Here is a 72,089-nt window from a genome sequence, read left to right on the forward strand (position 1 = left end):
CGAGACACGCTTACCGTTGCTGCGGGCTAACTGGCTGTTCTGAGAGCTAACTGTTGTGTATGTGTATCACAACGGTGGTCACGCTTTACGGTAATGTTGCGACAGTGCTGTGAAAATACCGTAAAACGTTGTGGTAACGAGTGTGTGTTGTTGTGGACTGGTGGAACAAGCAAATAAACGGTAAAACGTTACGTCGCAGTCCGGTGCGTTTTTGAATACACAATACTAACGTTACTAGTACTAGGGTGTTGCGGGGCTCCTGGCTACCATTCTGAGAGTTAACGTTAGTATTACTAGGATGCTGCAGGCTTCTGGCTAGTGGCTCCATTCTGAGAGCTAATGATAGTAGCACTCGGATGCTGCGGGCTAACTGGCCATCTCCGCGACTTGTTTACTTGGTAACACGGGTTGCCACGGGTTGCCCCCCCCCCCCCCCCCCCCACCCCGCTGATGAAAATGAAAGTCATACCGTTCAATACCGTACACAGCGGTATTATATAATCAAGGTATAACGGTATGAAAAAAGTGATACCGCCCAAGCCTAACGTGCGCCATAGGCACGAGCATAGTCCAATAGGTGAAGCAAGACGCAGAGCCAGTATGAAATATAACTAAGACCACCATTGCATTCCTCGTCAAAAAGTACTTTCATTGTGCAAAACTATCTGCCAATCAGAGGCTGGGAAATATATATTTTATTATATACATAATATATATATATATATATATATATATATATATATATATATATATATATATATATATATATATATATATATATATATTAAAATAATAATAAAGTATATACGTATATATATATATTCTTTTTTTATTCAGCTTAAAGCTGCTGGTGGAAAACCTTTGTTGCGCATGGGCTTGAAAAGTGTCTGTTGGGCATGTAAACTCACTCTAATTCTAATAACTCACTCACTCTTACGCAAATTTGGTGCTAGCTTTCATTATAATCATTTCAATTTTGTGGTACACATTCATGGCCGCTTTGGGATGAACTCTATTGATTTTGGTGACCCCATGACCTTTCCTCTAGCACCACCGTCAGGCCAAACTTAAATTTTTTGAATTTGTGTATATCAAATACCTTTCATTTAAATCTTATCAAATTGGCTGTGCACATTAATGACCCTTAGAAGAAGAAGTCTATTGGTTTTGGTGACCCCATCACCTTTCCTCTATGACCACCATCAGGCCAAATGATTGGGAAATGCAGGTATAGGGAGGAAAACTATAGTTCCACAAGTTAGCAGGGATCCCCCTTTGAACGTCCCTTCTAAGGTTTCTCTCCTCCACGCCGCCTGTGGTGCTTTTTTTCTATTGCTAGGTTTTTAGTGAGTTTTTCCTTACCTTCGCTGGTGTATGTCTGGGAGTGTTGCATTTATTTTGGATTTTATGGTGGTTTTTGTTCTTGATTTATTGTGATGTTTCTTCTTGACTTGTCCAGCCCATGGGGCATTACCTTGGAATTTGGGGCTTTACAAATCAATTTGATTTGATTTTGATTTGATTTAGTACTAACTTTGTTAGTCAGTGCATCGTTTATTTTAGATTATTGACAGTGCCCTGGGAGGATTCAGGAGGAGGCTTATGAATGATCTCCTTATCCAATTTCCACCAATGGCCTTACCATAGCCAGGAGCGCCTGTGAAGTTCTGAGTCATCTGGCCTCATGATGGCACTATTCTCACAAAACTAAAAACATGAACTACTCCTCAACAGCTCAAATTAGGGGCATGGTCACAAAAGGTGGATTTAGAATTGGGCTGTTCGGGGGATATGTCTAGTTCCCAAATTGATTGTATTTATATATATTTACCTCTGAGACATAAACATTTTATTGATTTTAACTGTGACAAAGGTGCTGTGTTGCTTTGTGCTGAAAATGACTTCTGAAAACGAGGCTGCAGTTTTCCCCTAGCTCTGTTGAAAATATTCATGGTGTAGTTTTAAATGTCACTATACAGAAAATAGCCAGGTAATTCACTGCTGCATACTAGTTGCAACCTTCCTGCCCTATTGATCTAAGGGGGTAGATTGCAATTAGAGGTGAAGAAAAAGGAAGGTATTGATCATACCTGGAAGGGAATGTCAGTGGCAGATAAACCGCATCTAAAGCTTGTTGTTGTTTGTGTGGATGGATGGTTGTGTAGGTGGTGTGGGCGGATGGCCAGGGGCTTAATTGTGTGTGTGTGTGTGTGTGTGTGTGTGTGTGTGTGTGTGTGTGTGTGTGTGTGTGTGTGTGTGTGTGTGTGTGTGTGTGTGTGTGTGTGTGTGTGTGTGTGTGTGTGTGTGTGTGTGTGTGTGTGTGTGTGTGTGTGTGTGGGGGTGGGTGTGTGTGTGTGTGGGTGTGTTTTTGGTTGTGGGTGTTGGTGTGTGAGCTGCTTTCACTGTGTGCAAGATACAGAGTACAGGCTGTTGATAGAAGAGAGGAGGGAGGGAAGAACCCAGACAATTCCCGTCTCTGTTGCATCTCCCTCCTCCCCTCACATGGAAACCTGAAGATATGGATGATGTCAGAGAACACAGAGAACGACGGCGACGACGTGCACAGGAGAGAGAATGAAATCCAGTCTAATTTTGAAGACGACGTCGGTGTCAGAACTGTTGCTGCGATCAAGGTGTTACAACTGCTAGGGCTGTGATTCAAATAAAGCGCTTCGTTTGATGGATCTCCCTTCCTGGGTAAGGAGGACAGCCTTATTCCCAGGTTTATGAGCACCTGGTGCATGGAAAGGACAGCATATGCATCTTGTCTGTTTGTTGACAACTAGAAATAAAATCAAAACAGCATGTATACTGTATGTCTTTCACAGGCTGACCCCTCCTTCTGGTGCTGAGCAGAGGCAGGTTAAAAAAAAACGTGGATTGCCTGCAGACAACAGACAGGGAGGTAACTAAGCCAAGACGAGACAGAATCCACTTTCAACTCACACCACAGCAGCAGTACCACCGCTGGAGTTCACCTGCCTGTTCCTCAGACTACTGACTTCGGGGAGCAGCGGTAGCGGCGGAGGACTCCGATGCATGTCCCTGTGCGCTTCGTGGAGGTGTACGGGGTGCCCCCCTTGGCCACAGGGTGGGGATGGAGCGTGGTGGCGTACCTGTGCCTGTTAGTCTTACTCAGTGGAATGTTAGCCTTGCTGCTCTGGCTCTTGCTACGAGAGCTACGGCATTACGCCCACAGACACTGACCGAACAAGGCGTGAGCTTCACCTTTCTTTTTTTCTTTTCCTGCTTTATTAGACAATAAACAACAAACAATCGAGTGAAGAGCAACAAGACAGATGCAGGGGTGGGCGGGGGATGGAGGGGGCATGTAGCAGGGTTGTGAGCCAGATTCAAACCCATGACATGAGTATGTGACATGATCCTTAGCTGCAAACTGAATACAACAAGCTTTTGCTTTTTTTTTGTCTGTGTGCACTCTCATCAATCTACTTGCACTGGGTTGCGCTGATCCGACGCCTCGCTGGTACAACCTGGGGAGCCACTGCCAAGACACTTCGGATATCCACCCACGCCCTGGTCTTCTCGGCAGCGGAGTACTGTGCCCCAGTCTGGAGCAGAAGCCCACGCGTGAAAAAGGTTGATAACGGCTACTAACAAGTTACAACACCCTCCGGATCATCACTGGATGCCTGAAGCCTACCCCCGTCTTCATGCTGCCAGTCCTTGCAGGAATTGCACCAGCTGGCCTACGATGAGAGGCTGCCACTCTCACCCTAGCAAGGAAAGCAGTGAAGCATGACTGGCACATCCTACACAACACCACAACGACAGCAGCACCTCTGAGCAGCCTGGAAGAGAGAGTGGGAGAGCATTGGGCCAACCCGCATCCACCACTACATCTGGGATCCAGGAGATGGCGCCACAGGAGACCATCTTCCACGCTGGCAATGGACTCTGCTGAACCGTTTAAGAACTGGGGTCGGTCGCTTCAAAGCATCATTGAAGAAATGGGGCCTGGTAGACACCGCTGCATGCGAGTGTGGAGACCCTGACCAGACTGTCGAGCATATCCTGACCATCTGCCCCCTATACAGACCACCCTCTGAAGCCAGCTTCTTTGACGTGGGACCAGAGATAAGGGCATGGCTACAAGATACAGAGTTGGACCTCTGATGTTACACGAAAGAAGAAGAAGAATCTACTTGATTATGGGAGTAAGGATAACTAGATTGTTTGGAGGGTTGTGGATTTGCTACTCTGGACTTTATAAACATGTGTGTATCTTCTCATATATATATGTATTTCATGGGATTTCTAACATTGTGTACTTCTGTATTGACCTATGAAATGATGAAAGAATGATGATCAACCCTTTCACAGTAGGATTGCTAGAATTAGCGTTCAGTGAGTCTTCTAGTCTAGCTGCTGCTTCATATTGTTACATCTGATCAAAATGACCTTCCGGTTGAGTTGTACCAGGCATATTCCTCCAGGTGGAAACCTCAGTGTTGATCCAGGATACACTGCAGGATTATATCTCTGGCCTTGGAACAACAGGGACTCCTTCGGAGAGGAGGTTGAATTTGTTGTGCTGGACAAGTATGTCAGCCCCTCTGGACCTACTGCCTCCCTGACCCTCACCAGAAAGAACTAGTTGAAAATGGATGGAAAATGGATGGATGGATGGAAGGACCACCTTTAACAACTCATTCACATGACCTGATGGACACTTTACAGGGTGCCTTCACCGGCACCGTTTCGTGCCACTTGGAATTTAACTGAATACTCACTAGGAGGGATGTAAAATGGCAGCTGCAAAATGATTTGCAGAAATTGGGAATCTGATAATTAAATTCTCTAAAATTATGATTTTGTAAGCAAAGGTCTTAGGCTAAGACAACCTTGCTAGGGAAGCTTTCAAATTTTGTATTGTGTAGAAAAGCATCAACATGTGTTCTGCAGTTTCCCTAAAATGGAATGTTAGCATTTGTAATATGTAGCTGTGCCCCTATCCCCAACAGTGACTTTGGAATGTTTTGATATTTGGACAGACACTATATTCCAATTTGCTTTTTTTTTTTTTGCTCACTTATGGTGCTCTAAGGGTTGTTTGTTGTGGCGTCCTTATAGAATTAGAACGCAATGAGTCATACTCTGAAAACCACACCCACTGGGGAACAATCAGCGCTGTGATATGCACACACGGGGGGAAACCTAACAAAATGCCTGTAGCTAGTTAAAAAACATTAAATATTATATGTCAAATGATTATTGTAGCACCCTGTGTCTACCAGAGAGCAAGGTATATTGACAAACAATATACTGTCAATATATCCAGGTTAGACACACCATAAGAGAGTGGAAAAGTAACGTGTGGTAAAAAAAAATTGCTTAGAACTAAATTGATGATGAGGCAAGTTAGCTCTTAGCAAGCTAATGTTAGCTATGTGTTAGCTAGCTCTATTGATGAGCTTTGTATGCATTACACAAAGCTGAAAGCTCTATAACAAACTGCCATGGATTCTGGGTTAAGTCAAAACTCATCCAACTAATGATTGAAATCTCAGTCTTGACAAAGGCCGGTGGGGTGAAAGCACAAGCTGCTGCTGACCGTTTAAAATGACCCCTTTCTCTCCAAAGTCTCCCTTCAAATCCTCCAGCCAAGCCTTCTTCTGTGGTTTTCTGGGAAAGTTCGACAAACACTTGGTGCACCACTGGTCGCCAATAAAACACATTACCTCCCTACCAAATGAAATAAAAACACAAACTGATCTGAAAACATTGAATGAAAATGTGAAACACTGGCTGAAACAAAACCAAACCTGTAATCATTGATCACTGATCATGCACTCATACATACACATGGACATGTACACACAGCTAGAGGAACAGACACAAATGGTAAATGGTGCATTTATATAGTACTTTTAACCAAAGCGCTTTTACAATTTGTTCCTCACACAAGGACACATGTACACATAGAGGAACAGAAACACATTGATATGTACACAAAGATAGAGGAACAGACACACATAGACAAACATACTACTGATACCGGTAGAGAGAGAGAGAGTGAGAGAGACGTGTAACAAACTCGGGCCACCAAGCTATTACTTTGATACTTTGTGTCTTCTGACATCTTCCTTTGCATGCCTATCAGCCTAGTATTGTGGAAAAACTAGACCATTAAACAGAAATTATTAAACTGTAACAGTACACAAAGTAGTAGCGACAGTGGCTCAGGAGGTAGAGCGGTCGTCTGCGTCTGGTAGCCGAAAGGTTCCCAGTTTGATTCCCACTCCTCCCAGGCAGTGTGTTAAAGTGTCCTTGAACAAAACACCTAACCGCTAATTGCTCCCAATTTGCAGATTGGCACCTTGCATGGTTGCCTCCGCCATCGGTGTGTGAATGGGTGAATGTGAGGAACAAAATTGTAAAGCGCTTTGGATAAAAACGCTATATAAAATGCACCATTTATCATTTATATAAAATGCACCATTCACCATTCAACTCCAATTTAGGGAAACATAGTACATTGGAGGTGGTTGGGTGGGTGGGGGGGGGGGGGGGGTTGGGTAGGAGGGGTGGGGGACACACTGTACAACTGTACAAGCAAAACTGTACATTGGAATATTGACTAAACCATACTTGGTCATTTACTGTACATTGGAGGGGGTTGAGTTAGGACATTTACAGGGGCCAGTTTCGAATTGCAGTCTCCTGTAGGTGTTCTTTGAGAGTGGTTTTGAAAGTGGGTAGTGATTCACATTCCTTTACAGCTTTGGGTAGGGCGTTCCACATTGATGTGGCATAATTGCGAAAAGTGTTTAGTCCCTTGTTTGAGCCGAATCTGGGTTTAACATGATTTGTGGAGCTCCCTCTGGTGTTGTAATCGTGGTATTCACTGACCTTTGGGAAGTATTTTGACATGTACATGGGTACCTTGGTCGTGTAGTGTATCTTGTAGACCAGGCCCATTGCAAGTTTCTGTACTCTGTCGTCTACTCTAAGCCATCCTAGTTTGTCAAAGTGGGCAGGGGTGAGGTGGGTTCTAGGAGTAAGGTCAAGCAGTAGTCTGACCAGTTTGTTTTGAGATGTTTGTAATTTTGTTTTTAGCGCCTTTGAGGTGCTTTGGTACCATGAGGTGCAAGCATAGTCGTAGTACCCTTGAATGAGTGCTCCTGCCAGAGTCTTCAGGACGGGCAGGAGCACTTGGATTGGTCCCCGGGCGCGGTACCTCGCCGACGCCCTGTCTGCTCCCGGCAGCCCTTGGGGGGAAGGACGACGGGATGGGTTAAGAGCAGAGGAGTATGGGCGGCTAAGTGGCGCAGTGGGCAAGGCGCTCGCCACTAACGCAGGAGATGCTGGGTTCGAGCCCAGCTCTCGGCGTTGCTTCCGGCTTGGCTGGTCGTTCATACTAATACAATTGGCAGTATTAGGGGGTGGGAAAGCTGGTAGGTGGGGATCGGACGTTGTGGACAGCGACTCCTACAGGTCGGTTGGTGCGCCTGTACAGCAGAATCAGGAAGCAACGGGGGCAGCGTGAGCCTCCCACGCGTTACTCCTCGCCGCTGAGAGATTGCGCTGTACAGGTGAAAAGAAGCGACAGCTGCCTCCTCGTGTACCGGAGGGGACACGTGATGCAAGGCTTGGTCCACATTGCAGCCGACCAGTAGGAGGCATGGTCTAACAACGTTCGAGACAGGGGAGGGTAAAATTGGATAAAACCGAAATTGGGATGGGAGAAAAATAGAAAAATGGGGAGAAAAGTAGATAAAAAAAAAAGAGCAGAGGAGTATTGCATCGGCGACCCTAAAAGACAATGCATGCGTGTGTGTGTGTGTGCCGCCAGGAAGGTGTAGTGGTTACGTCATTGCCGTTTTTCTCTGTCCAACGCAATGTATTTCTCCATTGACCATTTCTAAATCGTCTCGTTTAAAACAAATAAAGCATTAACATTTGCATGGTGTACCTTTCTGTGCTTATTCATCCACAATCTATTAGCTCAACATGAAAATATTCGCAATTAATCATAAGAAAATCGGCAAATTTTATTTCAACAAAAAATGCTTAAACAATAATGTTAGTGATAGAAGGGAACTCATTTTGTGCAAAAATTTAAAGCTTTTCAATTTCCATGCAGCAGAATTGTTACAATAGCCGATAATCCATTTTCCCAATGATAAATCCCTATACGGGTGGAACAACCAGTGACGTCAGACTACACCTCCCTATTGCATGTCGTTGTGTCGTTGCATGCCGAATAAAGACCTGTCTAAAGAGGTCCTGCATTATTATTATAAGATTTGTACGATTAAGTGTACTGTACAATTTTTGGTATCTCATTGGGGGGGGATAATGTTTAATGCCTCTCGCTCTTTCTCCACCAATTGGTTGCTATAATGGTTTAATAAAAACACACAAACATACGCTGTGATTTTGTGGCATACATTTTTCTAAATAAAAAAACAACATCTCCCAGAATGCCTCGGGAACTGTACTGTGCGCGAGGTGGTTAGTCATTGGGGTGTGGTCCGTACACGCACGCACGCGCGCGCACGAACAACGGAGTTTTCCGACTGTAGTACTCGCCCGTCCCTCTTCTCCCCCTTCACTCTCTCCCGTCCGGACCTCTCCCTAGCTTCGTTCTTGGCGAACCCGGTGCATTGTCTGGACTGAACCATCGAAACTTTCCCCCGGTAAGTTTTTAACACACTTATTGTTGAACATAGAATAGAATATCACTTTTTATTTGCAACCAGACACCTCTCTCAGGTTGTGTGGTCTGGGGCTACCTGTAGATAAAAGCCGTAAAGCCGCAGATGGAGTAACATTTGGCAGCATAGCCTCACGTTACATAGCCTCTAGCTCGAGTTACACAATAGGCTACATGTCATTTCTGCCCTCTTCAAAAAGTTTAAACCATGTGGAAAACGTATACTTATCATGTTGCAATATTGTCGAATTTCAGACAACAATTAATTGTTTTCCCCTCTTTCAGACGTATCCTTGAATAAAAACCTAAGCCGACTGTCAAAATGGTAAGTAAGTAGTCTAATTTCACAAACGTTTTCAAATTAGGATGACACCTTTTTTATTTTTTTTAAGATTAGCAAGATGTATTCAATTCTTTCATACCGTTATTTATGCAAATGCATGACTCACATAAAATGTAGTCGAAGACAACGCCCACTTCAGATTAAATAATCGTTTATCTGACAATACTGAGGAGTTATCGAAATGTAAATAATTTATTGAAAATTGATAGCCTTCTCTTGTCCACAGTAAAAAAATATATAGGCTACCTACCCCTATAAGCCTAACTTGAAACTTGAACTTGAACTTGATATATATATTTGCTGTTCTAGTCACAGCTAACTAACTAGAGCAGAATTGTTTTATGCAAAGATAACTAAGAGTAGGCAGCCATTGCCAACCACCATATTATAATGTACATTGTATTTTTTTTTGTTTTGTGTTGTAATGCAGCTTGTCTCGTCTTTTTTTGTTAATGAGAACCATTCCTCCCACTATAAAGTTTTTCTTTCCCCCATTTTTTGGGTGTATCCGTGTGTGTGTGTGTGTGTGTGTGTGTGTGTGTGTGTGTGTGTGTGTGTGAGAGAGAGAGAGAGAGAGAGAGAATGAGAGAGATAGAGAGAATGAGAGAGAGAGAGAGAGAGAGAGAGAGAGAGAGAGAGAGAGAGAGAGAGAGAGAGAGAGAGAGAGAGAGAGAAAGTGCGCATGTGCAAGCGCAAGCGGAGAGGGGCTGAATTTGGGGAAGTTGGGAAGTTCAGTGTATGACTCACTTTATTCCAGTCGGGGTGGGTCTTTCATACTCTCTCTCAGGGCCCTTTCTCACTCACCATTCGGGGTCGAATCAGAGCCGTCTCTCTCTCTTTCTCTCTGGGGTGTAGTTACCAACCAGAACCAACCACATTGGGATTCTACTGATGATGTTTACTTATGCAAATGTATTGTCTGTTTACTGAGAGCTGCTCTCTCCACCTACAGAATGAATGAATGAATGAATGAAAACTTTATTTAACAGATTGCAGATGGGAACAGATGGGTACAATACAGTACGGCTCAATACATACAATTGTTAAGGGGATGCAGACCTGAGAAAGACGTTTGTCTTGTTTCCATCAGGGTCCCCCATTTTCAATTCATATAGACATTTATGACATACACAACATACATGACATTTATGGCATAGGGACATATAGGTATTTAGTACTGATACATTTGTGACATAAACGGTATTCAAATATACAGTACTGTTACCCCTAGATCCTGACAGAGTATATATGATGGGGAGGGGACTGTACATTAGGAGGGGGTGGGTGGGTGGGAGAGAAATATACATACGGCGGGGAGGGAATATATACATGCGGTGGGGAGGAGACTGTCTATTAGGAGGTGGTGGGGGTTTTGGGCACAGTAGGAACAGTCAGGCAGTCTGCTTACTGAGAGCTGCTCTCTCCACCTACAGTAGGAACAGTCAGGCAGTCTGCTTACTGAGAGCTGCTCTCTCCACCCTGGAACAGCCAGGGAGTTCAGGTCAGGTCAGTTTAGATTGAGACATGAAACTATAAACTGTTGAATCCATAAAATGATGTTTCTCCAGAAACAGATTAAGCTATATACTATATCTATATCTGTACATATCCCTTACCTACTCTTAGTTACCAGCATGACTTACTAGTGTCTTTATACATGTATCACTGTACATATTAATACTACAACTCTGTACATACATCTGATTAGCACTATTACTGAGTAGTACTAATTTATATGTTATACCCAGTTTAATCACTTGTACATTGTGTATTGCTATTGCACTTTACTGTTACATTTGCACTCTGGTTGGATGCCAAACCTATTTTGTGCTGTATAATGACAATACATTTGAATCGAATCTAATTAATATAGGCTATAGGCTGCATACAGATAACCATTATGTCATGGTTACACAATTCTATACACAGTATTATTTGGCAGTACAGAGGGCAACTTCCTTCATTTTCTTTCTAGTTAGTGCAGGAAGTAACTACATGGATTGTGGGTGGTTTCCATAGCAACATCATCCATAAAAGTGGGAGGGAGGAGTGATAAGGCCCAACTGACTTCTCCAGATGAGAGCAGGGGCAGAGAGGACAAGCTGCTATAGTGTGGCTAACAGATTCCTATCCCCTAGCCTTGCAGTTGTATTGTGTGTTTGTTTGTGTGTGTGGGCATGTAAGATAAGACAAGATATTCCTTTATTGATCCCCTTGTGTGTGTGTATGTGTGTAGGTGTGTGTGTGTGTGTGTGCGTGTGTGCGTGTGCGTGTGTGCGTGTGTGTGTGTGTGTGTGAGGGGTCAATGTGTCTTAACTTGCCTCCCAGGATAGAACATAACTATAGCTGTATAGCGGTTACACAAGAAGCGCATGACGAGAGGCTAACATTCCAACGGCTAACATTCCAAATGCATTTTTGTGTCATTTTCTTGTGTTGTCGGTTGGCATTCCTGGTTAATTGTGTCCTCTAAACACCTCCTTGTTGGACTGTTAGTCCCTGGATAACCATCAGAAACTTGATTAGATCATGTGTGGCTCGTGGTGCTGGGTATGTGTGTGTCTTTGAGAGAGAGAGAGAGAGAGAGAGAGAGAGAGAGAGAGAGAGAGAGAGAGAGAGAGAGAGAGAGAGAGAGAGAGAGAGAGAGAGAGAGAGAGAGAGAGAGGGAGCACATAGTCAGACTAATTTTGGCATTCCTCATCCTGACAGACAAAATCCTGGTTGTTATAGTGACTTGTTTTTGGCGTTCCAGATTTTCTCAGATGTCCATGGTCAGAATTCCGTTCGGCGTGACTCATTCCAGAGACATTCCCGTGGTTTCCCTCTCCAAACACCTCTTTCTTAACCTGTACCTTCTGTTGAGCCATTGAGCCTCTTATTGTGTCAGCTCAGTTCACTTCAGTGCCTTCATTGACCCAAGAGGAAAATTCATGCATGTTAATATTAACATAGTAATTATATGATATTATATTATATTATACCCCTAGTCTGAACTAATGTTTGATTGTTAGTGCTCTGTTGCAATAAGAAGGAATTGGATTGCAGATTGCAGGGTTATTGCTGTCCACTGTCTCCTGTAAGGGAAGGGGCTGTGAAGGGGCTGTGAACTGCATGCCCATTATCATCTACCCAATGTGTATCAGTTGTGACTCTACTGCAAGTAGGCTAGTGGAATAATGGCATATGTTATACAGGCCTGTGTCAATGTGTGTAGTTAATTTAGTTGTGTGGAGGGAATATCTCAAGAGCTGAGAGTTGTTGATGAGAGTATTTGCTCCAGGGAAGCAAGAGGTCATTATCTCTGACTTTAGTGTCTCAGCTCAATCTATCTAATCTATCGATCAATCTAATGAACGTCCACTTTGAAATTACCTGGCCTCATCTCCTTACTTGTTAATGAGCCAGTCCTGTTTGGGGACATTAAAGTATGTTAATAACCAGCATAATAACAAATGTGTTGCCACCATTGGCTGCAGTGCAGACACTGCAGCTGTCTGTGCAACGGCAGTCACTAGGTACTAAGGGTGGTGGGGGGAAATCCATACAGCAATATATTGTGATTTATTGCATGCAGTTATTATTATAGTTATTAGTTTTTTTTTTTATTATTATTTTATGTTATGCTGTAGTTTAAAGCACCCTGTGCATTCGTGCTGTGAATGGTGCTATATAAATAAAGGTCATTCATTCATTATTATTATTTTTTATTTTGACTTGACAATCCCATTTTGCTGCAATAAAAATGATTATTAGTGAGGTGAACAGACTAAAACGTATTCGAAATCTTATTAGATAAAACAGATGATGTATGTATATATTTATTGCAGATATTGACAAAGTATTCTGTTTTGGGACATCATTTGCAGTTGAAAAAAAGTAATAAATGGCAATATATCGCAATATTACAATATCGTGACCCTAGTATCGTGCTAATATCGTACTGTGGGGCCTCTGGTGATTAGTTACTTTACAAACAATATAACAGACATGTTATACATGTCAACTTTAAACATTAGAATATTCATATTGGAGAACAAATTAAAGTCAGTAAACCATGTAAGGGTTTTCAGACATTAAATGTAGTCCAGCACATCCAAATCAAACAACGTTTATTTATCTGCCTGCTATGGAAGCTTTTTTTTTATGTCAAGTAAACAGCAATACTACAGACCTCCTTCTATTCCTATCTGTCACCCATGTTACAGGCCAGCAGAGGAAGTGTGAAAGCCAGCGCCAGCTTCAATGCCAATGCAGATGCTGAGACACTGTACAAGGCCATGAAAGGACTGGGTAAGATATTATGCTGTACCTACCTTTTAGGATTTGTTTTGTATGTGTGTGTGTGTGTGTGTGTGTGTGTGTGTGTGTGTGTGTGTGTGTGTGTGTGTGTGTGTATAGGGATGTGTATTGTGACTCCTTAAGAATACCAATCAACTATCAATAGGCTGAAATGAGGCAAATTCAAATGGAATTAAAATATTAAAGATAAAATGTACATATTATTACCACATCAAAGCAGGCATAAAATGCTCACAATTAACACGTTAATTTAGTGTTTTTGTTACTATGGGTACAACCAATAGAAAACATGCATTGGGCTGCGCTTTAAAGGAACATGCCAACATTATGGGGAATGCACTTACCCATCTTCTCCAGAGTCGGACAAGAAGACAGATACAGATTTCCTCCCTGTGCGTTCAGTAGAAAGCTATCCGGCTGCAAGCTAGCCTAGCACAGCACAAATGAATGGAAGCGGATACGGATCAGCTAGCCTAGCTGTTGACCTAAAACACCTATCTCGATAAGCGCACCTATCCCGATTTCCCATAATGTCGGTGTGTTCCTTTATGTAATACTCATGTATTGGCTTGTATTGCAGGCAGATATTTTCAGAATCACAAAAAAAAAGTTCTAAAAAGAACCACCTTATATTGAAATTTGTTCCGACAGCCCTAATGTGTGTGTGTGCGCATACATCCACTGCTGCTCTGTATGACTATATTCAGCACTGAGTAATTGGATATTGAGAAGGAAAGTGGTGGTTTTCAGTCCTGTAGTCAATACTACTCAGACAGGCCGACGGGAGAGGCTGATCCCAGGCTGCAGGCCCAGCTGTAGTGACTCACAGTATGGTGTCATCATGTAACACGAGGAGAAGGGATGAAATCTGAGACATGTCTGTGTCAGCAAACAAACACAGCTTCTGCTTTCGATGTATGGCTGAGAGACTGGACCTGTGTGTTGCTGCATTAACTCTCTTTTGGGGAAACTCACCTGGGGACCATTCCATACAGTTAGACCCAGATAGAGATTTGGTTATAATGTTGTTGTGTTTTGGGGTTTGATTCTGTAAAAAAATAAGTAAACTAAACACATATTGATGATAAATAACTAGTGTTTTGATTCAAAGATTTAAAGTGATATATTGACTTCACTACTGACAATACATGTTCAAAATATACAGAGTATATACATAATACAGAGTTCAGAACTGATTTATATTGACTTTCATGCCTGAAGGGTTCAATTATGAACAAATTGTTTTGTGATTTCTGTTATTATCCGACTCTGTTTATGCTACCTGGAACACCTGCTAAGACATCTCTATCTCACGGGAACAGTTGTAAACAGCTGTTAGTGGCTCGGATAAGTAACCGTGGCGGTTGTTGTCATAGGGACGGACGAGGATGCCATCCTTCAGTTGCTGACGGCTCGCTGCAACGCCCAGAGGCAGGAGATCAGGGCTGCCTACAAGACCCTGCACGGCAAGGTTAGACTGGTGCTACACAACCACTGTGCCACCCACATGGTGCTACACAACCACTGTGCCGCCCACATGGTGCTACACAACCACTGTACCGCCCACATGGTGCTACACAACCACTGTACCGCCCACATGGTGCTACACAACCACTGTACCGCCCACATGACCACACACATGACCACAGCATCATCAGAACTGTTCACATTTAAAGGGGAATGCCACCCATTTTAAGAATTCAAATTCCTAACATTCCTGTGCCCCAGGACAGTTCCATCGATATGTGTGAACACGCACCACTCTCTTCTAATGCTAGAAATCAGAGAAAGAACTGATGCATTTGTGATTTTAGTTGGATGTGAGGGCTGGGATTGTCCTGGGCCACAGTAATAACGTATGCATTTTGGAAATGGTTGGTGTTCCCCTTTTTAAGCGGTAATATTTACCGCACTAATGGGTGAGACATGTACAATAATTATATCCTAAAAAAGTTACATTCTGAATAGAACACAAACAAGCTTAAACCACAACATGGCTTACAACATTGCGAGAGTCTCCCTGCAGTGTGTGTTATGCAAGATAAAACCATACAAATTGCACCATTTAGTTACAGCATTAGTACAAAATCAACCCCAGGAAAGCCAGCGACTCTGCACGACAAAGTTAAACACAACGATCACAACCATCTTGTAACCGCAGAGGAAGTGTCACATCCTGCGCTACATGGTTACATGAAAGGAAATGGCAATAGCTACAATCTCTAAAAAATAGATTAGATATTAAGAGGTTGGACACCTCGACCGCAAAGGAAACATTTAATGCCACATGGTTAGCTGGATGAAGTGAAACTGTAGTACAATCGCGGAAAATGCCACAACAAAACTGAAAAGATGTACCTGTATCTGTACCCTAACAACTTAGCTCTTTACAGCAGCGAATAACACACTTATTGAACGTGTCTCAAGCTATAAGTACCTGGGAGTCTGGTTGGATAAGGACCTTAACTTCAACGAGCGAATCTGCAATCTGACAAAAAAAAGGGAAATTTAAGCTTGGTTTATTTTTTCTAAACAAGCATTGCTTCCCTCATTAGTCTCCTCAGCTGTACGTTTTATTTCTAACCTTGCACCACTAACCTGTATCAGAAACTAACCTTGCACCACTAACCTGTATCAGAAACTAACCTTGCACCACTAACCTGTATCAGAAACTAACCTTGCACCACTAACTAACCTTGCACCACTAACCTGTATCAGAAACTAACCTTGCACCACTAACCTGTATCAGAAACGAACCTTGCACCACTAACCTGTATCAGAAACTAACCTTGCACCACTAACCTGTATCAGAAACTACACTGGAGCTCATTAGCTATCAGAAGATTGATAAACTGGTACATTTTGTATTTACAAAGCATCATTGGTAAACTGCCCTCTTACTTGATCACTCTCCAAATATCCACCAATGCATATAGATTAGGATCGCAGTCCTGTATTCTTCTTAAAGTCCCCAGAGTCAGAACTGTCTTGGGTGAAAAGGCGTTTGATTACGTTGCACCCTGGTCCTGGAACGACCTTCAGCCACAGCTCCAGCTGGATCACGTTGTTCTTTTAACTCAGTTCAAACACAGATCTTATGCAAGATGTTTGCTCCTGTTTCCGATCCTGACTGTGACTTGTGATATAGTTATACGATATTTTGATGTAATATTACATTTTTAATGCAAGCTATTTATTTTGACCACTTTGTATTTCTACTTTCTACTATATTATCTGTTTTATGTTTCATTGTGTAACCACGTTTGGCCAGATCGTCCTCGGAAGAGATTTTGAATCTCAATGGGACTTTCCTCGTCAAATAAAGACTAAATGAAATAAATAAAGATAAATCTTCCTGTCAGGATCTGATCAGTGACCTGAAGGGTGAGCTTGGGGGGAAGTTCGAGACCCTCGTCGTGGCCCTGATGACACCTCCCCTCACCTATGACATGGAGTTACTGCGCAGCGCCGTTAAGGTAGGTGCTCTAGGCCACGCCCCCTGTGTAACATACCGTAGATGGACAGGAACAGACATCAATTGTCAGACAGACACAATATTAGAGAGGGAGAGACAGAAAGGTGAGTGTGGTGGAAACCAGATATCAACTTTCATTTCCACTTTTTTGTTTCCTGCAGGGGGCGGGGACCGATGAGAAGGTTCTGGTGGAGGTTCTGGCATCCAGAACATGTCAGCAGATCAAGGACATCACTGCTGCTTATAGAAAGGGTAACACACACACACACACACACACACACACACACACACACACACACACACACACACACACACACACACACACACACACACACACACACACACACACACACACACACACACAGACACACACAGACACAGACACACACACACACACACATACACCAGGGTTTCCGCTAGAAATTTATTTGGCTGGCCAACGTGGCCGATAAGATTCAAATTACCGGCCAAATGTATATCGCGGCCATATCATGTAATACAGAAATGCATGAAAACATGGTTAGGGGAAGTAATCATAAGTTCTTATTGGTCACAGGAGTCTTCAATAACATTGACTGGTGATGTATTTTGTGAATACATTCGTTCACACAACAGTCCCATGTTACCTCTAAACGTTACATTACCTAACGTTAACATAATTACTAATTAGCAAGCATAGTGTAGCTCGTCCTGTGTACTTCATACTTGTTGCCTTGCTTGAAAGATGGGTTTGATTTCTTCACTGATACTGCCTCAATGTACTAAGCATGTTCCTACACACACACACACGCATGCACGCACGCACACACACACACACACGCACGCACGCACTCACACACACACACACACACACACACACACACACACACACACACACACACACACACACACACACACACACACACACACACACACACATACACACACATACACACACACACAAACTTCCCTGACTGTGCATCATTCTTGTGCAAAATGCTTTTTCTTGTGTTGTTGTTCACCGACATCTAAGAAGGGAGATCCCCCCCTTGAACGGCCCTTCTAAGGTTTCTCTCCTCCACATTGCATTTTTTCCTATTGCTAGGTTTTAGTGAGTTTTTCCTTACCTTCGCGTGGGGTATGTCTGGGAGTGTTGCATTTATTTAAAAGAAATTTGACCTTATGGACGGTGTTCTTGTTTTGATCTTGACTTATTGTGATGTTTCTTCTTGACTTGTTTTAAGAAGACGTGTCCGGCCCATGGGGACATTAACGTGTGTTGTCGGGCCTTACAAATACATTTGATTTGATTTGATTTGTTGTTCTTAGCTCTATTCTATTTAAATCTTTCAAAAATGTTCTTATGTACCCCAGTTGCTATTGCATGTACATATATGTGTTTTATTATATGTACATACATTCCAACTATTCGCCTGTTTTATTCTCAACCCATCGATCATCCATATCAACACTATATTTTCACCGACATCCAAGTTGCCAAGTTGAGGGATCCCCCTTTGAACGGCCCTCCTAAGGTTTCTCTCCTCCACATCGCCTGTGGTGCTTTTTTCCTATTGCTAGGTTTTTCCTTACCTTCGCTGGGGAATGTCTGGGAGTGTTGCATATTTGGACTTTATGGTGGATTTTGTTCTTCATTTATTGTGATGTTTCTTTTTGACTTGTTTAAAGAAGCCCATGGGGACATTTCCTTGTGATTTCGGGCTATACAAATACATTTGATTTGATTTGATTTGATCCTTCTGAGGTTGACTTTAGAATCCATTTAGACATGTTCTAGTACATGTTCTTTACTGAAGCTGATGTTTTACAATTAATTAAATTAGGGTGTGCCCTGCCTCAGATATGGCATACCTAACCTAACCTAACCCAACCCAACCCCACTCCATCTGCTCTGCTCCTCTCTGTCCCAGAGCTCTAACCCAACCCCTCTCCATCTGCTCTGCTCCTCTCTGTCCCAGAGTGCTCACAGAAGCAGCCCCTCACTTGTGCAAAATTGTGACTCAGTGTAGCCTAACTTACTTGACTCCAGGAAATGCTGAGAACATGTCTAGGTTAATGTGGAGCTGCAAAGCACACATTTGAACAGTTTCTTATTACAAGCGTGTGTAGTAAGACCCCCGCCTACGGATACGAGTGATGGAATCTTGCCAGAGATTTCTCTACTATGTCTCTCCTGCTCTGTCTCCCTCTCAGCCTGCCTACCCTCTCAATAAAGAACCATCTCTACTGTGTCTCTCCTGCTCAGTCTCCCTCTCAGCCTTCCTACTGTCTCAATAAAGAACATTCTTTCCTGTGTCTCCCCTACTCTGTCTCCCTCTCAGCCTCAATAAAGACAAAAAGGTACCAAGGGGCGTGGATATTGTAGCATGCATTCCTTTAAATTAATACTTAAATAAATACAATCAAATAGAAATTCTGCATCTCATGTTAGTGAAGTTGATGGAAACATTGTTGCTATGGAGCTCTCATGTGATAGTTAGCCCCCCTTCCCCCCATGGCAGATTGATTTCTATACATGCCTCACTGATATCATAATCTTCAGGCAAAATGCATAATGCTTGAGGCAAGATAGCGTGTGTTTTCCTTTGAAGCCTCCTGATGTACTGTTGGCTACATATTTGGGATTCTTGCACTGACCGAATGATTTGCAATGAAGACGGCCCCTTAGAAGTGAAGACAGATTTGGACAATATTGATAAAACAATATTGAACAAAATGTGACTAAGACTAATAAACATCTTATTCAAAAGGCTAAAACTGAATGAAAATAAAAAATTGCCACCAAAATGAACACGTGTGTGTGTGTGTGTGTGTGTGTGTGTGTGTGTGTGTGTGTGTGTGTGTGTGTGTGTATGTGTGTGTGTGTGTGTGTGTGTGTGTGTGTGTGTGTGTCTCAGAGTATGATGATGACCTGGAGGAGGACATATCTGGCGACACCTCAGGACACTTTAAGAGACTGCTAGTTATTCTGCTTCAGGTGAGTCTCCTCTGTTCTTCCCTCCTCTGCTCTGCTCTGCTCTCCTCTCCTCTCCTCTCCTCTCCTCTCCTCTCCTCTCCTCTCCTCTCCTCTCCTCTCCTCTCCTCTCCTCTCCTCTCCTCTCCTCTCCTCTCCTCTCCTCTCCTCTCATCTCCTCTCATCTCCTCCTCTCCTCTCATATATTCTGTCTCTCCTCCCAGGCCAGCAGGGAGAAGGGCGTCCAGGATGGGAAGATTGAGGCTGATGCTGAGGTAAGTGTTTTTTTCCCCAGCATTTATTTTCAATGGGTAGGTTCACTGGAGCAGTTGTGGTTTAAGTGCCTTGCTCAATGGCACTTCAACAGTGGGTATTGAGGTAGGGGAGAGCGTTATTCATTCACTTCCCCACCTAGATTTTTTTCTGCCAGGCAAGGGGATTGAACCGGCGACCTTCCAGTCACAAGCTTGCTGATCTAACCTACTGTATGTTGTGAGAGTCTGAAATAACCAGAGCCTCTTTTCTTTCAATGGCGTCTTTGACTGTTGTTTGGCTCAAGGCTGTGACTCTGTCACATGTGTGGTGGAGTAATAAGATCGAAACACTGGCCTGTGTGTGTGTGTGTGTGTGTGTGTGTGTGTGTGTGTGTGTGTGTGTGTGTGCTTGTTGTACGCGTGCATGCTTGTGCATGTCTGGTTTTGCGTGTGTCTGAGTGTTGGTTTCGAAATGGGTGCTCTCTGTAATAGCGGAGATGAGCGTTTTAGAGTGAGTTTAGAGAAAATGGCACCCTCTAGTGGAGGGTGTCTGTAAATGTTCCTCAGAAGGCTCCTACGGCTCTTGTCAGGGTTCCCACTTGAGTTTCTGGAATATCATGGCATTTTGAGAGGTGTATTCCAGACAGGGAAAGTTGTGGAATTTAATTTCATGAATTCTCTAGCGAGGTCATAGGACATCATTTTGACAGGTTACTTTACAGGTTACTTATCAGAATGTATTTTGCAACTTATTTTGTATACATTCATTGATTTAAATGGTGGTTATCAGCCATTTTTTAGATGCTAAGTACCTTATGAATCCAGCATTTTTGCATCTCACATGACTTCTGGCAGGATTCAAGTCATATACACAATGTTCTGTATCACTTTATTAAATCAAGATGCAAATCAGAAGTTGTATGCTGATTTTAATTAAATTAAATGCCCCATGCTCCTGGGTTCCATTGCACCAGTTGGTTCAGTGCTAAATTGGGCTTAGCTGCATCCAACGTTATGTTCAATATTTACACTACCCTAACCTACGCTCTCGTTTTCCATTGTATGGTCACTTTTCCATTCCGAGGCCAACAGTAGTGGAGAGCAGACTGTTTATTCAAACTGAAAATCTACATAAACAAAGGAAGGAAGGAAGGAAGGAAGGAAGGAAGGAAGGAAGGAAGGAAGGAAGGAAGGAAGGAAGGAAGGAAGGAAGGAAGGAAGGAAGGAAGGAAGGAAGGACTAGGATGAGAACTGTGATATGTGTTGTATTAGGGCTGGGAGGTGTACCAAATATGATGGTATACTGTCCAAAGGTATGGATTTTGACTATACCGTATACCAGAAAAATATATATACATACTGTATATTTTTAAGTTAATAAAAAAAAGATAAAATATACTTTTTTTTTATGAAATAGTACAATGACTATTGTATTACAAGATAAAGACATAATATGTCATATCACATTGTAAAACTAGATAAGTACATACTACATCAAATACTGGTGTACTCAGAATCTGAAAAATATCAAAACCCATATATATGATATTGATATGATATGATATATAATATATGATATTTTGGGCATTGCTCAGCCCTATGTTGTATCTTCACTTCCTGGAATGATACTGTAGGCACTAGGCAGTCAGTTAGCTCCCAAACCCCAGGTAAAGCCACCTGATTCGCCAGCTCTAGCTCCAACAGCACCTATAGGCTCTCTTCAGGCCAGGCTGCAGCTAAACAGGATATTGCTGTCTCTTTAGCTACGACCAGCAACTCTATAGGTCACTCTGTTGGTTGGTTGGTTGGTTGGTTGGTTGGTTGGTCCACAAAAAATTTCCCACCATCTAGTGGCCACGGGTTTCGCCCTAGGAGGCTGAAATTGGGCATAATGGTCAAGTGTGTGTGTGTGTGTGTCTACTGAACACCGAACAGCTCCACTAAACAGCTCCACTGAACAGCTCTACTGAACACCGAACAGCTCCACTAAACAGCTCCACTGAACAGCTCTACTGAACACTGAACAGCTCCACTAAACAGCTCCACTAAACAGCTCCACTGAACAGCTCTACTGAACAGCTTTACTGAACAGCTCCACTGAACAGTTCTACTGAACAGCTCCACTGAACAGCTCTACTGAACAACTCCACTGAACAGCTCTACTGAACAGCTCCACTAAACAGCTCTACTGAACAACTCTACTGAACAGCTCTGCTGAACAGCTCCACTGCAGAATCTGTGGATTCACTGCTCTGCTCAAGGGCACAGTCCTTTAAGCCAGCCTCATAGATGATTCTTCTGAAGTTTTATATATGGTATATTGTGACTTTCTAAATAGACCATGTGTGTTTTGTGGTTACAGGCTCTGTTCAAGGCAGGAGAGGAGAAGTTCGGTACTGATGAACAGCAGTTTATCAGCATCCTGGGAAACAGGAGTGCACAGCACCTGAGGAAAGGTGTGTAGGTGTGTGTGTGTGTGTGTGTGTGGGGGGGCTCTACGCTAACCTTTTTCCCAAGGAGCACATGTGCTCCTAAATGAAAAAATTTAGGAGCGCACAAAGAAATTTAGGAGCACAGTGAAACATTTTGAGTTTATTAACAAACTATTTATTACATGCATATTATACTGTGCAAGCGTGTGTGCGTGTGCATACTAAGGGACACACATCTGTGCAATAATAGCACATACCACCAAAATCACACATTGGCCCATGCCTACTAGACACAAAGGATATAGGTTGTCCAGCGGATTTTGTATGTTGTAGTGTTGTCACAATACCGACATTTTGACTTCGATACCAATAGGAAAGGTAATGGAATATATGATTAGATGACAGAACATGGTAAATTCTCTATACAATTATTTAATTAATTATAATTAAAATTCATATTTTGACGCTGTTGAAATGTAAATAATCAAAAATTATAAAAAATAATTCTGTTAGGGCGGCTAAGTGGCGCAGTGGGCAAGGCGCTCGCCACTAACGCAGGAGATGCTGGGTTCGAGCCCAGCTCTCGGCGTTGCTTCCGGCTTGGCTGGTCGTTCATACTAATACAATTGGCAGTATTAGAGGGTGGGAAAGCCGGTGGGTGGGGATTGGATGTTGTGGACAGCGACTCCTACAGGTCGGTTGGTGCGCCTGTACAGCAGAATCAGGAAGTAACGGGGGCAGCGTGTCCCTCCCACGCGTTACTCCTCGCCACTGAGAGATTGCGCTGTTCAGGTGAAAAGATGCGACAGCTGCCTCCTTGTGTATCGGAGGGGACACGTGATGCAAGGCTTGGTCCTCACTGCAGCCGACCAGTGGGAGGCATAGTCTAGCAACGTTCTAAACAGGGGAGGGGAGAATTGAAGGGAGAATTGGCGAGGCGAAATTGGGATGGGAGAAAAATAGAAAATAAGGAGAAAAAGTGGATAAAAAAAATAAATCTGTTACAGCTGCTGAGCTATATACTATAGCTAATGTTCATCAATATCTTCCTTTTGAATGAAATACGTTCAAGAATCTAATCAGGATTGTTAGCAGAGAGAGAGGGGACGGAGGGCGGGGGGAGGCGGACTCAGCCCCCACTTCCCTCATTAGTGGATGCCTCTGAGCGTTCCCAGGGATAGCTTAGTTAGCATTAACAGCTAACATTATTTAAGGTTTTAGCGCGACGTGGGCATTTCAGAATGGCGAGGATGAAAAGCAGTTAGACAATTGGACACGTTGCTCATGGAGTTTACACATAGAAACAGTGCGACTCGCGAGAGAAGTTGTCACACAGCTGTCAAACGCAGGGCTGAAGACTCAAGCTAGATGTCATAGCTTCTAGAATTGAAGGTCCGCTCTGCTCTGTGTCTATTAGGAAATTACAATTGCGCGTTGACACACCCACTATGCAAAACCATTACTCATATCTATTTTTAGGGGCAAATGCGAGTGAAATAGTCGCACTGTAGAGCCCTTGGTGTGGTGTTTGTGCATGCACAGTGTACATCCACATGTGTGTGTGTGTGTGTGTGTGTGTGTGTGTGTGTGTGTGTGTGTGTGTGTGTGTGTGTGTGTGTGTGTGTGTGTGTGTGTGTGTGTGACTGCATGCGTGTTGTAAGTGTCTGCCACTGTATGTGTGAGAGTGATGGACAGACAGAGAGATGAAGAATAAGAGAGAGATATAAACATCATCATTAATTCCATGACGGTTACAGTTTGGAACACATAAGCAACAGACTGTGTGTGTGTGTGTGTGTGTGTGTGTGTGTGTGTGTGTGTGTGTGTGCGTGGTGTGTGTGTGTGTGTGTGTGTGTGTGTGTGTGCGTGCGTGGTGTGTGTGTGTGTGTGTCAGTGTTTGACTCCTACATGAAGATGACTGGCTTTGAGATGGAGGAGAGCCTCCAGAGGGAGACATCGGGGCCTCTGAGGGACCTGCTCCTGGCAGTCGGTACGGAACACACGCTTTTACCCACATTACACAATAAACACCAGCAGCCTGTTGCACCAGCTGTGTGTACGTTCAGACTTAGCCTAGTTATAACGTAACTTCTTACTCAGTTGTGATTTACGCATTACTAACATAAAAGTAGTTGCACCATGGAGATAAGTTACAACATCACTCTAAAGTAACGAAATAGTTACACATGCCCTTATTTTCTTCCTTTTATTTCCATTTTTTTAATTTAAGTTTTTTCACCAATTACTTGCCATTTTGCAACACAGTAATCCAGTAGAGCCCTAATTTAGTGATATGATATTTCAATATCGATCTAGACTACCGGTAGTTTACTACAATGTGCTACGGTGTCAAGTGGCTCATGCCAGCTAGCAAGATAATGTGCACAGTAACCATGACGATGGAACTATCTGTGATCGTTGATTGGCCACTTGCCTTAGTTATGACTTTACGTTCAACTAGTAAGGTTATGCCCTAAATAATTGTGGTGCAACCAATTTTAGTAACTAATTTAGTTACAAACTAACTTGTAGTTACTAAGCCTCTAGTGTCTACCCTAACTTAGGATAACTTACCCATACCTGGTGCAACCCAGTGCAGTCCTCTTATCACTCACTGAATGATTAAAACAGTTCTCCCTGTCTCTCTCCTACAGTGAAGTGTGCTAGGAATGTACCAACCTATTTTGCCGAGACCCTGCATTACGCCATGAAGGTACAGTAGAACAAGGTCGGGCACTGGAGGCACATTGGTGGTAGTTCCTCCAGGCCTGCATGATCCATTTATTCATCAATATCTGGCTGTGAATTTTGTTATGATCGCATGTTCTAATGCTAGCAAAAACAGTAATCCCAGTGGGTTGTTTTGGGCAATTAGCTACAAGGACTGATAACCATGATGAATTATCAATATACAGTATATCATGATATATTCTCTGTTGAGTATGCAAAATCACATTAAATAGTACAAATTATATTCATCGCATTGAACTGGATGGTAATGTAAAGTAAGATATCAAGCCAAAACATTTTCCCTAAAATATTTCCAATCTCATTTCACATTCCGCTGACTTGGAAACAACATGGTTGTTTTGGGTACTATAACAACAAGGGTGGGTTGTAAGCATTGGCGTTAGCATTAGCTATGTAGCCTGAATAGCGCAAGTTACTTACTAGTTCATGAGAAATCTCTGCATCACTGGAAAATGATTTTGTGTATCTTCAAATCTAATAAAATACTTGTGGTATACAGTACAGGAAGAGCAGCAGAGAGGGGGAACGATGACGTATGGTAATAGACGTTCAGTGGTTCAGTGGTGCTACTGTATGATATGTAACACTGATCGCCATTATCACATCACAGTTCAAATGACCTTTAATTCTTTATTTAGAGAAAATCCTAAAATCTGAAGATGAGAAATAAAATGACATCGCTATGAAAAGAAGCGCACCACTGTGACGGAAGGGTGCACTGCATTTACAAGACAAGACAAAACCAGAGCAACGCGGCATGCGGCACAATAATCATTTTATCTCGATGATCTTGTTTTCATTATTGTGGGAAGCCAAAATCATAATTTAAATTGAAAATCGATGAATCGCCCAACCCTAAGATATTGTGTGTGTGTTTGTGTTGTAGGGAGCGGGGACTGACGACCAGACTCTGATCAGAGTGATGGCGTCTCGTAGTGAGGTGGACATGTTGGACATCAGGGTGGAATTCAGGAGGCTGTTTGCCGCCTCTCTGCATTCCACAATCAAGGTACTCACACACACATGCATGCAAACATACCATGCTCACACACAGACATGCACAGATACACTCCACACACGCACATACATGCATGCACAAACACACATATACACACATACACATACACTTTCACAGGAATGATCTGATGCAGCCTCCCAGAAGAGCTAGATAGAGTCATTGACAATAATAATAATAATAACAACACATTTAATTTATAACGCACCCTACATTCCTGAGAGTCTCAGAGTGCTACAGAGTTAAATAGACTTGATAGAGCCATAGATTTAATAGAGCTTGATAAAGTCCTATACTTGATAGAGCTTGATAGAGTCATAGACTTGATAGAGCTTGATAAAGTCCTAGACTTGATAGAGCTTGATAGAGTCATAGACTTGATAGAGCTTGATAAAGTCCTAGACTTGATAGACTTAATAGAGCTTGATAGAGCCATAGACTTAATAGAGCTTGATAAAGTCCTAGACTTGATAGAGCTTGATAGAGCCATAGACTTAATAGAGCTTGATAAAGTCCTAGACTTGATAGAGCCATAGACTTAATAGAGCTTGATAAAGTCCTAGACTTGATAGAGCTTGATAGAGTCATAGACTTAATAGAGCGTGATAGAGTCATAGACTTGATAGAGCACGATAGAGTCATAGACTTGATAGCTCTTGATAGAATAGAATATAAATACTTAATTTATCCCGAGGGAAATTCAGCGAAAAATTCATGATAGAGTCATAGACTTAATAGAGCTCGATAGAGTCACATACTTGATAGAGTCACATACTTGATAGAGCTTGATAGTCACATACTTGATAGAGCTTGATAGTTACAGAGCTTGATAGTCACATACTTGATAGAGCTTGATAGTTACAGAGCTTGATAGTCACATACTTGATAGAGCTTGATAGTTACAGAGCTTGATAGAGATTGATATACAGAGCTTGATAGTCACAGACTTGATCTCAATAGAGTCACAGACTTAATACAGCTGTATTGAGATGCAGCATCAGTCCAGCACTGCCTCTGGGTCTGTGTAGGCGTAACACGGCATAGGCAAGGTACATATTCAGTATGTGCAATGATATAATGCACAATTAACAACCAGGTTGGATACTTCAATGGTTGGTTTCTTCAATGTTCAAGGGTATAAAAAGGAATGCCTCCTCTTCACTCTCCAGTGATTAACAATACCTGATAACTGCTTGGCCCAACATTTAAAGGCGCCTCACAACTGACCGATGTACATCACCCAGCATGCACCTTCAGCCTCACTGTGAAATAGTCCTCTTCAGCTGTTGATATTTCTTTGTTGTTATCAAAACTACACTTTACCTGTAAAATGAACACACACACACACACACACACAGAGGTGTTCTGCCGTACCCTACCACTAGAGGGAGCTACAGGATCTCTAGTGGGGCTAGAGGGTTGAGATGCTGGGGACATTCTGGAGGAAAGTCACGTTACAGGTGTAGGCAGCCAAAAGGATCCATCCAAGGATCCATCTCGGGGTTTCTGAATGGGACTTGATATGCTCCCGACGGACCGTGATCTTATATGCCTCCTTCTACTGACTGCGTTCACGGGGGCTGCTCTGCTTTGAGTTGTAAACGTACTTTTTTTTGGATCCACTTTTTCTCCTTATTTTTCTATTTTTCTCCCATCCCAATTTCGTATTGCCAATGCTCCCCTTCCCTGTCTTGAACGTTGCTAGACTATGCCTCCCACTGGTCGGCTGTAGTGAGGATAGAAGCCTTGCATCACGTGTCCCCTCCGGTACACGAGGAGGCAGCCTGTCACATCTTTTCACCAGACAGCGAGGACTCTCAGTGGCGAGGAGTAACGCATGGGAGGCTCACACTACCCCCCGCTACATCCTGTCTCTGCTGTGGCGTCACCCAACCGACCTGTAGGAGTCGCTGTCTACAACGTCTAATCCCCACCCATCGACTTCCACCCGCTACCTCTGTCAATTGAGATAGTATGACGACTGGCCCAAGCCGCAGGCAATGCTGACACCGGGATTCGAGACCGGAGTCTCTTGCATTGGTGACGAGCGCAATCTCCGCTACGCCACCCAGCCGCCATAGTTGTAAACGTACTTGATCATCCGTTATGACTTTTAAACTTTTCCCCTCGTTGATCACAGATTGCATCAACATTTTTGGCTTCATCATCTTCATCAAGAAACCACATGGATTACTGGCAAACAATCCCCTCGTTTGTCTGCCAATGAGACAATGCAGACAGCCGAGAATAACTTACTTAACTGCTCTGGCCCCAGTTTTCATTGCCTTGGTGTAGAATCATGTTTCTGTTAATCTTATGGTAATAATAAAGAAAGAAATGTCATAATATTTCTGCAGGTTTTCCCAAAAGCTCACAATTCCGTCACCTTCCGCCGTTCTGTTTTTAAAGAAGGATTCTGTGATTTCCGCAACACAGAAATGATAAGGCCCTAATATTTCTATCCTTGCACCAGAAGGGATGAGACTGTCTGCTACAGTACGTAACGTTAACTTCTGATTAGATCAGATTAGGGCTGACCTTCGAAGCTTTTTTTGGTCGTCGAAGCTTCGGGCCGAGATTCAATCTAAATTCGAAGCTTTGAGATATAAAAAAAAAAAAAAATAATATTATAATATATATTTTTAATTATTATTATAATTTTATGTTGTGGGACTTGTACAGCACTTTGGTAAACTTTGTTGTTTTTAAATGTGCTCTATAAATAAAGTGGATTGGATTGGATTAATTAATTAAATTAATAATGAGTCGGGAGCTGCGCTGCCTGGGCGGCTGCTCTCCGTTACACAGCCAACGACATTACATTACATAATTATGTTGCAACCTTCGTCTATAAAGCAAACAATTATATAAATATTTATATGTAGTAATAGAGACAAAGGCAGAATTCGACTTAATTAAGCATGTTTTATTAAGACATGTTTGTATATGGGTCGGGACACTGCTGCTGACTGGGTGTCTTATCAAACACAGGTAAAAATACTAGAGAATTGTCAGTGCTGTAAAGTTTAAACCTTTTTAAATCTTAGACAAACGAAACACTTTGCTTTTATGAAATATTGTAAGCCGTCATTTGAGGCTTTATAAAAGCAGCAAGTTGTATTCAACACAGGGAGGAGTTAATGAGGAATCTCCATGTGCTTGTTGTAGTTAACAAAGAGAGGTGGAGTTAATGAGGCGTATGACGTCCGTTGCATTGGAGGTGCAAGATTTATAAAAAAATATATATATTATAATTTCTTTTAATTATAATTTGTTTCTATATTAAAATTTTATTTTCCCATTTGAATCCCATGCCCATCGAACGAAGCTTCGAAGTATTTAAGACAGCCCTAGATCAGATACAGGCAGCCGTGACAACACTTAATCCTGCCAGAGCGGTCTGTCAATAAACTAGGGTACGTCAAGAGATCTATCCCCTTAACTCCCTTAAGTCCTACATTGCCATTCGCTGTGTTGTCAAACAACAAATTTGGTCTTAGCGTTCGAATTGGAGCCAATGAGCAAATTCAGCCATGTGCATAACTGTCCAATCCCTGGAGCGCCTTGTTAAATACATAGGTGATTTTTATCCACAATGTCCCCAGTGACTCACCAGGGCTAAAGGTAAGGAAAACTAACCATGTACCAACCAAGGCCTTACGGTAGTCTCCAGTGGCAACCACTGTAACACACACACACACATGCACACACACACTCTCCACTTGTATGATAGTTTGTATGTGTGTGTGTGTGTGCGTGCGTGCAGGGGGATACTTCTGGTGACTTCCGTAAGGCCTTGCTCCTGCTCTGCGGCGGCGACGATGCGTAACCATGGCAACGAGCCTAACAGGAACAACCCATGAAGTGCCTCTTCAAGTGGGCCCTTGGGCTGTCAGTCACTCACTCAGTTAACGACAAGCCTACGAGCAAAGCTTGATTCATCACAAGGCTTGCTTGCTTGTGCGTGAGAGATGGTCCATAAGCTTTTTCAAAATATAATTCCAATTTCTTTCATGTCAAAGGTAGCCTGTGTTGAGTTACACATTAAAGCAGCTTTTTTTGTCCATTAATGTTCACAGTTAGACCATAATGGGCTATTAATAGCTTTGTCAGCTGTTTTTAATACCAAATATCAGACTTTGATTGTGTTTATATGCAGTTTGTATGGCAACGCCAATAAAAAGCAATAATAAACAATGCACTTGATGAACCTGGTGAAGTTGTTCCTTTCTTAACATTTTTGTTATTGTTCTGCAGGCATTTTGCTCTCACAAACTGGTACTACTGTAATAACAGCTAATTCTAGACACATTTCTGTACCAGGTGACCACCTCTCGGGCTGCTCAATAACATCCCAGGTGTGACTAACACTGGCTTTAGCTTTTATTTATTTGCACTATTAAACAAAGAAAGAATCAATAAATTAAACAGATTATCCTGATGAGATTAGATCACCCCCCTGCCTCTGGATCCATATGTTGTGTAGTGGTTAAGAACCCCCCGCCATATGTACCCCTGTTGAGAGTGGACTACCTACTCCTTTTTTTTTTTTCTTATATTTTTTTTATTATTGCAAAACAAAAATTATTAAAAGTCAGTACTCAACACATAATGCATAATGAAACTAACAGTCAAGGTGGTTAAAATTACATGCAAGTACAGAAACAAGACAAAAAAAAAAGTCTATAATAACATTTTAACCGTATACAGTGTATATCCAGCGAAATTAACAATTATATAAATGTTTATATAGGACATACCCCTAATACCTATTTTCTAAAACCCTACACACATATGCTCCAGCTCGAACCCCCCCCCTCCCGGACCCCTCCTTGGATAGTACCTCCATTATCCCTCACTCCTAACCAGACACTACCATTATAAGCTAGCTTTTATTCTCTCCACCACTTCTACCCACATTGACATTTTGGATTCGTTGAGACCCAGAATTCTTGCTGTAGATATTTCTTGATATATCACATCGAGATATGTAAGAGACCAAACTTTCCGGCACATTTTTTTCGGTTGAAACCAGCGTGATGCGATCAGTTTTTTAGCTACTGTGATACCCGATAAGACCAATCTCTTTAGCTGTGGATTTACTGCAAACTCAAAAACATCATTTAAAAGCAATACAGAGGGGTGTACTGGTATATTCCAAGATACGAGTTTTGATAATTGATGGGTCACGTCTTTCCAGAATGCCTTAACTGGTGGGCAGTTCCAATACATGTGCATAAATGTCCCTTTGTCTCCATTTGTACATTGGGAGCATTTTGAGTCCTGTTTCAGGCCCATTCTGTTCAGTCTTATAGGAGTCAAGTATGTCCTGTGAATATAGTTAAGATTGATTTGTTGATGGTCCGGGTTCCTTGATGTAAGACGGACATTTGCCCATGCTTCTTGCCAATCAAAGTCACTTTCCAGGTCTGGAATATCCCTCCTCCAGACAGTGTCTAGTTGAAGGGTTTCATACGAGGACGCTAGTAATTGATAATAAAAACCTGATACAAAACCTCCCAATGTTTCTCTTTCATAGAAAAATTTGTGGTATCTGTGGTGTTCAACTGGTATGTGTAATGGAACACCGTGAGACTTCAAACATAGGCGTAACTGTATGTAAAAAAGCCATGTGGACTCGGTGAGGTTAAACTTTGTGCATATTTCTCCATAACTACAGAAGCCCTGGTTATTAAAAATATCCCCTAATGAGTGTATGCCTTGCTCTTCCCATATAGGGAATCTTATAGGACGTTTTCCCATTAAGAGTGCATTGTTATTGAATATGGGAGTGATTATGCCATTTTTGAGGGTTAGGATATTTTTTGTGTGTTTCCCGCCATGTTCTGATTGCATGGGTAATTATGGGGCCAAATTTCCGCTCACAGTGCTTGATTGGAAGTTTAGTGTGTGCTATGTCCTTCAGTCTCTGTGGGGCTACTATGTTTTCTTCCAATTCTCTCCAAGATACCAAAGCCTGGGGATCAAACCATATTGTCAATGGTCTTAATGTGAAAGCCTTAAAATATTGTAAAAAATCTGGAACTGCCATGCCACCGTCTGCTTTATTTCTCTGTGCGGTGGATCTTTTTATGCGAGGTGGTTTGTTATTCCAAATAAATTTGTATGTGGAGGAGTGTAATCTTTTCCAGTAGCCCTCTGGAGGGGGTAACGGTAGCATTGAGCTGATGAAGTTGATTCTTGGTAATACATCCATCTTAACTATTGATACCTGTACTGAGTTTTTAAGTTTTGCCCACCTGTCCAGGTCGTCTTTGATTTTGTTCTGTATTTTTGTGTAATTGTGCTTCACCGTTTGTCTTATGGTGGGAAATATTTCCACACCCAAGCATCTAAAATGTTTTACCATGGGTATCGCACCTGGGAGGGTTGTGTCTTTTTTTGCATGGATGTTAAGTGGAAGGAAAGCCGACTTCGGCCAATTTATTTTAAATCCCGATAAATCACCAAAGTTCTCTATCAACTTGAGTAGATGCGGCAATGTGGTGTTGGGGTTTTGCATGAACAATATTACGTCGTCCGCATATAAACTAATTTTATGTTGTGTGCCCTTGATTACGATTGGTTCTATGTATTGGGATTGTCTTATATATTGTGCTAAAGGCTCTAATGATAGATCGAATAGTCCGGGACTAAGAGGGCAACCCTGTCTGGCTGAGCGTGATACCGGAAAGATTTCGGAGATGAATGTGCCTGTTGTAATCATGGCCGATGGGTCCTTGTATAATACTTTAATCATATCAATGAATCCTTTTCCTAACCCCATCCTTTCTAATACTGCCCATAGAAACGACCATTCCAGCCTGTCAAATGCTTTCATAGCATCCAGGGATAGCATCGCCTTAGGTGTGGTGTCCTCTTTGTCTGCATCTAGTACGTGCAGTATTCGTCTTATGTTATCATTGATCAGGCGACCTCTTATGAAGCCAGTTTGGTCCGGATGAACTAAAGACGTCATATGCTTTTGCAATCTGATGGCTAATACCTTAGAGTACAGTTTGACATCGGTTCCGAGGAGGCTTAAAGGTCTGTAACTACCGCACTCGGTGGGGTCTTTGTCTTTTTTGAGAAGGACTGAAATGAGTGCGATATTGTGGTGTTTATGGAAGCTCCCCTCCTTGACTGAGTATAAGATCATATTTAGTAATAAGGGTCCAAATATGTCCCAACAAGAAAGGTACATTTCTGATGGGATACCGTCTCTTCCCGGAGCCTTACCATTTTTCATTCCGGATATGGCCTTCTTGAGTTCTTCTAATGTGATCGGTGCTTCTAACTGTTTAGCGTCGTCCTCCGAAAGTTTAGGGAGAATAATTTGATTAAGATATGTGTCCAATTTGTTTTGATCAAAGGTCGTTTCTGAATTATACAAGTCGGAGTAGAATTCTTTGAATGTATCGTTTATTATTTTGGGGTCTGTTACAAGTACTTGTTGTTTTCTAATGGCAGTTATATCTGCAAATTTTGCATTAATTCTTAATCGCATGGCTAATAGGTGACTAGGTTTAGAACCTTGGAAATACTGCTGTTGTCTTGTGCTGCGTATTTGCATTTCCGATTTTTGTCTGTATATTGCATTGATCTCTGTTTTTAGAACGTTAACTTGATTTTAGTTGAGTTGTTGTATTTTAGTTGAGTTGTTGTATTTTAAAGAATTAAATAACGTTGAGTAAAGCGTTTCCATTTCAGACAGTTTTGTGCATTGATTTTTGCGCAATATGGAGGAAAATCTATCCGTGAAATCCTTGATCATACCCTTTACCGACATCCATATTATTCTGGGGTCTTGCACCGCATTTGCATTCTCCCGTAGGAATACTGTGAGAGCTTCTTTGAGTTGTGTAATGAATTCCTTGTTGTTAAGCAGCATAGTATTAAAACGCCATCTTGGGGCCCGGGAAGATAGTATACCAAATGTTGCTTTTAGGATTAAATAACAGTGATCTGAAAGCGCATTGGGTATCATTTCCACTTCATATTTATCAAATAGTCTCGGGGATGCAAAGACGTAATCAATTCTGGATAATGTGTTGTGTCTCGCCGATCGACAGGAGTACTTTCGGGTCGTGGGATTAAGTGAACGCCATAAATCAATTACCCCTGTAGTCTTTGATCAATCTTTTAATGCTTTAGATGAATTTTTTTGTTCGCTGGAAAAGGCAAGATAAGATTTGTCCATCCTTGGATTCCAAATGGCATTAAAATCCGCACCTATTATAAATGAGTACTCGGGATGGTTTAACATTTCATCGGTTAGTGAAGTGAAGAAACCCACTTCGTACAAATTTGGGGCATATACCGCTGCCAACGCTATTTTCCTGTTATTATGTACAATCCTAGCTATAGTTATACGCCCCTCAGCATCCGACCATACCCCTTTTAATTCGATATTTAATTTACGTCTGACGACTATGGCTACACCTCGAGTTCTCGTACCAAAAGAAGAGTGACTAATATTATGGTATATGTTATCCGCTAACGTATCTATGTCTTCCTCTAAAATGTGCGTTTCGCTTAGTAGAGCCACGTCCACATGTTCTTTTTTCATCAGTGTGAGCACGCTTTTGCGTTTGTGTTGTTTGTTTATCCCACCGGTGTTCCATATCATTATATTCAAACTAGCCATAATCTATGCATGTTTTTGTGTAGTTTTTGGTAATGCTTCTGGAGTGCGAAGCTACAATAGATGTACATCCAATTGATGAGGTCCCGTTGAGAGCCGAGCTTAAAAACATATATATATACAAATAAAAATCCCCTATTTTCCCCTCACCCAGAGAGTCGTACAGGCCTGTGTTCCAAAAACACATCCTCCGCGTAAGACTTTCTCCCTTAGTCCACCGGATTGCCCAAACTGAGCATTGTAATCCTAATCTTCCTATGCTAATTGCCATAGGATCTAACATTTTCATTCTAATACAATAGAATGTCGCTTTTGGTCTTGCACCTTCCCTTACTGTAATGAAATATTGTGAAAAATGTAAAAAAAAAAAGAATAAACTTTCATCAACATATTCATTTGAACCCTCTACTAACATGTAGGAAAGTCAGGAAAAAGGAAAAGATTGTAGAGAAATATTGACACCTTAATGTGAAGAACAATGGAAAAGAACAATGTAAGTTAAAAGAAAGAGAGAAAAAATAGAATAATAAAAAAAAAAGATAAAGATAAGGAGTGAGAGATAGAATAATACTCAACGTGGAGAAGCCACTAGAACCGAATTAAGTGATTAGATAAAATAGAAAAACAGAGCCTTTTAGAGCTTCAATGTGCCAGTCTCTTCATCAGTGGAGTGATTACTTAAATTGTTAGAATAACCTTGTTGTGTTCATACGTTTAGGTGTGGTTGAATTTTAAAGTATTATTAAGGACTGATTGAACTTCAGTCAATTGATTATATGCTATGTTTATACACACCGGATGTTTAATGTTAGAGTTGCAGGCCTTCGTTGTCATGGTGCATTATATTCTAGAAGGTTGTAGAATACACTAGTACTAATAGACTGTTGTTGTGTTCCAGAATGATCTAAGAGACCCAGGGCAGTCGAGCGATAAACCCAGAATATTCCAGATTGATCTTATTGCCAATGATATGTTCTTGTCTCCCCGGAGACCAGAGGTCTGAAATTATAATGTATTACGAATCGTATTATACACAATACGCATTGGTATAGACGGCCTGCATATCATCTGCTACTTTGATGAACACAATAAAAGTCATTCTAATACTGATATACACAGAGAAAGATACGCATTGGTATAGACGGCCTGCATATCATCTGCTACTTTGATGAACACAATAAAAGTCATTCTAATACTGATATACACAGAGAAAGAGGGAGATGAATCGGCTTATCTGTTTTCAGACAATGTCGTTCTGCCTTGGGGTATCTGCTCCATATCGATTCCAATAATCCTCAGCCTCTTTAGGTGTGTGTAATCCAAACCTGCGGCCGTCCCTGCCCACGATCGATAACAGCACCGGGTATGTTAGCCTTGGCCTGTGGCCAGACTTGAACAATTTTTGCATCACCTCCTTGTATGGTAGACGTCGAGCGATGGCGTCTTTGCTTAGATCTTCGTAGATAAATATTGAATGATCACCATGTTTCAGCTTCCCACGTTGGCTGCGAGCAATTTTGATGATGTCATCTCTTATTGATGTCTTCCGCAGAGTAACAATGATGACTCTTGGCCCGTTGTTTCTTTGCTCCCGAGAACCGATTCTGTAAACTTGGTCCACTTTCGGCACTGTGTTTGGAAAGTTGTTACCCAAAATCACTGATAGCACTGTTGGAAAGTTGTCGTCTGCGCAATTGACTGCTTCATCAAGCCCTACAATGCGGATGTTATTTCGCCTGTGGTAGCGTTGGGTTTCGAGTAGCCTCTCCATCGCTTCATCTTTAACCTCTTGTATTTCCCTCCGGCATGCTTCTTTCACACTTTCTATCTCTTTTGCCATCTCTGTCATGCCAATGCAGATGTTGTTTTCGTTCGCTTTGACTGCCCGTGTAATATCTGTCACCGTATTCTCCACTGTCGTGATTCGCTCGGACTGTGCAGCGACCGCTTTTTTAACTTCTACTAATTTAGCATCGATGTGATCGAATTTAGCATCGACGTGTGCTTTGAGTTCCTCGATGTGTGAAATCTGTTCTTTCATCAGGTTAGTCAGTGAGTTGAAATCGGGTGGTGTGGCTGTACTGCTTGTGTCAGTTGGTGGTATAGGTGCAGTGACGATGACGATGGATTTGTCTGCTATTATCTTCTCAAGATCAGCTGCTATATCTCTCACGGAGCTTGTTCCTGTCGCTCCTGTTATGTTGACAACTATTGTCTCTCTGTCGGGGACAATAGTCGATGGTCCCGGTGTATTTTCCTCTTTATGCTCCTCGTCGGGGCTTGTCGCCAACGGATCTGTATCCGCGACGCCTTGAACGTTTCTTCTTGATCGTGTTTCACTCTGCGCCGCTGAAGTTGCCGTTTCTTGTTTCTTTCCCGTCTTTTCCCTTATCCTTAACCATGTTGTCTTTTGATATAGTTAGTAGAAGGTCTTATCAATACATACGATGTGGTCTAATCTCTTTTGGTATTGTCCAAATAAGGTTTTTAAACTAAATTAACGTTGATGGGAGCGGAGCTATTGCCAAATGCGTGCGCTACATATTGCAGCTAAACCGGAAGTCGGACTACCTACTCCTTAAAGGGGAAGTTCACCCAAAATATCACCCAAATACAATGGAGCTCAATGACATCTATTTTGTGGTGCTCTCAAAGCGTCAAACAAGCACGAATTTGCAATAGCTGCAGCCTTTTTTTGCTACAGGCCACTCCCATGCCACGTACTGTCTACCTGTATGTCATATATGTTATGATGAATTGAAAATGGGGGACCCTGATGTAAACAAGACGAAAGTCTTTCTCTGGTCTGCATCCCCTTAACAATTGTGTGTATTGAGCTGTAGTGTATTGTACCCATTCTGCAATCTGTTAATAACATTTTCAATCAATCAATCAATCATTCCCCCTTTTAGGCAATTGGCATGAACACACACACACTTGACCTTCATGTCCAATGCCAGCCTCCTAGAGCAAAACCTGTGGCCGCTAGAGGGTGGGGACATTTCTTTGTAGACCTGGAATGTCTACAGAGAGTGACAAAAATTAACATTTGAAGAACTCAACAGCAACACCTCTTTCCGGAAATCACGGCATTGGTTACTCACGATAATCTACAGACTTCAATTTCATAAAAGGACCATACCGGTATAAATATGACTTTTAGCCACTTTACTAATCAGCACACATATTTTACAATACCCCTGACCATAGCTTACTTTTTTTTTTGGTTTAAAGATTTAGCTTATTTACAATTGTTTATGTGAACAATTTATTTTGATAGAAGAAACCTACCCAAAATTAAGTCCTAGTTGTGCTAATAAATTTACCACTCCTTTACTTCTCTCTTTCTCTCTGTTCGTGTCCCAGTATGGGCTGTGGTAGAAACTCTCCATCTCCCCCCTAATCCAATACCCTCCATTTGTCTCCCACCTCGACATCCTGTGTACCTATGTAACACCTACCCTCCCCCATCCCCCACTACACCCCTCCTCCCTCCTTCCGGTCACCCTCCCCCTCCCTTTGAATCACCTGTCTCCACCCCCTCGAGATGGTAGAATCGAATAGAATAGAAATCCTTTAATAATCCCGAGGGAAATTCTGCACTACAGATCGCTTACATTGAACAACAATAAACATTTAGGGTTTGTCAATAGGACTAAAATAGGAATAAGAATATAATAATATTAAAAATAAGAATAAAATAGAATAAAGAATAAAATACGGTCCGGGATATACATTCTGATGTGTATATATACATTCTAAAATCTTAAATATACAACTATCCAGACAAAGATATACAAAAATATACAGTCAAATGTACAGTAATAAGTGAAAATGTAAAGTGAAAAGTGTTCAGGAAGATTTCGCCAGGCTGTACTGTCACCCTGTGCTCAGTGATGCAGTGAGGCACAGTGATGCATTATAGAGTCTAATGGCTGTCGGAATGAAGGACTCCCTGTGCCGTTCAGTGTTACATGTGTAGGGAGTCACACTGAACGTGCTCCTTCTTTCAGCCAAGTCCGTGTGTAGTGGGTGTTTATTGTCACTTCTCATAATGTGCAAGACATACAGAGAAATGAAATTGCGTTTCCCCCTTCCCACGGTGTATATACAAAATATCTAATATAAACAAAGTAACATATAGGACACTATAAACATAAAGTAACATATGGGACACGATGTACACACAATATACAGGACTATATACAATATAAACAGTAGCTAAAAAAATTAATGTATGAGTGAAATAAATATAGATGTAAAAGAGAACAACTAACTACTATTTGTTAGCGCATTATTGCCTCTGACCACCAACGACAGGTCCTTTATTATGCCAGGCGCACTTTGGTAGATGATGGTTCTCAGTGAAACTGTTCGCAATGAGGTCTGTGGATTATTGTGAGTAACCATGTCATGATTTCTGGAAAGAGACGTTGCTATTGAATTTTTCAAATGTTCTTTTTTGGCTCTTTGAGCGCCACAAACAAAAGAAGGCCCATTGAGCTCCATTGTATTGGGGTGGTGATAGAAATCTCCAGGGCCGATATCTCCAATGCTCTGCAAATGACACATCTAGATGGATAGATAGCACTCTGGGTAAGAGGAAATATATGTTTTATTTGTATTTTGGGTGAACTTCCTCTTTCAAAAACAAAAACTAAAGTTATTATAAGTGTACTGCCATGTGAGCGCCACTAGAGGCAGCCAGAGCAGCTTTAGTGGGAATACAGAGTGGCATTAGTGGTAGTTCAGGATGTGGGTATATTATACAGTAATTCTGCCCACCAGTATAAATCAAATATTAGGCTGATATGTGGGTATAATCTTGGGGACAACATGAAGAAAGAGGTGTGTAGGCTATACTCTGCGTTACTGTGTACATCCCTGACAACACTTCTGTCTGCAGTTAGTGATTCATGTCATTTCAAGGTAATAAGTAACATAAATAATTAATAACCATGATAGCATGAAGATATGGGTTTGTGTTAGTATCGTAAGATTTCTATGAGGAGAGATTGTATTGTCATAGATCATTGATTTTTCTTTAAACACACACATCCTTGTGTGGTTGGGTGAGGACATTCTGTTGACCATGAGGACAATGGACCTCATGCATCAACGGACGTACGACAAAAGTTAAGAGAAAATGTAATCGTAGCTCCACTTACGACCTTTTTGGGCCGATTTTGGCACGAACGGTTCCTTCTCAGGGATTCGCTCGTAGCTTTACGAGCATGGAAGAGCAGTCAAGGCGGACAGACTGGTGTGCGCCGTGGGCCAAAACTTGACTATTATTGCTGTAACTTTCATTTAACCGTTATTCTAACTCTTATTCTAATCATAATCTCAACCCTGAAAATCAGATCTGGAAAATAGTCCTCAAAGATCTTTCAAGGTTTTCTTTTCTTGTGGGGACACTACCCATATAGAAAATATGTATACAGATCTTCAGAAGGTTTTTACATGGACTACCAAAAGAATATAAGTAAACCCTATGGCAGTTAATCCCCATATGTATGATTCATACTAGGAAACTAGAGAATCTGCTTTATATGGCTGAGCAACCAGTAATCTAATATTATAAAAACATAGATGAAAAGAGTAAGGTGATGATATCTGAAGGCAGAAACTATATGTTTCTTGTAAAACCTTTTGAAGGCAGAGCTATACGTTTCTTAAAATCCTTTTCCATATGGGAATATAATAAAACACACCCTAAAGGCATGCTATGCTCCAACTCCGTCATTGTGGGTGTTGTGTAAACATCCCATATACACTGTTCGTGTGTGTGTGTGTGTGTGTGTGTGTGTGTGTGTGTGTGTGTGTGTGTGTGTGTGTGTGTGTGTGTGTGTGTTGTCTCATAGATATGAATCGGCCCTGAGGTCTCACACGCTATGTTAAAGGAGCACTTCACCCAAAAATGATCATTTATATATCAATTACTCCTTGAATTCATGAAGATAACAAATTAGAAAGTGGCTACATTTTGTCATGGACCTATCCTGATTATTTCAATCAACATACCACTATACATTTAAGAGAACAAGCATGTAATTTGTAATAAGCTGCAACTAGTTTAACAGCTGCAATCAGTTTGGTGACAGGAACCCCCTCCCCCCCTTCAAAATTCTTCCTTCGGTTTGGGCTATCCACTCTGTAATACACAGATATACACATGATACAAAAGTTTCATGAGAATCAAGTGAACAGCCCAAGATGGCAGAAAATCCAATATGGCAGACATGGGTGGTCTAGTAGCTAGAGAGTTGTTGACCAAGAATAGCTGGATATTACGAAGTCTCATGTCAGTTAGACTTACAGTGTATGTGTACAAGTTATGGCTTTTTGACGTTGTAGAGTACATTTTGACATTTGATAATATTGCCATCATCTTGCCGATTGGTGTGATATTTGTTGTGATGCACTGGTCAACCTAGGGCTGGAAGGTACACCGTCATGGATCCAGAGAGAGGTATGGATTTTTACTATACCGTCATCCACGATATATACAAAGTAACAAACGGTTACTTTGTTCATATGGTAGAGACAATGATACAATATGGTGCCAATAGTGACAATAAAGCTGACGTTGACTACTGTACATACTGTAAAATAATATCCATACTGTATAAGTTAATCAAAACATTCCTTGCAGAAGTATTAAAATGAGTGCAAAAAACTAGACAAACAAAATACTGTTATACTGTCAAAACTAAGAGATATCCTGATATGATATTTGGGGTATTGCCCAGCCCCTAGGCGCACCATATTGTATCATTGTCTCTACCATATGAACAAAGTAACCATTTGTTGGAGGAATATTAGTTCAGTACCATGTGAGCAGGCTCCCAGGATTTTATGTCATGTACCATGTTGTGATGAAAAAACAGGTTTATTTGAAATTCTTGGGATGGACTGACTGACTTATATTACAGATGCTAATCACAGCTAAAACAAAAAGTCCCCCGCTTGCCCCCCGCTTCCACTGATCAGCAAGCCAAGTAGAATAACAGAAACCTCTGCTACATTAATAGATAATATTTTTATTAATAGCTTTAAGGATAACATCATAAGTGGATTAGTCATAAATGATATAAGTGACCACTTACCTGTTTTTGTTACTTTTGATTGTCAATTGAAGAGAACAAAGGAGGAGGATGGGTACAGATATAAAAGGTTAAGAAGGGATGATGCTGTAAACATGTTCAGGAATGATCTTTTGAATGAGGAATGGAAGGGGGTCTATGTAGAAGACGTCAATGCTGCTTACAACACTTTTTTGGATATCTATCGGACACTTTACGATAGGCACTGCCCAATGGTTCAACATAAACAAAGAAGTAATGACAATAGAAAACCATGGATAACAAAGGGGTTAGAGAATGCATGTAAAAAGAAAAACAAACTGTATAGAGATTTTATCAAATGTAGAAAAAAGGCTGCTGAAACTAAATACAAAGTGTATAAGAATAAGTTAGTATTCATTATGAGACGGGCCAAGAAAGATTATTACAATAGATTGTTAGGCGAAAATAAAAATAATATAAAGGGCACATGGGACATTCTAAATAAGGTAAATCAGCGTCCATAAAAATGCCTAGCCATTTCATTAGTAATAGTAAGACTATAAAAAACATGAATGAGGTGGTTAATGAATTCAACTCTTTTTTTGTGAATGTGGGGCCAAATTTGGCAGATGCCATTCAAAAACACGATGAACCATTACAGGAAGGATGGAGAGGAGATAGTAAAGTACTGCAGTCTATGTTTTTAGGAAATGTCAGTGAAGCAGAAATCATGTCCATTGTATTAAAGTCAAAGAATAAGACATCCATTGACAGTGATGGGATAGATATGATTATAGTGAAGAAGACAATTGATTGTATAATCAAACCTCTCTGTTATATTTGTAATCTTTCTTTTCAGACAGGTATTTTTCCAGACAGGATGAAGGTAGCAAAAGTGATCCCACTTTACAAAGTAGGAGATAAGCACAGCTTCACTAACTATAGACCAGTGTCATTGCTCTCACAGTTCTCGAAAGTGCTTGAAAAACTGTTTTCGCATAAGTTAGATGGTTTTGTGGAAAAGAATAAACTGCTGAGCGAAAGCCAGTATGGCTTTAGGCAAAACAGATCAACAGCGACTGCCTTAATGAATATTATTGAAGAAATAACAACAGCAACAGATACAAGGAAATTAACAATAGGGGTGTTTATTGATTTAAAAAAGGCATTTGATACCTTAGATCATAATATTCTAATTTCCAAATTACGTTCATATGGTGTGAGAGGAATGGTTCTTGAATGGTTGAGTAGTTATCTCCACAATAGGCAACAATATGTGCAGTTGGCAGATGTCAAATCTGAGCTCATGATGATTGAATGTGGGGTACCGCAAGGTTCGGTTTTGGGGCCCAAACTCTTTCTTTTATATATTAATGATATTTGTGATGTTTCAAAACTATTACAGTTTGTCTTGTTTGCTGATGATACAAATTTTTTTTGTTCTGGAAATAATTTAAAGGAACTAGCTGAATATATTGTGTATGAAATGACAAAGCTAAAGAAATGGTTTGATGTAAATAAGCTATCACTGAATCTGAAAAAAACTAAATTTATGATTTTTGGCAATCGAAAACTAGATGAAAATATAGTACTGACCATAGATGGAGCTGATATAGAGAGAGTTAATGAATTTCGTTTTCTTGGTGTGATTATGGATGATAAATTAACATGGAAATCGCACATAGCACACGTTAAAAAAAAGATGTCCAAGAGTATTTTTGTTATGAATAAAGTAAAGGATGTGTTAGAGTATGAGGCAATGAGAACACTCTACTGCTCACTCATCTCACCTTATATCAGTTATTGTGTTGAAGTATGGGGGAATACTTATGGGACAAATATAAAACCATTATATATACTACAGAAGAGGGCTGTACGAATCACACATAAAGTGAGTTATCGAGAACACACAAATATATTATTTATTAAATATAGAATAATTAAACTTGAAGACATGGTTAAGTTTCAAACAATGTTAATTATGTTTAGGGCAAGAAATAATACACTGCCAGAAAAACTACAAAATCTTTTTCATTTAGAAAGTGAGTTTAGTAGGAGAAAATACAATTTTAAACATCAGTTTGCACGTACCACACTTAAACAGATGTGTCCTTCAGTTATTGGTGTAAAGTTATGGAATTCTCTCCATAGCGAGCTTAAGGGATGTAACAGTGTTTATCAATTCAAAAAAATGTATAAAAAAAAAATATTTAGTCAGTATGAAAATCAAAATGTGATCTGAATAGTGAGATCTTTTTTTTTTCTCTTCTCTTTCTTTTCTTTTTTATTCTTTATCATTATTATTATTATTTAAATTTTTCTTGTTTAACTGTGGATTGTGTTTCTTTTATAATGGTATAAATGATTATTTGTGTAAATAAGGTTATACGCCGACCATTAAGAAAATACATGTTAGTTTAGGAATAAGGGGCAGGTAATTATAAGATTTATTCTTCTTCCTGCTCCTTTTGTCCATGGAATGGCTATTTATGATTTTTTAATGAAGAAACTATGATTGTATTATTCCATGTGGCAAATAAAAACTCTGAACTGAACTGAACTGAACTGCTGAAAGAAGAACTCTCACATAAATCCTCCAACCACCGTCAGCAGTTTGGAGGCCATGATGCTTTACTCTTCTGACATGCAATAGTTATGATAATCCTCCACATGTCTCCTGAGGAACAGGATTAATTTACTTACTACATTACAACGTTCATGTTCACTTCGCAAAATGTAGCTGTTATGATACCTTGTAAGAGACAGTAGCCTTCTTGTGTGAAAAAGTATGTAACTTTTATGGCTATGTGTTTGTCTTTGTGTGACAAGTGAGGAAGAACGTGAAACAGAGATGGAGAAACGTGTGTGTGTGTGCAAAGGGAGGGTCACCCCAGGTCCTGTTACACTAATCTGACCCACTAACCGTTTCTGTTATTGTTGTCATCGAAGCGGTGGCCCTTGATTGTTGCCGCGGAAACAGGCAACCAATAACAAGGGCCGAACCGCAGGGTGTGGGGTCAGGCCACCTCGAGCCACAGGAAGAACAATACTGCAGACTCCTCCCCCCTCTCTGCCCTACATGTGTGTGTGTGGGTGGTTGGTTGGTCGGTTTGTTGTGTGTTAAGAGGCTCAGTCAGCTTTGTGGGTCAGATTTGTAGTACTTACTGGAGCGTTTACTTTTGTTTTGATGTTTTCCCTCCTCCCCTCACCCACACTGAACTTGACGACCGATGGCTCGGCCTGAATCAGAAGGAAAAAAACATAAAGATGTTTATTATTGTGTATAGATTCTCTGAATGTGGACTAAATAAAGGATCAAGCGGTGATTAGTGCTATTATAGTGTGACACTGCGTTCACACATACAATTCACTCATGATGTAATTCCCTCTTGTTTGTTCATTGCTGTATAAAAGGGAATGATAATACATTCAAGACACGAGAGCATCAACGTCAGCCACTACTTTATGCACCCAGTCACTTCCAAAGGATTTACTTGTACAATTACAATATGATTAATCTAATTCATACAGTATATCATAATCTGTGATTGCTTATGTGAAAAATATGTTTTATTGAATTATACCTGTGCGTGAAGGCTCAACAGGGAGTTTCAGTATCACTAAACCAACTAAATCCCTACTAAACCAAACTCGGCATTTACACTATACTATCAAGAATCAAGAGGTTTATTTGTCACATACATACCAGGGCATACAGTGAAATGCGGGTGGTCATGCCCGCATTGATTGTGCAAAATACAATAATAAAATAGGCATAGAAGAAAAAAAATAGGTAAGACACAAGATATGCATGGTAAAAAAAGACATGCTAAGTTCCTGAGAAACTGGTTCCTATATACACTACTATACAATATACAATTTACAATTTTAACTCTACTTTAAAGTATCTAAACTATACTATACAGTACCTCCTTCCTTTAAAGTGACTTCCTATTTTTTAAAGTGACATTTTGTTTAAAGTGATTGTTTTTGACTATCATCCATCTCCTTAGCAGCAGGAGCCGCAACAAAGGCTTCAACATGTACTGTAGGCTACGTTATTAGAACCAGTGGTTATATACTCGTACTGGCAATCGCGTCTCGCTCTTCGCCATATTGAGATATACCTCATCTCCAGTACCTATTGTACTACATGAACGAAAACAAAGCACCCTTGCACTTGACCAGGCCCCGCCCCAGTGACCTCCTATAAGTCACCAGGCGTGGTCATACTCGCCCTTCCTCTTTTTCGTTTTCCATCATGGACGAGCTTTGCATCCCATCTAGCTGTGATGAAATGCAGAGGGAAATTGAACAATGTTGGTTTTCGCCGGAGATTTGCCAGCAGTGTTAATTTTAGCAGCTATTTTCATTTTAGTTTTAGTCTTAGTCATGTGTCAAGTGCTCCTTTTTCGTTTTCATCATATTTAGTAATCTTCATTTATTTTTCGTTTAGTCAGTTTTAGTCAACTAAATGTCTGAGCATTTTAGTCTTAGTCAGTTTTTGTCTCAATTTTGTCTTTTTTGTTTTAGTCTAGATTTAGTCGACGAAAACGGATGACATTTTTGTCTATTTTTAGTTAATGGAAAAAAACTTGTCAGAAGTCAGAAATAGTCAACATGGAACATTTTCTGATTTAAATTGCGTATTTTTTTTTTAACCTAGGGGAATCTGAGTCGGCGGCACAAGTGATACACAGGAAGTATATGTTGGTGTAGACATGGTCCAATGTATTGTTGCTCCTACAGTATATGTTGGTGTAGACATGGTCCAATGTATTGTTGCACCTACAGTATATGTTGGTGTAGACATGGTCCAATGTATGCATCTAAGAGAGCATTACGGATGTGGTGACGTTGTTTCTGACCAGAGAGATGACGCTGAACTCTGTCTGTCTTCTGTTTGCTGTGTATTTCCTTTCTCTCTGCCATGTCTGTCCTCTCTCTGCTGTGTCTGTCCTCTCTGTCATGTCTGTCCTCTCTCTCTCCGCTGTGTCTGGCAGCGGATTATTCTATAACAGGATACTGTAAACTAAGTAAACAGAACACATAGTAGTACTAGTAGTAGTACACACTGATTGCAATCTGCTTGCATAAAAACATTATATAAAATCACATTCTGAGGTCAGTGTTAAAGTGCCACATGGAAGAGGTCTGGTTAGTGGTTAGAGTTAGAGGTGGTCTAGGTCTGGTTAGGGTAACTTAGGGGTAGTTAAGCATTCATTATAATTTATTATTATTATTTAGATAGATGGATGTAAAGGGCTAGACCAACTCTTAACCCCTATCCGGACCTAGACCACCTCTAAGTCACAACCCTAACTCAGGGGTTAAAGTTAGAGGTGGTCTAGGTCTGGTTAGGGGTTAGAGTTAGAGGTGGTCTAGGTCTGGTTATACTGATCGGATACCAGTGCATACATAAAAAAAAAAATATTATATTATATAAATTATAAAACTTTTTTTCTTTTCTTTTTTACAGCTACTATTTTTTTTTTTTTTTATTATTATTGCAAAACAGAAATTATTAAAAGTCAGTACTCAACACATAATGCATAATGAAACTAACAGTCAAGGTGGTTAAAATTACATGCAAGTACAGAAACAAGACAAAAAAAAAGTCTATAATAATATTTTACCGTATACAGTGTATATCCAGCGAAATTAACAATTATACAAATGCTTATATAGGACATACCCCTAATACCTATTTTCTAAAACCCTACACACATATGCTCCAGCTCGAACCCCCCCCTCCCGGACCCCTCCTTGGATAGTACCTCCATTATCCCTCACTCCTAACCAGACACTACCATTATAAGCTAGCTTTTATTCTCTCCACCACTTCTACCCACATTGACATTTTGGATTCGTTGAGACCCAGAATTCTTGCTGTAGATATTTCTTGATATATCACATCGAGATATGTAAGAGACCAAACTTTCCGGCACATTTTTTCCGGTTGAAACCAGCGTGATGCGATCAGTTTTTTAGCTACTGTGATACCCGATAAGACCAATCTCTTTAGCTGTGGATTTACTGCAAACTCAAAAACATCATTCAAAACCAATACAGAGGGGTGTACTGGTATATTCCAAGATACGAGTTTTGATAATTGATGGGTCACATCTTTCCAGAATGCCTTAACTGGTGGGCAGTCCCAATACATGTGCATAAATGTCCCTTCGTCTCCATTTGTACATTGGGAGCATTTTGAGTCTTGTTTCAGGCCCATTCTGTTCAGTCTTATAGGAGTCAAGTATGTCCTGTGAATATAGTTAAGATTGATTTGTTGATGGTCCGGGTTCCTTGATGTAAGACGGACATTTGCCCATGCTTCTTGCCAATCAAAGTCACTTTCCAGGTCTGGAATATCCCTCCTCCAGACAGTGTCTAGTTGAAGGGTTTCATACGAGGACGTTAGTAATTGATAATAAAAACCTGATACAAAACCTCCCAATGTTTATCTTTCATAGAAAAATTTGTGGTATCTGTGGTGTTCAACTGGTATGTGTAATGGAACACCGTGAGACCTCAAACATAGGCGTAACTGTATGTAAAAAAGCCATGTGGACTCGGTGAGGTTAAACTTTGTGCATATTTCTCCATAACTACAGAAGCCCTGGTTATTAAAAATATCCCCTAATGAGTGTATGCCTTGCTCTTCCCATATAGGGAATCTTATAGGACGTTTTTCCATTAAGAGTGCATTGTTATTGAATATGGGAGTGTGATTATGCCATTTTTGAGGGTTAGGATATTTTTTTTGTGTTTCCCGCCATGTTCGGATTGCATGGGTAATTATGGGGCCAAATTTCCGCTCACAGTGCTTGATTGGAAGTTTAGTGTGTGCTATGTCCTTCAGTCTCTGTGGGGCTACTATGTTTTCTTCCAATTCTCTCCAAGATACCAAAGCCTGGGGATCAAACCATATTGTCAATGGTCTTAATGTGTAAGCCTTAAAGTATTGCAAAAAATCTGGAACTGCCATGCCACCGTCTGCTTTATTTCTCTGTGCGGTGGATCTTTTTATGCGAGGTGGTTTGTTATTCCAAATAAATTTGTATGTGGAGGAGTGTAATCTTTTCCAGTAGCCCTCTGGAGGGGGTAACGGTAGCATTGAGCTGATGAAGTTGATTCTTGGTAATACATCCATCTTAACTATTGATATTCTTGCCTGTACTGAGTTTTTAAGTTTTGCCCACCTGTCCAGGTCGTCTTTGATTTTGTTCTGTAGTTTTGTGTAATTGTGCTTCACCGTTTGTCTTATGGTGGGAAATATTTCCACACCCAAGCATCTAAAATGTTTTACCATGGGTATCGCACCTGGGAGGGTTGTGTCTTTTTTTGCATGGATGTTAAGTGGAAGGAAAGCCGACTTCGGCCAATTTATTTTAAATCCCGATAAATCACCAAAGTTCTCTATCAGCTTGAGTAGATGAGGCAATGTGGTGTTGGGGCTTTGCATGAACAATATTACGTCGTCCACATATAAACTAATTTTATGTTGTGTGCCCTTGATTACGATTGGTTCTATGTATTGGGATTGTCTTATATATTGTGCTAAAGGCTCTAATGATAGATCGAATAGTCCGGGACTAAGAGGGCAACCCTGTCTGGCTGAGCGTGATACCGGAAAGATTTCGGAGATGAATGTGCCTGTTGTAATCATGGCCGATGGGTCCTTGTATAATACTTTAATCATATCAATGAATCCTTTTCCTAACCCCATCCTTTCTAATACTGCCCATAGAAACGACCATTCCAGCCTGTCAAATGCTTTCATAGCATCCAGGGATAGCATCGCCTTAGGTGTGGTGTCCTCTTTGTCTGCATCTAGTACGTGCAGTATTCGTCTTATGTTATCATTGATCAGGCGACCTCTTATGAAGCCAGTTTGGTCCGGATGAACTAAAGACGTCATATGCTTTTGCAATCTGATGGCTAATACCTTAGAGTACAGTTTGACATCGGTTCCGAGGAGGCTTAAAGGTCTGTAACTACCGCACTCGGTGGGGTCTTTGTCTTTTTTGAGAAGGACTGAAATGAGTGCAATATTGTCGTGTTTATGGAAGCTCCCCTCCTTGACTGAGTATAAGATCATATTTAGTAATAAGGGTCCAAATATGTCCCAACAAGAAAGGTACATTTCTGATGGGATACCGTCTCTTCCAGGAGCCTTACCATTTTTCATTTCGGATATGGCCTTCTTGAGTTCCTCTAATGTGATCGGTGCTTCTAACTGTTTAGCGTCGTCCTCCGAAAGTTTAGGGAGAATAATTTGATTAAGATATGTGTCCAATTTGTTTTGATCAAAGGTCGTTTCTGAATTATATAAGTCGGAGTAGAATTCTTTGAATGTATCGTTTATTATTTTGGGGTCTGTTACAAGTACTTGTTGTTTTCTAATGGCAGTTATATCTGCAAATTTTGCATTAATTCTTAATCGCATGGCTAATAGGTGACTAGGTTTAGAACCTTGGAAATACTGCTGTTGTCTTGTGCTGCGTATTTGCATTTCCGATTTTTGTCTGTATATTGCATTGATCTCTGTTTTTAGAACGTTAACTTGATTTTCTAGTCTAGTTGAGTTGTTGTATTTTAAAGAATTAAATAACGTTGAGTAAAGCGTTTCCAGTTCAGACAGTTTTGTGCATTGATTTTTGCGCAATATGTAGGAAAATCTATCCGTGAAATCCTTGATCATACCCTTTACCGACATCCATATTATTCTGGGGTCTTGCACCGCGTTTGCATTCTCCCGTAGGAATACTGTGAGAGCTTCTTTGAGTTGTGTAATGAATTCCTTGTCGTTAAGCAGCATAGTATTAAAACGCCATCTTGGGGCCCGGGAAGATAGTATACCAAATGTTGCTTTTAGGAGTAAATAACAGTGATCTGAAAGCGCATTGGGTATCATTTCCACTTCATATTTATCAAATAGTCTTGGGGATGCAAAGACATAATCAATTCTGGATAATGTGTTATGTCTCGCCGATCGACAGGAGTACTTTCGGGTCGTGGGATTAAGTGAACGCCATAAATCATTTACCCCTGTAGTCTTTGACCAATCTTTTAATGCTTTAGATGAATTTTTTTGTTCGCTGGAAAAGGCGAGGTAAGATTTGTCCATCCTTGGATTCCAAATGGCATTAAAATCCGCATGTATTATAAATGAGTACTCGGGATGGTTTAACATTTCATCGGTTAGTGAAGTGAAGAAACCCACTTCGTACAAATTTGGGGCATATACCGCTGCCAACGCTATTTTCCTGTTATTATGTACAATCCTAGCTATAGTTATACGCCCCTCAGCATCCGACCATACCCCTTTTAATTCGATATTTAATTTACGTCTGACGACTATGGCTACACCTCGAGTTCTCGTACCAAAAGAAGAGTGACTAATATTATGGTATGTGTTATCCGCTAACGTATCTATGTCTTCCTCTAAAATGTGCGTTTCGCTTAGTAGAGCCACGTCCACATGTTCTTTTTTCATCAGTGTGAGCACGCTTTTGCGTTTGTGTTGTTTGTTTATCCCACCAGTGTTCCATATCATTATATTCAAACTAGCCATAATCTATGCATGTTTTTGTGTAGTTTTTGGTAATGCTTCTGGAGTGCGAAGCTACAATAGATGTACATCCAATTATTGAGGTCCCGTTGAGAGCCGAGCTTAAAAACATATATATATACAAATAAAAATCCCCTATTTTCCCCTCACCCAGAGAGTCGTACAGGCCTGTGTTCCAAAAACACATCCTCCGCGTATGACTTTCTCCCTTAGTCCACCGGATTGCCCAAACTGAGCATTGTAATCCTAATCTTCCTATGCTAATTGCCATAGGATCTAACATTTTCATTCTAATACAATAGAATGTCGCTTTTGGTCTTGCACCTTCCCTTACTGTAATGAAATATTGTGAAAAATGAAAAAAAGAGAATAAACTTTCATCGACATATTCATTTGAACCCTCTACTAACATATGTAGGAAACATCAGGAAAAAGGAAAAGATTGTAGAGAAATATTAACACCTTAATGTGAAGAACAATGGAAAAGAACAATGTAAGATAAAAGAAAGAGAGAAAAAATAGAAATAATAAAAAAAGATAAAGATAAGGAGTGAGAGATAGAATAATACTCAACGTGGAGAAGCCACTAGAACCGAATTGAGTGATTAGATAAAATAGAAAAACAGAGCCTTTTAGAGCTTCAATGTGCCAGACTCTTCATCAGTGGAGTGATTACTTAAATTGTTAGAATAACCTTGTTGTGTTCATACGTTTAGGTGTGGTTGATTTTTTAAAGTATTATTAAAGTCTGATTGAACTTCAGTCAATTGATTATATGCTATGTTTATACACACCGGATGTTTAATGTTAGAGTTGCAAGCCTTCGTTGTCATGGTGCATTATATTCTAGAAGGTTGTAGAATACACTAGTACTAATAGACTGTTGTTGTGTTCCAGAATGATCTAAGTGACCCAGGGCAGTCGAGCGATAAACCCAGAATCTTCCAGATTGTTCTTATTGCCAATGATATGTTCTTGTCTCCCCGGAGACCAGAGGTCTGAAATTATAATGTATTACGAATCGTATTATACACAATACGCATTGGTGTAGACGGCCTGCATATCATCTGCTACTTTTGATGAACACAATAAAAGTCATTCTAATACTGATATACACAGAGAAAGAGAGAGATGAAGCGGCTTATCTGTTTTCAGACAGTGTCGTTCTGCCTTGGGGGATCTGCTCCATATCGATTCCAATATTCCTCAGCTTCTTTAGGTGTGTGTAATCCAATCCTACGGCCGTCCCTGCCCACGATCGATAACAGCGCCGGGTATGTTAGCCTTGGTCTGAGGCCAGACTTGAAAAAATTTTGCATCACCTCCTTGTATGGTAGACGTCGAGCGATGGCGTCTTTGCTTAGATCCTCATAGATAAATATTGAATGATCACCATGTTTCAGCTTCCCACGTTGGATGCGAGCAATTTTGATGATGTCATCTCTTATTGATGTCTTCCGCAACGTAACAATGATGACTCTTGGCCCGTTGTTTCTTTGCTCCCGAGAACCGATTCTGTAAGCTTGGTCCACTTTCGGCACTGTGTTTAGAAAGTTGTTACCCAAAATCACTGATAGCACTGTTGGAAAGTTGTCGTCTGCGCAATTGACTGCTTCATCAAGTCCTACAATGCGGATGTTATTTCGCCTGTGGTAGCGTTGGGTTTCGAGTAGCCTCTCCATCGCTTCATCTTTAACCTCTTGTATTTTCCTACAGCTACTGTTTTATATATACTGTTTTTTAGTAATAACTAGAAAGTAATGGTATTTATTCAACAACAGGTGATTGTATAGATTAGTATTAGTATCATTAAATGACAACTATGCTCAACTATGCTTCACCCACGGAAAGGTTATTGGCACATTGGTTCCACACGGACGTTAAACGTTGTTGCGCACTTCCTATCCAGTCGGCTCCCGTTCAGTTAGCTCCTAGCAGAGGCACTGTTGTGATTTTTTATGCAAAATAAATATTCAACATTCTCTTTTGAGACTCCGCCTCAGACTCTTATCATTTGGCACTAAAAGCTAAACATTGTCACCGGTATGGCTGTCTGCATTATGTCATTAATTGTGTGCAGTTAGCCACATTAGCGTGAGCTAGCTTAGCCACTAGCTAACGCGATCTAGATGGAAATACAAACAATGTAACGTTACTGGTGACAAAGTGATTTACCTTTGGAATACTCCTTTGCCAACTTGCTGTACTTTGCTTGCAGGTCTGCAGCTGGATTATGAATAGTCCCAACTTTAGCCAAGGTAACGTTCAGCTAAAACTAGCTTTTCAAATAGCTTCAGCTAATGCTAATAACACAGAGCTCCCGTCAGCCGTCACACTGTTCTGTCGGGACGAGGGCATTAAGAAAAGTTATAATTAGTTTGTCTCGTCTTGTTTTAGTCAACAATATCAACATACATGAAGAGAAATTTCATCCTGGTTTTTGTAAATTACATTTTTGTGTCGTCAGTTGTGGTCAACGATATTTAATAAACTATTTAGTCTCGTTAGCACATGGTATTCAATAACGTGACGTCACGTCTCGTTGTCGTCATGAAAAAAACCTTCATTGACGAACATCTTTCGTCATCAATTTAGTCAACAAAATTAACACTGTTTCCCAGCCCCTGGAATCTTCTCGGCATGTTCCAACGGCGCCTCGTATGGGTTCTGCGGTCCTGCAGCTGGATGCATCTCCGCGTCCTGGAGTTTCCTCGTCTTTTGACAGCAGATTGAGGGACGTCACGCGATGTTTAGCTATCGGGCTAACTTGCGTTCAGGTAGGATCTGCGCCATTAGGCATAACAATGCTGGCGTTGGTGATGTTGCTCGAGTTGTCCCGGGAGACAACCGAGTTGTGTATTGGCGCAAGGGGCAGGATATCTGGGTAAACGTTGTTTTCCCGGTTATCCTGGAGCGCGCGGCTAACGCTATGCTATATGCTGCGTTACTGTTTCTGTTTTGATTCCCCGCTGAGGGATGTCTTTCTAAAAGGTCTTCCCTCCTCTTAACCATTCATGCTGACGGTCAATCGGTGTCTACTGTTGGGAGTATTGCGGGGGCTTGTTTACCTTTTTCATGGGTGAATGGGCTGAGGTCTAGGGCTGGTGTGCTTTTTGTGAATATTATGAATGGTATGCGGGACTGGGTTTCTCTGGTCCGCATTCCCTTAACATTGTGTGTATGGGCTAGCCCATTCTACAGTGTATTGGTGGTGTTTTTAGTTCATTTATTCATTAACCCCTTCATGGGTGCACACCACAGTGGAGGTTGCTGGTTGCAACCACCACTGGTGCTCCGTGTTTATGAAGCAGGTGGCATCAGTCCTTTGCCTTTGGCATGTTGAAACAGTGCCCCGCCCGGCCGACGCCATGAGGTGAGTCGGCCCGGCGGGTGGCTGGTGGGCTGTTAAGCTTATACCGCCACGGTATAGAATTAGCAGCGATTAGTAACTTTGTTCGAATTGCTGTTTTTTCTGTCAAAAATGGTGTCTGGTGGCGGGGCCATGAGGGCCAGCCGACATCGAAACATCGCGTGAGGTTTTTGACGTTATTAGCTTTGACCTAGCCGCAAGCTATAACCGCAGGGAGGGCTAGGATGCTGTCAACACTTGTTTACAGACATCTTGGTTGGTTTAGTCTCCCTTTGAGGGGGTGAGAAGTTAAAAATAATTTTTCCCTCCTCAGGGCTCCCCTCTCCGCAGAGGATCTTTGGTCTTCCGCTGGAGCGCGGGCGGTATTTGACCTAGGCCCCACACCGCCTCACGCCGCGCAGCCAGAGGTGAGAGCATGGCCTCGCCAGCGGCTGTGGCGAGGCCCTCGACCAGCGGCCATGTTTCCCCCGCCTGAGGTACCCTGGGCTCAATGTCAACAGGTGTCCACAAGGCCGACAGCCTTGGCGGCCGAGGGATCGGCTACATTGGATGAGCACGCCCTAAAAAACTGTCGCCGTCCGGCTGTGTGCAGCCCGCTCTCCGGTCACTCCCTCCCCCAACACCAGCGGAAAAGGGGCTCTGATTTGTTTTCCTTTGGCTGCGGGCCGCGTGTATTCAATGAAGCGCAGGCGGCCCCACGTTCGCTTCTCATGGGGACAGGGGCTGACACCCAGTTGATGGCTGAGACTGGGTCTGTCCGTGAGAATGTTGTGCTGTCAAGCGGCTCCCACACCATAAGTTGTGTTGGTTGAGCCTGGTGTTACGTCTGTCAACTACAAGGGTTGTCAGCAGGGGGGCTCGAGACCTTTTGAGGCAAACAGTGCGGGCTTCCTCGACCTCGCCTTTGCCAGGCCGGGTGTCACGTTGGTGCCTCCCACTCCTGCAAGATTGGCAGTGGTCTCGCAGGCGCGCGTGATTTGGGTGGTAGTAATATCACTGCAGGGCTACGGTGTGTAGGAACCCATGGGGGCCTCACACCTTGCATGTCCAGCTGCAGAACAACTCCTCAGCATGTTCTGGAGGGGTGTTCAGTGGGGGAGCTTTTGTCACCTAGTATGATGTCAGCTTCCCCTGTATCAAACTGGCCCTTTCTGTCGGGGTCCCCCCTTGTGTGCGATTGACTCGTGGGTAGTGTCAGGGTCCGATGTCCCGACTCCACGGAATGCTCTGCTCGCAGGGTTGGCTACGCACAGCGGGTGGGACCGGGCCGCCTATATACAGTTCCTAGCGGACCTGCACCAAATGGCGGCGGGTGCGTTGGGAGTATCATCACATATGGCTAGAGCAGTACCATATGTCGAGGTGGATGGAGAGAACGCTGAGGCGGGGACTTGTATTTACACAACCCCACCCATTTTCAGGTTTGGTACAGACCCTATTGTCAGGGTCACCAGCAGTGACAGCTCTGGTCAACGAGATCCAATCTCTGTGGGCGAAGCAAGCCATCGTCATGGCGTTTCCTCCCGGTATTCTCTGGTGCCTGAGAAATCGGGAGGGGGGGGTGTCAGACCCATGCTGGACCTGTCCCATGGGAAGGTTCAGCATTTTGGACCGTCTCCTACCTGTTGAACACTGTCAGGTGGGGGCCTGGTTCTCCTCCATAGACCTGTAGGATGCGTATTCGCATCCCCGATCTTCCATCCTAGGGCTTACTTACGCTTCCTTTGCAGGGTTTAGCGTATGAGTACCAGAGGCTGCTGTTTGGCTTTTCTCTGGCTCTCCGCATCTTCACCAAGTGCGTGGAGGCCGCACTGGGGCTTTCTGTAGTCAGCGTCGTATATTGACAGACAGGGAGGAGTACGCTCCCCCCGTCTGTACCGGGCGGCGGGCGGCTGGCTATGGGCGTTCTCCATCTGCGCAGCCTGAGGGCTCTCCACATCTCCGGCAGGGTGAATATGGGTACAGGTGTGATGTCGTGGGGCGGTCCTCACCCTGACGAGTGGGGATTACGTCCGGACATAGTCGGGCAGGTCTGGGACCGATGCCGTGGCCGCCTGGGATTCTTTCCCCCCATACATCTGATAGGTCAGTTGTTGGAGCGGGTACGTTGGGAGCGCAGCTGATCCTTGATCCTGATTGCGCCGGACCGGGGCGCAGCTGTGTGGTTCCCGGTCCTGATCCAGCTCTTGGTAGCCCCGCCGTGGCCTGTTCCTTGGTCATCGCGGGCCCTCTCTCAAGCGCACGGGTCTCTGTGGCACTTCCCTGTGTTGGGCCAGCCGCTGATGGTTTGGCTGGTGAGAGGGTGAGTCTGGAGAGGATGGACCCTTCTGTGGTCGACACCATCCGGATCGTGCATGCTCCCTCCACTATCGCTGTTTACACGGGTAGGTGGCGTATTTTCCAAGAGTGGTGTAAGGTGGGGGGCTGGGATCCGGTGTCCTGCCCCCTGGACGCTGTCCTTACCTTCCTTCAGTCTATTTTTGATAGACTGTCGGCTTCGACGGTGAGGGTATATGCTGCGGCTATATCCTCTTGTCATGAGGGGTTTGAAGGCGTTGCGTTGTTCAGCCACCCTCTTGTGAAGCGTTTCCTGCTTGGCGCTCTGCGCCTTAAGCCGGTGAAACGTTCTCTGTCTCCGAGTTGGGACCTTCAATTGGTCCTCGGCCGGTTGTCCGAGGCCCCGTTTGAGCCTCTTGGGCAGGCGTCTTTGGAACAGCTGTCTTCAAGACTGCATTCCTGCTGGCCATCACCTCCGCTGAGCGCGTGGGTGAGCTCTGTGCTCTCTCGGTGCGGCCTGAGTGCTTGTCTATTCGTGTCAATAGCGGTGCGACTCTGAGGCCTAATCCAGTCTTCGTACCAAAAAATATCCGGAGTTCTTTTCGCTCCAGGGATATTGTGGTTCAGGCGTTTCATCCGCCTCCTCACGCTGGTGAGTTAGAGGTGACCCTTCACCTGTCGTGTCCAGTCCGGGCTTTGGGGGTTTACCTCAGCCGGACTCAGGATCTCAGGGCTACCGATCAGCTCTTTGTTTGTTACGGTGGTTCTCGCGCTGGTAAGGCACTGTCGAAACAGCGCCTATCACATTGGTTGTGCGAGGGCATTGCCCTTTGCTACACGTTGGCTGGGCTGGCCCCCCCTGGCACTCCACTCGTGGAGTGGCGGCCTCTGCCGCCTTGTTAGGGGGGGCCTCGGTGGAGGGGGGGCCTGTGCTGCGGCCTCCTGGTCCTCCCCGGGTCCCTTCGTTAGGGTTTACCTCATGGACATGACTGGGGGTTCTGTCTCCCAGGCGGTTCTGAGGTCTGGGACCTCCCCTGCGTCCCGCCCTTCGGTGGGTTAGCAGGGTTGTGTGGGTGTGTGCCACGAGGTGTTGTGTCACACATGGTCCCGTCTGTGCTGTGCGTTTTAGGGGTTTCTAGTTCCCTCTTTTTCGCACTTGGGTGGAGTTGACTGCCGCCCCCTCTTTGCTAGGAAGGGGGGTGACGGGACTCCCCTCCCCCCTGGTGGTAGGGCTTGCGGGTCCTCAGGGGGTACATTTGTCGGGCCTCGCGTCTGCTCTGCCCCATATCTCAATATGGCGAAGAGCGAGACGCGATTGCCAGTACTCATATAACTAGGTTATATACATAACCTATCGTTCACTGGATAGTATTAGGCTATTCTCACTCGTCCGAAGCTGCCTACAGTATGACTTGGCATAAGAACCCAAACCACAAATTCCTGATTCCCTGAGTAATCCTGTAATGTTGCCACTAATCCTTAGCACCCAATTTCTGCAGAGAGTACCCTGGCATTCCAGCCTCACTGTTCAGTGTATCTAAGTTCCTTCCTCTCATATTCCTTGTTCCCCAGACCTTCCCGATGTCAATACATATGATGTAATTATGTCATTATCCCCTATGCCATAGACCCCATACAGAAGTATATCTGGTTTAGATGTACTGTACATTGGAATACTGACCTACATTTGACATAGAAACTGTACATTGGAGGAGGTTGGGTAGGTGGGGTGGGGTTGGGTGGGGCTGTACATTGGAGGTGTGGGGGGGGGGGGGGGGGGTGGGTACATTGGAATACTGACAAAGCCATGCTTGGTCTTTATTGTACAACTGGGTTAGGACATTTGTAGGGGCCAGTTTTGAATTGCAGTCTCCCGTAGGTGTTCTTTGAGAGTGTTTTTGAAGGTGGGTAGTGATTCACATTCCTTTACAGCTTTGGGTAGGGCGTTCCACATTGTTGTGGCATAATTGCAAAACGTGTTTAGTCCCTTGTTTGAGCCGAATCTGGGTTTTACATGATTTGTGGGGCTCCCTCTGGTGTTGTGATCGTGGTATTCACTGACCTTTGGGAAGTATTTTGACATGTACATGGGTACCTTGGTCGTGTAGTGTATCTTGTAGACCAGGCCCATTGCAAGTTGCTGTACTCTGTCGTCTACTCTAAGCCATCCTAGGTTGGCAAAGTGTGCAGGGGTGAGGTGGGTTCTAGGAGTCAGGTCAAGCAGTAGTCTGACTAGTTTGTTTTGAGATGTTTGTAATTTGGTTTTTAGTGCCTTTGAGGTGCTTTGGTACCATGAGGTGCAAGCATAGTCGTAGTACCCTTGAATGAGTGCTCCTGCCAGAGTCTTCAGGGTATTCTTGTTTACCAGGGAGGAGATCCGGTACAAGAATCGAGTTCGTTGATTGACTTTTTTTATTACATTGGATGCCATTTTGTCACAGGAAAGATTAGCCTCTAGGATGGAACCCAGGTAGGTAATTTCATCTTTCCTTGTGACAATATTGTCACCCACTGTAACTGAGAAGCCGTCGGTCTTGCTGAGTTTGTTATTTGAACCGAAGAGAATGGACTCTGTTTTGCCCATGTGTAATGATAGTTTGTTGTCGGCGAGCCATATGCAGATTTTGCCTAGTTCCAAGCTGAGCGTTTTTTCAACCTGTAACTAGTTCTTGTCAGAGACCAGCAGGGCTGAGTTGTCCGCAAACAGGAACAAGTTGCAGTCACAAGCTGACGACATGACATTTGCATAAATTAGGAACAGTAGTGGTCCTAGTATGCTTCCTTGTGGAACACCACAGTTCACTGTGAGGGGGGGGGGATAGGGTACCGTTTACCTCCACCATCTGTTCTCTCCCCTCCAGGTAGGATTGTATCCAGCTCACTGATAAACTATCAAAACCAATTGCTTTTAGCTTGTCAATCAGAATGGTGTGATTGACAGTGTCGAAGGCCTTTTGTAGGTCTAGCATGACCATGCCGCAGTATTTGCCCGCGTCCACCTCTTGCTTGATGTGGTCGTTCAAATAGAGAAGGCATGTGTCAGTGGAGTGGGATGTTCTGAAGCCAGATTGGAATTTGTAGATTGGAATAGGATCCCATTACATATTATACGGACGGAAAACAAGGACAGTTTCAAAAAGAAACTCAAAGGAGCCATAATCCGTAAGGAAATTAATATATGTCATGCATGAGTGTATGCTGCAGCCATGTTATCCAAAACTTCTTCTGATTACTTTGTGTGTTTTTTCTTTTCTTTTTAAAGGTATGGTGAAATTGATGTTTAGTAACATTGATGAGCATTCTAAAAGCAATTCTTAAAAATATTCAATTTTAAAAACAATCTTAAATTGTATTTAACACTGTATTTTGTATTTTGTTTTGTTTTGTTTTTTTGTTTTCTGTTTCTTTGCTTGCATGTAATTTTAGCCATCTTAATTTTTAGTTTCATTGTGTATTGTATGTTGAGTACTGGCTTTTAATAATTCTGTTTTTCAATAATTGTTTTTGTATGTTTTTTTGTGTGGACCCCAGGAAGACTAGCTGGTTGCCATGGCACCAGCTAATGGGGATCCGTAATAAAATCAAATCAAATCGCTTAGATCAATAACACTTGTGTTACCTAAAAGCTGTAAATAGTATGTAATGCCATTAGATTTGAAACGCATTTTAGCATTACAACCCAATAACTGAACTATGTTTGTATTTGTTACACCTTATCCTCAGTATTTTGAGACACTGGGTAACACCATTAACCTCTCATCTAGGGACATCTATGGATCTCAGGTATGGACAAATCCATTATTGGAATACAGGTAGGTACAGAGCAAACACTGTCTGATTGACAGGACTCCCTGGAAGAAGAGATCTTGTATCTCAATGGGACATTCCTGGATAAATAAAGGATACATAAATTGATTGATTGAAAACTTTATTAACAGATTGCAGAATGGGTACAGTACAGTACAGCTCAATACATACAATTGTTAAGGGGATCCAGACCAGAGAAAGACTTTCGTCTTGTTTACATCAGGGTCCCCCATTTTCAATTCATCATAACATATATGACATACAGATAGACAGTACTGCTACATCTATACATTTATGACATACCAGATTTGCAAATACAGTATTGTTTGTGATAGGAGGGGTGGGTGGGTGGCGGACACTGTACAACTGTACAAGCAAAACTGTACATTGGAATATTGACAAAACCATACTTGGTCATTTACTGTACATTGGAGGGGGTTGGGTTACAACACAAAATGGGTTATAACATTTTAGTTTATTTATGGGCGGCTACGTGGCGTAGTGGGCAAGGCGCTCGCCATGAATGCGGAGACGCTGGGCTCGTCAGTTCGAGCCCAGCGCTCCACATTGCTTTCAGTTTAGCTGGTCGTCCGTACTAATACACATTGGCCGTATTAGGGGGTGGGAAACTGATGGGTGGGGATCGGGCGTTGTGGACAGCGACTCCTACAGGTCGGTTGGTGCGCCTGCGCAGTAGAATCAGGAAGTGTCGGGGGCAGCGTTAGCCTCCCACGCGTTACTCCTCGCCACTGAGAGATCGAGCTGCGCAGGTGAAAAGATGCGACTGCTGTTACCTCAAGTACCGGAGGGGACTTGTGCTATGTATGATTTAGTCCACATTGCAGCCGGCTTGTGGGAGGCAAGAAACAGCGTCCGTGACAGGGGAGGGTTGAATTGGATGATACGAAATTGGGATGGGAGAAAATATAGAAAAATGGGAGAAAAAGTGGATAAAAAAAAACATTTTAGTTTATTTCATGCGGATATGATCTGTAATACCTGATCGGTACAATATCTACTAACCTGATCAATACAAGCCCCCCCCCCCCCCTCTTATGGAACAAGGAACTCTTCAATCAATCACTCTCAACAACCGCACGTCAGCGCAGACGTACTTGCTTTTGACGTTCAATTAACGTTCGCTAACGGACGTAGAGAAACGTCAGACGTACTTCGAGATACGTCAGACGTACTTAGAGATACTTCCGTACTTTCCGCCAATCAGCGCGTGTCCTGTCAGCGGCAGAAATGTCGTGTGGCTGGCGGAAGTTGCCCGTGAGAGAACATCTCCGGGGATGCAGCTGGACCCTATTGTAATTCCACACTCTTGGTCCCAGGACCCGCCCACAACCGAATTACTATCACTCCGCCGTGCGGCTTTTTAGGAAAAAACAAGATGGCGGACAATAATCTTTAACAAATGGATATGTTGATAGCGTCATAACGACTACATATAAACCGATTCTGTCACGGCGAATGTCTTAGTTCTTTAAACAATGTTGGATGATGTAATTGATGGGTCATGAGTCATTGTGGAACAAAATAAAAATCGCACGAATTGATTGATTGATTGATTAATTGCAATCTTTTATTTTTTTTCTCCTTTCTATAGAAGCAACTGGGAAGTGCGCTGTTTTAAGTGAGGGTGGACTGAATGGATATGTTGATAGCGTCATAACAACTAAATGGAAAACGATTCTGTCACGGCGAATGTCTTAGTTGCTTAAACAATGTTGGATGATGTAATTGATGGGTCATGAGTCATTGTGGAACAAAATAAAAATCGCGTGGATTGATTGATTGATTAATTTGCAAATATATACATATTTTTTTACCTACTTTCAAGCAGCTGGGAGGTCATCATCATCATCAAACCTTTATTTGAATAGGCAGGTTAATTAAGAACAAGTTCTTATTTTCAATAACGGCCTATTTGGGGGTAAAAAGTCCCCTAGGGGAAAGGGGATGGGGGATAAAATCAAATAAATAAAAATAAAACACAAAGGAACATTATTAAAAAGGCAGGACAGACATACAGAGCAACAACTGAACTGAACAACAACTGGCGGACAACAGAACAATAGTGGCAGCATGGTGTTAGCACATGGAGAAACATCTACATGAGTGCTCTAGGGAGTTTGTTAAAGTTTCCTTAAACAATCTAATTGAAATAAACGTTTCCATATTTAAGGTTTTTTGTAGTGTGTTCCAGCTATCAGCTGCTGCGTACTGAAAGGAGGAACGGCCTTGTGAGGAGTTGGCATGGGGGGCGTTTACCAGGATATGTGTGGCTGACCGGGTGTGGTAATTTGGGAGTGGACGAGGGTGGACTAGGCGAGTAAGGTAAGGGGGATTACGGCCTAGAAGTGTTTTATATACAAAGGCCAGCCAGTGGATGTTGCGTCTAATCTCCAGGGAGGGCCAGTTTACTAGGGAGTATAGCTCGCAGTGGTGGGTCCTGTAGGGGGCATTGGTAGCGAAGCGAATGGCGGAGTGATATAGGATATCTAAGCGCTCTAGATCACCTTTACGGGCCAAGCGGTAGATTACATAGCTAAAATCAAATAGCGGCAGGACAGTCATCTGGACCAGGGTGAGTTTAGCAGATCTAGTGAAGGAGGAACGGTTCCTATACAGAAAGCTAAGCCTTGCTTTGACTTTGGCCTGCAGTTTAGTTAGGTGTTCAGAGAAGGAGAGTTTGGTGTCGATCCACACTCCCAGGTATTTATAAGAGGTGACCAGTTCAAGCTTTTTGCCATCGGCGGCTACAATATAATATAATAATAATAATAATTTAGGACCTGCTCCGAGGTTATTATTATTATTATTATAATTATATATTAGCAATCAATCAATTCAATAACCCACGCTCACTTAAAACAGCGCACCTCCCAGCTGCTTCTATAGAAAGTAGGTTTAAATTTTTTTTATTAAATAAAAAATTTCCTATAGGGCAAAGAAAACTTTTTTAAATTTGTTTTACCTACTTTCTATAGAAGCATCTAAGAATGAAGTTCTATAGAAAGTAGGTTAAAAACTAAAGAAAAGTTGGATGTGTTAGTTGGTTGGATGTCTAGGTGAAAGACAGTTGGATGTGTTAGTTGGTTGGATGTCTTAGTTGAAAGACAGTTGGATGTGTTAGTTGGTTGGATGTCTTAGTTGAAAGACAGTTGGATGTGTTAGTTTGTTGGATGTCTTAGTTGAGAGACAGTTGGATGTGTTAGTTTGCTGGATGTGCAGTTGGATGCACTTCCGAGCTGCTTCCACATGGAGGCAACTTCTCTTTTTTGTTGTTGTGGAAACAACTTTTTCTGGCGGATGGTTTTTTCAATAAATCTTTGATTAATGTGTGTTTATTGTATAGCAATAAGGTTGGATGAATGTGCCAGTTGTATAAAAGCATTACACCACTTGTAGTCGTGGTTTGTGAAAAATAAACCATGCCTAGGGGGGTCTAACGACCACCCCTAGGCATGGTTTATTTTTCACAAACCACTCCTGCGCGTGATGTAATGCTTAATGACATGTCAAAATGGCCACTGTGAAAAGGGTCTATAGATCTCTCACGTGTGTCATAGGAAAATGTATAGGTTATTAAACTAATGTCATCTGGGGTTCACCATGAACGAGGTCTTCTAATAATATTGATTTATCTCTGCTAAGGCAGGGGATTGGGAATTTCGAAGCGGCAGCAAAACTAGCTTAGCTTTGGAGCACAGGTCTCCTGATGTCACCAGCCTCAGTGCATTCTTGTAGTGGGGGCGTAATGAAATGACAACATCCGTTCCTTTAGTGCAGGGCTTGCCAGAGCAGGGCCCATGGGCCACATTCAGCCGACCATAACATTATGTTTGGCCCTCCATAGGGTTCCAGAGAATTATTTGATATTCTGTTTGGTCTGTTTTGATGCAATTTAAACTACTTTGACTATTAGAAGGTACAAAGACTCTGACATTAGACCTCAGACACTGTTATTTACTTGTTACATTTATTAAAATATCAATTTAATGAACCAGTGCATTATTTGGCCCACGGCCCACCACCCGTGTTACATTTTGGCCCTTGGCTGTTCACATCAAAAGGGTTGGACAGCCCTGTTAATGTGACTCTTAAAAACAGGCTATTTTGCTAAACATGAATGAATGAATGAATGAATGAATGAAAACTTTATTTAACAGATTGCAGAATGGGTACAATACAGTACGGCTCAATACACACAATTGTTAAGGGAATGCAGACCAGAGAAAGACGTTTGTCTTGTTTACATCAGGGTCCCCCATTTTTAATTCATAGTGACATTTATGACATACATGACATCATGACATTTATGGCATAGGGACATACATGACATACAGGTATATAGTACTCTTACATTTGTGGTATACATATGCAAATATACAGTACTGTTACCCATAGATCCTATATACATACGGTGGGGAGGAGACTGTCTATTAGGAGGGGGGGGGGGGGTTGGACATTTACGGTGGCCAGTTTAGAATTGCAGCCTCCCGTAGGTGCTCTTTAAGAGTGGTTTTAAATGTGGGTAGGGATTCACATCTTTTTACGGCTGTGGGTAGGGGGCGTTCCACATTGTTGTGGCATAATTGCGAAATGTGTTTAGTCCCTTGTTTGTGCCGAATCTGGGTTGCACATGATTTGTGGAACTCCCTCTGGTGTTGTGGGCGTGGTATTCACTGACCTTTGGGAAGTATTTCGACATGTACATGGGTACCTGTGTGGTGTAGTGTATCTTTATTTATTTTTTTGGTCAACTTTTTCTCCTCTTTTTCAATTTTTCTCCCATCCCAATTTAGCCGTGCCAATTCTCCCCTCCCCTGTCTTGAACGTTGCTCGCATATGCCCCCCACTGGCCGGTTGTAGGGAGGATAGAAGCCTTGCATCACATGTCCCCTCCGATACATGTGGAGGCAGCCTGTCACATCTTTTCACCTGCCAGCGCGGACTCTCATTTGGCGAGGTGTAACGTGTGGGAGGCTCACACTACCCCCGCCATTTCCTGTCTCTGCTGTCCAGGCGTCCCCCAACCGACCTGTAGGAGTCGCTGTCCACAACGTCCAGATTACCACCCATCGACTTCCACCCGCTAACTCTGTCAATTGAGTTAGTATGACGGCCGGCCCAAGCCGGAGGCAACACCGACAGCCGGAGTCGAACCCAGTGTCTCTTGCGTTGGTGACGAGTGCAATGTCCGCTGCGCCACCCAGCCGCCCCTGGTGTAGTGTATCTTGTAGACCAGGCCCATTGCAAGTTGCTGTACTCTGTCGTCTACTCTAAGCCATCCTAGGTAGTCAAAGTGGACAGGGGTGAGGTGGGTTCTAGGAGTAAGGTCAAGTAGTAGTCTGACCAGTTTGTTTTGTGATGTTTGTAATCTTGTTTTTAGCACCTTTGAGGTGCTTTGGTACCATGAGGTGCAAGCATAGTCGTAGTACCCTTGAATGAGTGCTCCTGCCAGAGTCTTCAGGGTATTCTTGTTTACCAGAGAGGAGATCCGGTACAAGAATCTAGTTCGTTGGTTGACTTTTTTTTTATTACATTGGATGCCATTTTGTCACAGGAAAGATTTGCCTCTAGGATGGAACCCAGGTATGTAATTTCATCTTTCCTTGTGACAATATTGTCACCCACTGTAACTGAGAAGCCGTCGGTCTTGCTGAGTTTGTTATTTGATCCGAAGAGAATGGACTCTGTTTTACCCAGGTGCACTCCAGGTTTTTCCAAATTTATTGGCAGCCTGAAATCATGAATGCAAGCCATTCTGAAGAAGGTGTGTTCACAGTGAAACGTCATGATTTCAGGCTGCCAATAAATTTGGAAAAACCTGGAGTGCGTGACTGGACATTGTTTCCCTATTTTTATGTATGATATCAGAGGTTACAGCACCCAGTGTCAAGTCTAGTGAGGTGAGCGCGTTCTACTACTTTTTTCCATAAGAACGTAGAATAAACATTTACAGTCTTTTTTTTTTTTTACCATTTGCATGTTCTTGGTATCTGATTCTAGGGACATCTATGGATCTCAGGGAATGTATTCCCAGTGTCAGAAATACTGTGTGTGTTACTAGGCTTGAGTAAATTGTAATGAACCAAATGAGAATATCAATTCAATTTTATTAATTTTTTTTTTTTTTTTATCTTTGACTGTGAATAACACCATGCTAAAATTGACCAGACCTGAAAAATCTAAACAAATGAATAAATGGAAGATGATTAAACAGAAGTTTTTGTAGATACAGTACTGAATTCTGCCATCCGGACACATGCAATTTGAAATATGATTATAGAATATAGAATATCAGGCCTAAAATGGTTATGCGATTAAAGTGTGATTAATTAGATTAATTAATTACAAATCCTGTAATTAATTAGATAATTTTTTTTTTTTTTTTGATCAAATTTTTATTATTATTCACATGAAACAAGACAACACATTAACCACAATCACAATACATAGAACTTCACAAGAAAATAACCAAAACAATAATAATAATACAGACTAACAATTTATACAGACAAAGAGAAAAGAAAACAGAGTTCAACCTTCTAAATTTTAATTCCAAGGGGTACTATCTAATAAATGGTCTTTCCCAGTGTTCAGCCCCGATTCCCGGCCGTGTGACCCTATATTAATAAAACGTACATTTCCAATCCACCACAAGGACCATTTTTTGAGAACACGACCCGAAAACAGAGCAATGAACCTTCATGAAAAAACAAAAACCTGTAGAGGTGTTCCATAGACTCACAGAGACCGTGTAAAAGTGGCCAAACAGTGAAGAAATAGTTAAATAGCTGCCCCCCCATAATATCCCCAGCTAAACTCAAGATGACAAGACAAAAGACAAGACAGACAAAACATTTCCTCCTCCCCCTCCCAAGAGACCGCCGGACTCACCCGAACACGCACCTCAACCCCGCTCAGCCGCACACTGCGGTCTTTACCTTCTCAGCTGCTGCGAACCACAGGTCAATTCCAGCCTGCCCTACCCCAATCACCCGGGCTGTGGATATCTCAAGATAAATCACATCCAATAGAGTTAGGGACCAGTTAATCATTGTAAGCTTCTCAGGCTCCTTCCATCTCATTGCTATCAGCTTCTTCGCTGCTGTGACGCCCGCTAGGACAACCCTTTTCAGTTGTACGGAAGCGGGTAGTGTCGTTATATCGTTCAGGAGTAGCGTAACAGCTGTGAATGGGATAGTTAAGCCACACAGATCTGAAAGTTTGTCCGTTATTGACCTCCAGAAGCGGGCCACTGGTGGGCAATCCCAATACATATGCATATAAGTGCCCGTGGCCTTTTGAGAGCACAAAGTGCACCGAGAGTCGGTTATCAGTCCCATAGCATATAGCTTCCTAGGTGTAAGATAGGTCCTATGAATATAATTAAAATTAATTTGCTGGTGATTGGGGTTGCGGGAAGATAATGCCACATTTGCCCAAACATCATCCCAGTCAAACTCGGGGTCCAACTCCGGGATATCCACACGCCAGATTGTATCCAATGATAAGTTTTTATACGTGGATTGAATTAAGAGCGTATAAAAGTCGGAGACAAACCCTCTGGATGTCGTCCTGTCCACTATGAGCCTGAGGAAGGGGTGTGGGTGCAAGGCTTGAGCCCACGGTACGCCATGCGCCCTCAGTGCTGACCTTAGTTGAAGGTAAAGAAAGAAGGACTCGACGGGAAGATCATAAAATTCTCTTAAGTCCTGAAACGCACGGAGGCCGTTCTTATCATAAATATCCTCCAGAGTATGCACTCCCCTCCTTTGCCATTGAGGAATATTAACCGGCTTGTGTCCAACAAGTAATTGCTGGTTATTAAAAATTGGAGAGTCCAGGTGCCAAGGGCATTTAACCCCACACGACCTCTGTACATTACGCCACGTTTGGATCACGTGAGTTATGATCGGTCCATACCTCAGCCGGCATTTCGAAATAGAGACAGTGGAGTACACTACATCCTGCAATCTTAGCGGAGATACCGCCGCCGCTTCTAAAGAGCGCCACGATACAGCCTCTACAGGGTCTAGCCAGCACATCAGAGGTCTCAGTGAAAAGGACCAGAAATAAAGTTTAAAATCAGGGATTGCGAGGCCCCCATCTTGTTTTCTACGTTGAGTAGTAGCCCTTTTGATTCTCGGGCGTTTGTTATTCCAGATAAACTTAGATACCATCGATTGTACCTTGCGCCAGTGGTCTATTGGAGGGGGCAGGGGGAGCATTGAGCTAATAAAATTTATCCTAGGCAGGATGTTCATTTTGATTATGGAAGCCCGGGCTTGTAAGGAGTTAGGAAGGGACGACCACCTGTCTAGATCCTGGCGTATTTTATCATAAGTACCCGTGAAGTTGTACTTAGTAGTTTGGTTCAGCGTGGGGAATATCTCTATGCCCAAGTATTTAAAATGTTCTACTATGGGGATATCAGCTGGTAGTCGTACCGCCTTGGCCAGTTCATTAAGAGGTAGGCAGGCTGATTTGTTCCAGTTAATCTTAAAGCCTGACAATTTACCAAAGTCGTCGATTATCCTCAATAATTTTGTGGCCGACCGGGAGGGGTCGTCCATGAAAATCAGCAGGTCATCCGCATAGAGAGCAATTTTGTGTGGAGTATTATTGACCATTATGGGGACGATGTCCTCCGATTGCCTAATAAATTGGGCCAAAGGTTCGAGGGAAAGCGCGAACAGTCCCGGGCTCAGAGGGCAACCCTGTCTAGAAGATCTGGAGACTGGAAAGAGTGTGGAACAGTTTTTGCCTGTCAGTATCATCGCAGACGGCGAGGCATACAGGACTTTAATCATATGAATAAAACTCTTTCCAAGACCCATGACCTCAAGTACCTTCCACAGGTATGACCACTCAAGTCTGTCAAACGCCTTCATGGCATCCAAAGACAGAACTGTGGATGGAGTTGTATTGTCTTTACTGTTATCGATTACATGCAACAGCCTCCTAAGATTATCTGCAGCCAGACGCCCCGGGATAAAACCAGTTTGATCGCAGTGTACCAATACTGACATAAATCTCTAGCGGGCGAAGGGCCAGTACCTTGGCAAACACCTTTAAATCGGCCCCGAGAAGACTCAAGGGTCTATAGCTACCACAATCATTGGGATCTTTGTCCTTCTTGAGAAGTAAAGAAATCAACGCCATATTGACATCTCTTGAGAACTCCCCTTGTTCGATAGCGTAATTGATCATATCGAGCATCAATGGACCCAGTTGGTCCCAGAAAGCTAAATACACTTCGGGTGGAATACCATCCCAGCCTGGTGCCTTACCCCTCTGCATTTCAACAATCGTCTCCCTCAATTCTACGAGAGTAATCGGTCTCCCCAGTTCCTTGGCCTCTTCCTCAGAAATGTGGGGTATCTCAAGCCCGCCAATGAACGATTCAAATTTAGAGTCATCAAGATTACCCTCTGAGCTATATAACTGTGAGTAAAACTCTTTAAAAGTGTCATTGATCTTTTTCGAATCAGTAGTGACTGCACCCTGGCTCGTCCTAATCGAGGGGATATCCGAGAAATGATCATTTGAGCGTATTTTCATTGCCAATAGATGGCTAGGTCTGGAGCCATGAAAATAGTAATTTTGTCTTGTCCTATGTATCAAGAACTCAGACTGTTGTTTAAGTATGGAGTTTATTTCTTTTTTGACTATCTTACGTTGTGTGTTTAGTCGTTCATTATAGTTAGTTTGCAAGGATGCGTATAGGTCCGCATATAATGATTCCAGTCCTTCTAGCTTTTTTGACCAGGATTTTCGCAAATTGGAGGCAAATAGTGTGACATGACCCATGATAAATCCTTTCAATGCGTTCCACAGGACCCTAGGGTCTTCTACTGTGCCAACGTTGATCTGCAAAAATTCAGCTAGTTTACTCCTGAACTCAGAACAGAAGTCATCGTTCTTTAGCAAGGTCGAATTAAAACGCCATCTGGGAGCTCTTGCGGAGAGCCTGCCAAAGGTTGCCGTAAGGAAAATCCCCTTGTGGTCTGAGAGAGCCAAGGGAACCAATGAGACATCGAAACTATCAAACATATTAGGGGACGCGAATGCATAGTCAATTCGAGAGAAGCTTTTGTGTCTGGCTGACAGGTGAGAGTAATCTTTGAGGGTGGGGTTGCATAAGCGCCAAAGGTCTGTGAACCCCGTGTCTTTGGCCCACATCCTAAGGGCCTTAGAGGCCCGTTTTTGGTTGCTCGTTTCAGAGGGCCCGGACCTATCCATCTCCGCATCCCAGCACGCATTAAAATCGCCACCCACAATGAGAGCGTATCCATTAAGTTCCAACATATTCTTCGTGATTGTATTATAGAACACTGAATCAAATGTGTTAGGAGCATACAATGCTATTATAGCCATCTTCCTATGCAAGAATTCAACTTTTGCTATAGTAATCCTTCCCTCCGTGTCCGACCATACATCCAAGATTTTGATATCAAGGTTACGTCTTGTAACTATGACTACTCCTTTCGTCTTATCATCGGCTGAGGATGAGGAGATAACGTGATATTGCCGATTTGCCAGTCTTGACACGTCACCTACCAATAAATGCGTCTCACTAAGGAGAGCAAGGTCAATATTTCTCCTCTTCAATAGCCAAAGGACACTGGCACGCTTGTGTGGGGCGTTAAGCCCTCCTGCGTTCCAAATTAAAATATTCAATTTAGCCATGGTCGAGCTTGTATAAATGCGTAGAGAACATACCAGTGCAGCCAGGCTGAGTACAGAGGCGCTGATCCCGGCGGGCCCGGACGGTCAATCCCAGGAGTTCAGAGGAGGAACAATTACACACATATAAGACAACAGTACATAAAACACATAAAAATACCACCCCAGCTACAACCCCCCCTCCTTCTACTCTAAACCCTAACCCACCCGTCCTATTATAAGGCCCCCTATACCCACTCTCCAATCCCCACCCTATGCCCCATCCACTGAGGATGGTCATCTTCCTATCACTTCCCACTAGAGACATGGATCAATAAGACGCTCCCCACTCCAACCCCCCTCTAGATAAACCCCTGAGTAAACCCCCACTAGTCCAATAAACACAAATAATAATAAAAATAAAATTCAATAAAGATATCGGTCGAAACCCACCTGAGCCCTGGC

At 42.3% G+C, this 72,089-nt stretch overlaps 1 protein-coding gene across 2 annotated transcripts; it reads left to right on the plus strand.

The window, feature by feature from the left end:
- Positions 1-8,545: 8,545 nt before the first annotated feature.
- On the plus strand, positions 8,546-30,412 carry anxa5b (annexin A5b; the record flags this gene model as incomplete). 2 transcript variants are annotated; one of them, XM_084318133.1, is made up of 13 exons in its annotated part: positions 8,546-8,663; positions 8,966-9,005; positions 13,229-13,313; positions 14,699-14,793; positions 16,685-16,798; positions 16,959-17,049; positions 19,695-19,774; positions 19,975-20,025; positions 22,367-22,460; positions 24,331-24,426; positions 25,091-25,149; positions 26,074-26,196; positions 29,969-30,412. In XM_084318133.1, 12 exons carry the CDS (start codon positions 9,003-9,005, stop codon positions 30,029-30,031), a joined length of 954 nt encoding a protein of 317 aa, XP_084174259.1. In that variant the 3' UTR covers positions 30,032-30,412. The 2 variants fall into 2 exon arrangements, with proteins under 2 accessions (XP_084174259.1, XP_084174258.1); XM_084318132.1 differs by lacking the exons at positions 8,546-8,663; positions 8,966-9,005 and having other exon boundaries at positions 13,220-13,313.
- Positions 30,413-72,089: the final 41,677 nt, after the last annotated feature.

Source organism: Notolepis coatsorum, assembly GCF_963971535.1.
Source record: "Notolepis coatsorum genome assembly, chromosome: 7".
NCBI classification, from domain to species: domain Eukaryota; kingdom Metazoa; phylum Chordata; class Actinopteri; order Aulopiformes; family Paralepididae; genus Notolepis; species Notolepis coatsorum.